The 72089-nt window shown below is 38.8% G+C and overlaps 1 pseudogene; it reads left to right on the plus strand.

The window, feature by feature from the left end:
- Positions 1–23329: 23329 nt before the first annotated feature.
- Positions 23330–37502, plus strand: LOC126934434 (tubulin beta chain-like; annotated as a pseudogene).
- The last annotated feature ends 34587 nt before the right edge of the window (positions 37503–72089 follow it).

Below are 72089 nucleotides of genomic sequence, written 5' to 3' on the forward strand. Positions count from 1 at the left end.
TCTGATAACAGAAATATCCTTATATTTTCAGAGCCATTGTTTAAACATAAATATTTATAAAATAATTTTTCCATACCTGTTGAGATAAGCATGTGCTCTTTCTTTTTCTTTTTGACAGATATTCTGGAACTGGATAATCTTTACATTCCTGTAATACATTTGGTCTTTCTGTCAACACATGTTCTTTTTATATTTATGTTCTTCAGAATGATTAACCTGTAATTTTCCTTTTGCTTTATTGCTTTGTCAGATGTTGATAGTAACCTTACATAAAGCACACCTATTCTTGGGGGGAAAGTACATACACAAGAGATTATTTATTTTTTGAAGAGTTAATAACATTATCTTGTGAATAATATAGAACTCATTTCCTGGGTGAGAGATATATCATTATTTCAATGTGTTAAATGTTTACTGGTCAATTCCTATTGTCTACCTCTTCTTGAGTCACCACTGGTAACAATATGTTCAAGAAAATTATTCATTTTATCATTTATTCCTTTATCGTTTTAATCTCAACTTTTGTAAATTTATATACTTCTTTTTAACTCAATATTGTTTATTAGTACCTCTTTTTCAAAATCAATTGTGACAGAGCTTTGTTTCTCTGTCTTTTTAAAAGACCTAATATTTTTGTTTTGTAAATCACTTTTATATTTTCACTGTTGACCACTGTATTACTTTCTCCTTTTATCTTCATTAACTCCTGCCTTTTCCTTCCTATTTATACTACTTCTTTTGCTTTCATTTTTCCTAATTTTTGTACTGTTTTGGAGTGATATTTTTGTATTATTTTTTGCAACTATTGATTTGGAAATTATGCATTTATTGGCATATTTCCATTTCTTAGTTCTTTCCATTACATAGTCTTTAAAATTTGGTATTTTTAAAGTTTCAACATATCAACTTTTAAAAGCCTAAAATGAATTAATCGTTTAACTTTTTTCCCAAGAGTATATGGAACCTAGTTGTACACATCTCTCATACAAGTTGTTTTTATTTTAGTGTATTAATTCTACCTTCTTTATTATTTTTATAGTTATCATTACTGTTCTACATGGACACAATGCTTTTTTCTTTCTTTTTTTTGACGGAGTCTAGCTCTGTCGCCCAGGCTGGGGTAGTGCTGGGATTACAGGTGTGAGCCACCGTGCTCGGCCCACATGCTTTTTAATTCACATGATTTTGATTTTTTTCCTTCACCATTTTTCTGAAGTTTTGGCTTTCTTTGTTAGTTTTATTTTCTTTTTTATGATCTGCTTCATTGTGAGTGTTTTTATTTGTCCAACGATGTGTGTGTTCATCCTTTATTCTTGAGTATTTAATTAGCTGGGTAAAATTTTCTAAGTTGAAAATGTATTTCTCTCAGCAGTTCAAAAGTATTATTTATTCATTTTCTTGCATCTCCTGTTGCTGTTGAGAAGTCTGCTCTGTCAATTTGGCATTTCTTCCTAAATTGCATGCCTTTGTTATTTTACTACCTTTTAGTTTCTCCTTTTACATTTACTACTAATAAAATCACCATCTCGAATCAATGTGGAAACGATTGAGGTTTTAATAATGTTGGAGGCTGGGCATGGTGGCTCACACCTGAAATCCCAGTACTTTGGGAGGCCATGGCAAGTGGATCCATTAAGATCAGGAATTTGAGACCAGCCTGGGCAACATAGTGAGACCCCAACTCTACAAAAAATACAAAAATTAGCTGTGTGTGGTGGCACAAGCCTGCAGTCCCAGCTACTTGAGAAGCTGAGGTGGGAGGATCACTTGAGCCCAGGAGGCAGAGGTTGCAGTGAGCCAAGATGGAGCCACTGCATTCAAGCCTAGATAACAGAGCAAGAGTCTATAAATATATATATAAAAAAAGGAAAGAAAAAGAAAACAATAAATGATGTTGGAAAAACTGGATAATCATATGTCCATATGTTTCTTACATCATACAGAAGTAAATCATGCATGGATCAGAGATTAAATATAAAAATTAAAGCCATGTAAATACTTTAAAAAACACCAATTAATTCTTGTATAGCATAGGAGTGAGGAAAACTTTCCTAACCGTGACTCGTATTCCATTAAAAAGTAAAAACGTTATAAATATAACCATATGAAAATAGAAAAGAAGCACCTTTACAGTATGAAAAGCATAATTCAATTTCTAAATGACAACTGGTCATTATTTTCATCTCTTTATTTCACCTTAGAAGGATGATGCAACTCAGTATTCCAGTTCACTAATTTGCTCTTCATTAGCCACCATTAGGCAATTAAGCTAATTTATTATTAAGCTTTATTATTAAGCAATAAAGCTAAATAAATTAAGCTTTATTTTATCATTTTGTTATATACATATGTATCATTTTCTACAATTGCGTTTTCATTTGTCTCCAATTGGGTCTTTATCATAAGTCACTCTTATTTGTTTTCACCTCTATATGTATTTCAGGGTTATGGTTTCTCATTCTCTCTGATGCTAAGTTTCACTGTAATGTACTATTCATCTATTACCTTTTTTTCTTCAAGGGTAAGCTTTTTCAGGTACTGAGTTTGTGAGCTCGCTTTCATATTTTTTGTTTTCCTTATATATTGGTTGTTTCTAGGTTGCGTGCTTATCCATTATGTAAGCATTCTTTGGAGGTTCACCCAGTAGTGGCTTCCCCAGTACAAGTTCCGATTGCAATTGTGATTCCTAATTAGCCTTTCTCCCGCGAAAAATTCATTCATTATCTTGAGTTCTATGAGTATGACTATGAATTAACTATTTAAGTATATAGTTCTGGTTGCTCTTCTAAAACAGTAGTCCCTAACTCTTTTGTGGCACCAGGGACCAGTTCCATGGAAGACAATTTTTCCATGAACTGGGGTGGGGGTGGGGATGTTTTCGGGATGATTCAAGCACATTACATTTAATGTGCACTTTATTTCTACTATTATTACATGGTAATAATAATGGGTGATGGGAGACGGGGACACTCAAAGTGTGTTGCTTTTGTTTAGCCTACTACATAATCTCATTTTTGTTGCTGTCACTACAGAAAACCCTGCTTCACAAACATAGGATGTTGGAAATGGAGCAGGTTTTTCAGTACTTTTGTGGCAATCTCAGGATATTCCATGTTGACTTTAATCCAGAATGTATGGAGATTTGAAGTTGTCTCTAGCATGTGTTTAAGGCCACCATCATTTGCGATCTCTAGCAGTTGATCCTCTTCTAGCATGGACAAAGTCAATTCACCTGGCTTATTCACAAATGGGTTGTGGGATCCATTCCTTCCCAGTTCAGGGGTCTTTTCTGGTTGGGAAGTAATGCTCAAACTCTTTTGAAAGCTAAGAGAGGTGATCATGCACCCGCTGGGAGACAGAGGACCCGGGCTCAGTCTCTTTCAAAATCTCTTCTAATGTTTGAAACGTTTCAAAGATCCCATTGTTCACTGGTCGCCCTCATAATTCCAGTTTGGTTTTTAATGTGACTACTTTATCTGCCAATTTGAATACAGTTGTCATTCTTCCTTGCAGGGACAGATTGAGTTTGTTGAGCAGGTTGAATATGTCACACAAGTCAGGAAGTTTTGTGACCCATTCTGTGTCACTGAAATCTGCTGCCGGTGATGACAGGTTTTCTAAGACAAATCTCTGGAGCAGTTCTTGTAACTCAAAATCTGTGGCCAGCGATATACCTTTAGAAAGCCATTTCACTTCTGTGTATAAGAGAAGATGTGTGTGCTCTGCGTCCATCTCCTCACAGAGTTGCGCAAACAGATGTGAGTTAAGGGCATGCACTTTAATGTGATTGATAATTTTTTTTAATCACATCGTGCCAAATGTTGTTAAGTTCAAGTGACATTTTTCAGCTAGCCAGCATTTCTCTGTGGATAACACACTGCAGAAACTCACATTCAGACGCTAACTCTTTGATGCGAGTAGTGAAATCAGAAAGCCATTCAATCTTCGCAGCCGTTCTGTCCGTGCATTTACCAGCACAGAATGACCAATTCAGTTTTCCTGATATGTAATCACTCAAACACTTGAATAGTCCTTCAGCTGTGATGTTGGTTGGCAACGAAAGTGCACATAACATATCCTCATGCATCCTCCTGAAAAATGTATGACAAAAAAACAAGTGTTGTTGCCTTGTTGTCAACATCAGTAGACTTGTCAACCTGGATCATGTACCACAGTGATTCGTTAATCCTCTAACAATTGTGCCTAAACATCCTTTGCTATTTCATCAGTTCATCTGGTTATGGTGCTAGCAATGAGGAACACATGCCACCTTCTGAACTGTAGCCACTGACAAATGTCCTTAGTAGCAGGAAGGATCAACTCTTCACTAATAGTAAAGGGCTTCTTAGCGTTAGCAATGCAGTTAACCACTAAGAATAAGGCATTCAGTGCAGATACATTTGATGAAGTGATGGTCTTCAATAATTGGTTCTGTTCTTCATATTCACATTTTTTTGGGTTTTTTTGTTTGTTTGTTTTTTTAAACACTAAAGTCTTGTCTTTTAATGAGAGTGCTTGGTCTCCATGTGGTGAAGCAGTTTTGAAGGTTTCATGGTTTCGTTGCATAGCCAGTCACCACATATTATACAAAGCAGGATTAGAGAATGTGAATCCCCAGCCACAATGAACCCATAATTTAAGTAGACTCTTGGTATTTTCTACCAAATGCAGCATGTTAGTCCATGTTCGTACAGCTATAAAGAACTTCCCAAGACTGGATAATTTATAAAGAAAAGTGGTTTGATTGACTCATAGTTCCACATGGCTGGGGAGGTCTCAGGAAACTTACAATCAGGATGGAAGGCAAAGGGGAAATAAGGTCCCTTCTTCACACGGCAGCAGAAAGAAGAAATGCCCAGTGAAGAGTGGGTGGAACCTCTTATAAGACCATCAAATCTTATGAGAACTCACTCACTAATACAAGAACAGCATAGGGGAAACCACCCCCATGATTCAATTACCTCCACCTGGTCTCTCCCTTGGCCTGTGGGGATTATGGGGATTACAATTCAAGATAAGATTTGGGTGGGGACACAAGTCTAACCATATCATGCAGCTTTTCTTTTGTTGGCAGTTTTAGAGTCTTCTGCAGTCTCATCATTGGGTCTTTTCCTCTTTTCAAAGAAGCTCTCCAGTGACTTTTTAAAACTCATTTTGGCTAGGGTTAGCTGGTGGGCTTACCAAAACTGTGACTGAGACAAGTGCTCAGTACAGGAAAGAGGCATGGGTGAAAGTGGCAAATAAAATAATGGGCGGGCCATGCATGGGCTAAAGTAAGTGTTGAATTCTGACTTAAAGCCTTCCATCAGATGCAACTATACAATTGAAGTACATCAACTCACTTGCCACTATAAAGCTTGCCACCAGATGCAGCTTGTTGTTTGCCACACTCATTGACAGGATTTGGATATGGGTCTGCAAACAATTGATTTAGTATAGTCTCTGTGCAGTCAAACCTTTCTGCTAATGTTAATCTGTATTTGCAGCCGCTCCCCATCACTAACATCACTGCCTTAGCTCCCCCTGAGATCATCAGGGTTTAGATTCCTCATAATCTCATAAGGAGCAGGCAACCTAGATCCCTCGCATGCACAGTTCACAATAGGGTTCATACTCCTATGAGAGTCTAATGCTGCCACTGATCTGACAGGAGGTGGAGCTCAGGCAGTAATGTGAGTGATGGGGAGCAGCTGTAAATGCAGATGAAGCTTCGCTTGCCTACTGCTCCCCTCCTGCTGTGCAGCCCAGTTCTTAACTGGGGACCCCTGTTCTAAACTACAAGCCTAACCTGGTCACTATCTTTTGTACATGTTCCCAGTAGATCCCTATATGCCTGAACATAAAGTGTAGAAGATAATATCTTTTAGGGTCCAGTCTTGCCAATTATTTGTCCTTGTTTCAGATAGTGTCCCTCACATTTTATTCTCAAACTTCTAAAGACTTTTTTGCAGGTTTTGTAACATTGAAGGCCCCTTCAAGTTCCATGTTCTTTCTAACGTGATCTCCCACATGAAATATGATTTTATTTCCATCAATATCTAATGAATTTCCTTCAAACACAAACTATACCATCTCTCCCTGTATCAAAGTATCTCCTGTAACCCATAAATATATACACCTACTATGAATCCATAAAAATTAAAAAAAAATTTTAAAGAAAAGAAGGAACATACAAAATCAGTATCTCATATTGCATCTTAAGAAAGTAGAAAAAGAAAAGAAAAGCCAAAGTAGAAAGGAAGGAAATAAACAGTGCAGAAATTAATTAAATGGATAATTTTAAAATGAAAGATTGGTTAAGAAACAAAAGCAAACTATACTACCTTTATGATTTTTCTCAACAGTTCTTGAATAAATCAATGTGCACTTGCAAAAATAAATGGATTAACTGATAAACACATGAAAGCTAATTTACCGAACTTTATCAATACATTTCAATCAGATAAAGCAAGAGCTTTAAACAGTTTCAACTAATCATTTTTAAAAGGTTCTGTAGTAACTTATACCATTTCTAACTTCTGTAATTATTATGATTGTATTATAAAAGATTTACATTAATTCCCCCTGCAAAGATTTAGTTATAATTTTCTCCATTTCCATGATGAGAAATTTGAAGCTTAAAGTAGATATTGAACTTGCCCAAGAATGTACAACTAATAGATAGCAAGAGTTAAAATTTTCATAAGTTTAGTTGATCCAAAAGCTCTTGTTTTCACTAGGCCACTGTGTCCTTGTATTGTGTTATGAGAGTTATATGAAGTTAATAAGAATACTGTGCTTTGAATGCTATAAATAACTGGCAAATTCTTATTTGCTCAGATTTGAGGTTTAGTGGTGCTAGTGGGAAAAGATGATGTGAAATCATTTCTTGCCTCTGGGAGCTTACCAACAATGTGTTAGTCAGACAAAAGTATTACAATATATTTTTTAAATTATACTCTGTATTTGTTAATATGCTAGCAAAATTTTAGTAGATCTTACTACCTGCTGAAAAACTTCATATTATCATTTTGAAATGAGGCAATAATACTGATAGCGAAGGATTTTCTATAGTATTTACTAAGAAAATGTATGTACAGATATGTAAACACAGTGCCTAACACAGAGTATGATTTCAGTGAAACATTTTACCTCTTACTTTGTCTTCTAAACTATGATCTTCTCTGGTAACTAGATCATAGAGTATTTTGTGGAAAAACAAACAAATAAAACCCAATGGAGAGCTTCCACATGCACCCGAGAGCAGACATAAAAAATACATGAAACACAAACTGACAGAATTGGAAGGAGAAATAGACAATTCAATAATAATGGTTGGGGAGTTTTAATATCCCCTTTTAATAATGTATATGACAATGTAAAAGAAGCAAAACAAGACACAGAAAATTTTACCAACACTATAAACCAACAAGATCTAATAGACTCTCCATCAGAGCAGCAGAATACGCACTCTTCTCTGGGGCTCATAAAGTATTTTGCAGAATAGACCTTATGCTAAGCCATAAAACAAGCCTCAATACATTGAAAAGTGTCGACATCATACAAAATAAGTTCTCTAATCACAATGAAATTAAATTAAAAATAAATGACCCTGGGAGGTGGAGCTTGCAGTGAGCCGAGATCGCGCCACTGCACTCCAGTCTGGGTGACAGCAAGACTCTGTCTCAAAAAAGACAGGGAAATTCACAGATAGTTAGAAATTAAAAAACAAGCTGCTAATGAAACAATGGTCAAAGCAATATTCATAAGGAAGATTTAAAAATCACTTCAACAATTGAAAAAAAACGCAACAATATATCAGAATTTACAAGATGCAGCTAAAGCAGTGTTCAGAGGGAAATGTATACTTTTAGATTCCTGTATTAAAAACTGAAAAATCACAAATCTATAACCTAATCTTCCAACATAAGAAACTAGAAAAAAAGTAAACCAAATTCAAAACAAGTAGAAGAAAAGGAATAATAAAGATTAAAGTGGAAATAAATGAAATTTATAATAGAAAATCAATAGAAAAAAATCAACAAAATCAAGTTTTTTTAAGTTGCAAAATACAAATTTTTTGCTACATTGATCAGTCAAAAGTTATAGAAGACTCCAATTACTAAAATAATGAATGAAAGATGGAACATTACTACAAACCTTACAGGAAAAAGAAAGTATAAGAAAATATTAGGAACAACTGTCATAGTATTTGTGTCAACAAATTATATAACAGGTAATTTTTGTTTTAATTCTAGATAGACAAAATCTACTGAAACTAACTGAAAAAGGAGTAGATAATCTGGAAATACCTACAATGAATAAAGACATTAAATTAGTAATCAAAATATTTTCCACAAAGAAAAGCCTAGGACCAGGTGGCTTTACTAGATCATTCTGTCAAATGTTTAAAGAACTAACACTAACCCTTCACAAACTCTTCCAAAAAATAGGAGGAAGTGACATTTCCCAAACATTCTATGAGGCCAGTATACCTGATAACAAAAGCAGATGAAGACATCCCAAGAAAACTACGAACCAATAACTCTTTTTCTTTTCTTTTTTTTTTTTTTTTGAGACAGAGTTTCGCTCTTATTGCCCAGGCTGGAGTGCAAAGTCTTGATCTCAGCTCACCATGACCTCTGCTTCCTGGGTTCAAGTGATTCTCCTGCCTCAGCCTCCTGAGTAGCTGAGATTACAGGCATGTGCCACCATGCCCAGCTAATTTTTGTATTTTTTAGTAGAGACGGGATTTCTCCATGTTGGTCAGGCTGATCTCGAACTCTTGACCTCAGGTGATCCGCCAGCCTCAGCCTCCAGAAGTGCTGGGATTACAGGCATGAGCCACTGCACCCGGCCCCAATAACTCTTATAATATAAAATAGATAGAGAAATATTTGAGTAATACTAACAGATTGAATCCAGAAGCATATAGAAATGATTATAAAATCATGACCAAATAGCATTTATCCCAGGAATACAGTTAGTTTAACATTAAAAAATCACTTAATGTAATATTCTTTCAACAGAGTAAAGGATAAAAGTCATACAGTCATCTTGATAAAAGAATTTGACAAATTCCAACACTCTTTTGTGATAAAAGCGTTTAGCAAACTAGGAATCAAAGTGAAATTTCTTAACCTGATAAAGAGTATCTATGAAAAACCCACGGATAAAATCATCCTTAATGATAAAAGATAATTCTTTTCCTCTAAATGCGGGAACAAGATTAGCATTACTGCTCTCACCACTTCTATTCAATATTACACTGGAAATTTTAACCAGGGAAATTAAACAAGAAAAGAAAGAAAGGTCATTCAGATTTGAAAGGAAGCAGCAAAATTTTCTCTATTTTTGTATGACGGGTTTTTATATATAGGAAATCCTAAGAATCACTAAACAATAATCAAAACACAAAACATAATGAACAAAAATTTAGATAGTGTTTGTGGATACATAACTCCTTGAACTGTACACTGTACACTTTAAGTGAATGAATTTTATGGTCTGTGAATCATGTCCCAACAAAGCTATTTGAAAAGGGAAAGAAAGTTTTATTCCCTAGGATATTGCTAGCGTTTATGTGTCACAGGTTGTGCCATCTCTAAGTTCATCCATGAAGCACAGAGCTTCTGTCTGAAACACTCTACACGCTCTAAAACCCTTCTATTTGCCTAGTGGCCACTAGGATTAAATGCCTTTGTTTTTCTGCAAGGTCTATTTGAGGGCAGTAGCTTCAGATTTTTGACAGATATTGTTATACATTTCAGCTATCAGGTCTGACAATCTGATTTCCTTGTGGTGCAAATAAATGACACATTCACTAAGGGAACTCTTGTGAGTTGTCACTGTGAATTAATGTGTAGACAGACCCCAATCTGCTCAGCCAAGGCAAGCAGTGGACATTCATCATATAGTGATGGGTTGCGGACCAAACTTTATGAATATGTAATATGATAACCTATCTACCCATGTATTTGTGCATATAGACAATCCAGGTGAGGTGAATCATATGGATATATTTATGCAGAAATGGGATAACCTGGGGAGCTGACCTCACTGCAGATGTGTAAATATTAAGAACATGAACAAATGTAAAGGCCCATTTGGGGAAAAATTCATGTACAAATCAGTAAACAATTTTTTCATTGTCTGACATTGCTTGCTCAAGTGCAAAGATAAGTTTCATCATTGGATCTAAAACATTTAATTTAAAGACAGTCTTTAGCCCAAAGTAGACACTGATATTTATATGCTTTAAAATCAGTGAAATTACTAATAAAAAGCATAATATTAATGAGTTCATAAAGAAGATAGGTAGTTTTTATATTTGTGACTTAAGTTTATGGGCTTCATCAACCACACTTTTAAATATAGACGGAAGGACTAGAGTCTGAGTAATCTCACACCTTCTCAGCCCACCTGTCAGGGCCATTGCTGGGGGAATCAGTTTCATCATGCCTTGAGAGATGGGAGTGGCCTAAATGTTCATCCTGAGTGTAGCATACATCCCACCATTACTCTTGTAAGGCACCAACCAGCCCCATCACACAGCTCAGCTGCTGTATTTAAAAGTTTTGTCACTGCCCTGCTTCCTCTTGGAGGTAACCTGTCTCTCTTTTCTCACCAGCACATGAAAATGCCATCAGTTAATTATTCCTGATTGTGAATAAGTCTACACTCCATTTTGAGATGGCAGAGAAGCCACTTACTTCAACGCTTTCAATCTCACTTATTTCCAATCAACCCTACTGTGCTAGGAATTTTATACATGTAACACATATAAAAAGTAGGCATTATTGGGTCTTGAACTCACTGTAGCATGAGAGCCTGGAGTAAAAAGATGAAGCAGGGTAAGAGGGTAAAAGGAAGAATAAAGGAAAAAGAAATAAAAAGAAAGAAGGAAGGAAGAAAGGAAGGAATGAAGGAAGGAAGGGGAAGGAAAGAAGGAAGGAGGGAGAGAGGGAGGGAGAAAGGGAGAAAGAGAGGCAGGGAGGAAGGGATGGAGAGAGGAAGGGAGGAAGGGAGGGAGAGAGGAAGGGAAGAAAGAAAGAAGAATGGAAAAAGAAAGGAAAGAAAAGAGAGAGAGCGGAAGGGAGGGAAGATGCTACATTGCACTAAAGTGCCAGACCGTTCTCATCCTTTACCTGCAGTACAGCTATTGCAGATATCGATGGAAGTTTTGCATAAAATTCATTTTTAGACAAGTGTTCCAAAATAACACAATATAATTAACCTTAAAGATATTAAGAGACTGGGGAAATGTCAAGAGCTTTAGTATAACAGTCCTAGGTTTGAAGCTAGGCTGTGCACCTTACAAGTTCAGTGTCCTTTGAGCAAATTTTTAATAACCTCTTCACCTTGTATTCTTTATCTGTAAGATGGAGATAATAACAGCTACCTCATAGGGTTGGAATCAAAGCAGTAACATACATAAAGCAGCAAGAAAAGTATCAGGCACATAGGTGTTCAATAATGCAACTATCATGATAGTTGTGAAGATTAGTCTAGCACCTTCAGTGAAATAGGGAGGCCCCTCCTAACTGCCAGTCAAATATGAATAAAGACAAAGGAAAGAAGAAGACTATTAGGATGAACAGATGGACTGACAACCTAATATTAGAAATGGAGACATTTCTATGAACTCTAATGAGTTTAGAACCAGATAGGTAAGAACCCAGACTTTCTTTTATGAAACAGATAGTATCTAAAGAAAGAAAAGCACTTTTACTTCTCCCAATATCTAGCTCCATTCAAAGGTTCTCCACTGTCCAAACCAATCTGAAAGCTGAGCAGCTGCCCATCTGCCCCTTGGGTGCTGATTCATGAGGTCGCAGCCTCTGCTGTCCTTTCCACCTCTGTATGCAGCAACTTTTGGAGCACAGGGCACCAGCTGGGGCACCTTGAGTACTGGGAGGAACAGGCTCCACAAAGAAAATCTTTTATGTAGACTGAAAACAGACAGCCTGAGAACAGTATAATTGAGATGTGTACCACGGACACCTGCATTTTCCAATAATTCAAGAGGGTGGTGCACCAGTCACTGGGGCAGGGAAGGCTACCAGCTCCACAAAGCACAGGGCACTAAGCTAATAACGACTGGAAGATGAGTCCTGGAGTATGTGGGGTGAGGGGTCATCTCCACCAGGAGCAGATACGAGGGAAAGACTCTAACAGCACATAAGTGGGCAGAAAAGAGCTAAAGGTTCCATTTGTTGACAAATACTGAAGATGACAGTTAGCTGAGTCACTGTCTGAGAACAAATAAAGAAGGGAGAAAAATGAGGTATAGGAGAAAAATGCTGCAATGCAGGGGAATGAAAGACATCTGGAAAATTCTGAGAAAATGTGATTTAATTCAGAAACCATGAGAAAAATGTCGGAAAACTCTGTCGTCTTCAGTAAAGAATTAAAAAAAAAATAGGCTTTATGAAATAATAGCATGAGGGAGAGCAGAGGCTCCATTATAGTGTACGTGGTATACTCCCATAAGCATTGGCAGAGAGTATTTTGCTTTGTTTTCATTGCTGTGCTTAGCACAATGCCAGGCACAGGGCACATAATAAATATAAATGACATTCAGCAAACATTAACTTTATTTATCTCTGGGTGGAAACATTACTAGTGATATTTGTCATCTTATTTTTTTTACTGCATTTTCTAAAATCTCTGCAATAAAAATGACATGTTTTGAAATAAGAGGAAATGTGCATATGAATTACATGACTTCCTCACTCCTGTTAATCACTGTTGATGCAGATGCTGAATAGCCTCCTTGCTAAAGAACTAACAGTGCCAAGATTCGGGTGCCAGCATAGCTATAAGCACATCTGGTAAATTGGGTGGGAGTAACCCAGTGGAGTGACATTTTGAGAAGAAATAGGGATCGTTATGGGGAGAATTTACCCTGAGGGAAGAAGAAATCTGCTGTAATGAGCCAGGCTTGGTGACAAGGCCTGAAGATTGGAGGGTAGCAATAGTGCCACATGGTGGGTGTTACCTGAGAAAATATCTGAACAGCTTGAACCAACACAGACAGCTGGGCAATCTTCCTTGATGGCAAGAACCTAAAGTAGAGAAGAGTAAGAACCTAAAGTAAAGTAGAGATCCTGAAGTAGTAAAGAGAAGTAGAAAAGAAGAGTGGTCCCTTGCCCTGCCAAGAACCAATAGTGACAGCAGATGTATCAATGGCAGGAACCCAAGCAAGTGGGTGAAGATACTACTCGGAGCCATAAGCCAAAGATGGACCCAGTCCAGGAAAGTGGCAGGCAGTGGTCTGGAGTGGGAAGACACTGGGGAATAAAGGTGGTCAGAAGGCTACCAGGAAAGCACAGGGGCAAGTTACAATAGGGGAATGAGCTGTGTCAGGGTTAAGCAGCAGCAACTGACACAAGCCTCACTAGGCCCCCATCCCAGCCGAGAGCAACCAGTGTTAAAGATAGCAGCCCCAGTGGAGCAGAAAGCAGTAGCTCAAGGACAGGCAGTGGCAGCAGGATGGGCCCTGGTCCAGCTGCTGAGGATGCAGACTGCCCTAATATCCTAGAACAGTGGAACATCCCTGAGGATGCCCTGGAGGAACTAAGGTCTTGCCATTAAAGAGGGACACCCACTGAGCTCATATAGCCTGGGCATTCCCATGGAAGTGACTCCATATACACCTAGGGATAGGGGATCTCTAGTTACTTTTGAATTACACAGCAATAAGAAATAATTAAGGGGGAAATTAAAGGAAAAGTATTTTCAATGGCTCCTCCTTCTCTATGCCTCATTGCCAGTCTCCTAAAGCCTCATTGTTCTCTTCCCTCTAGTGTGATGCTTTCAAACTGTATTCCTCAGTAGAAAGTTCCAGAACTTCATGCTATCTAAAGATCTTTCCAGCTCATGTGTTACTTCAGCTTCCATATCTGAGTGGTTGCCCTCTGTGGGTTTGCAAACATAATGCAGAGATGTGCTAAGCCACAGAGCTGAGGTAATCCATGAACTGAAGAGGGTGCAGAGAGAAAGCTAAACCCTAATATCAGGCATCCAGATTGCAACCTTGGCTCTGCTACTCATTGTCTACAGGATTGGACAGAAACTCATTCACTCCCCTGAGCCTCAGTTTCTTTATTTCTGAAATAGTGAAAGCGATATTTACCTTATAGTTTACGATGAGAAATAGCTGGTATAAGGCCATGCTGCCCAGATGTTTTCGTGTCATGCATGGTACACAGAAAATATAAGCTCTCTGTGGCCTGATGTGTCTGGCCTAGAGGCTCTGTCTGGCCGCACTAGGCCCTTTTCAACCACACCAGACATGAAGGGCATAAATATCTCAACACATCTGCAACTACTTCCTGGTATTCCAGAATCCACGACACTCAAGTAGGGAATATCTGATAAAATGTACACAAAGCACCTACCACAATGCTTGACTCTGCATTACCTCTATGAACGTTAGTTTCCTGCAGTTATTCCCTGAGCAAAGGATGCTTTGCGTATTTCTTTAATAATGTTCAAAAATACCATGTTAGCACAGGTACCAAGTGGACCCTGGTAGAGAAAAGACACCAAAAAAGTACAACACATGCTGGAAAGCTAAAAGAGCCTTTTTACTCTCTTTGCTTAATAACTTGGTCTAAAGTTGGGCCTTAACTCTTTTTCAGCACCAAAAATCTAACATCTGCTGGCTTCTATGATTTCTCTAAAATGTTCACTTGTTTGTACCATATCTTTTTCAGCAACTTCATATTTGCAGCAAGCTAATATCTCCCAAATTCAAGAACAAGAGTAAACCCAAGGCATGAGGACAGACTACTGCAGAGAGTACTAATATGGATAGGTATCCCTGGGCTAAAGAGGGTCTGAAGCCGCCAGGTGATCAAGGTAGTGCCCAGGCACTGTGTTGAGAGTCCACGAGGGAATATGCATGACTGGGCCCCCTTCCTGTTGAGTAGGTGATCTTGCGCCTCCTTCCAGATCTCTCTCAAAGCCCCTTTCTTATATAGCCCAGGAAGGCAGTGACTTTTCCCCTGTGTTCTCACAACACATTCTCTCTACCATATTTTTAAACTTTATGAGTTTCTTGAACTTTTTGAACATACTAGGATGATACAGTGTATTTAGAACAGTACAGTGAACACCTCTGTGCCTTCCACCTAGACACTGAGACTCTAGAGCTCTTAACTCCTCAGTAACTCCGATCTGCGGTCCTTACATATGTCATCATGTAAGATAGGGCCTTATTCTGGTTGTAAACCCTAGTTGATGCTGTTGATTCTGTCACATCCAAGATCCTGACACATGTTTCTTTCTTCTATGCATTCCTAGATGACGCTCAGCTCTAGCTTGGGCTCCCGAGGTCATCTGTGAGTTTCAGAAGTTTATTTCCCAACTAAAATATAAGTTGAAGCTTTAATATTCTCTACCCTACAGTCATGCTGTAGGCATGGTCTAAGTGGTTTTACTTATTCTCCTTTCTATCACTATTATTCTTGGAGGATGTGTGGAAAAACTAATTTGGTGACTTCCATTATTGCCACTCAGGGGTTCCCAACCCCCAGGCCATGGACCATTCTATGGCCTGTTAAGAACTGGGCTGCACAGCAGAAGGTGGGCAGTGGGCAAGCAAAGCTTCATCTGTATTTACAGTCCCTCGCCTTTGCTTGCATTACCTCCTGAGCTCCGCTTCTTGTCAAATCAGCAGTGGCATTAGATTCTCATCGGAGCACGAACCCTATTGTGAATTACATATGCAAGGGATCTAGGTTGCATGCTCCTTACGAGGATCTAATGCCTGATGATTTGTCCCTGTCTCCCATCACCCCCAGATGGGACCATCTAGTTGCAGGTAAATAAGCTCAGGCCTCCCACTGATTCTATATTATGCACAGTAAAATTATTTAGTTATATATTTATATATTACAGTGTAATAATAATAGAAACAAAGTACACAATAAATGAAATGCACTTGAATCATCCCAAAACCATCCCCCTCCCCAGTCCATGGAAAAATTGTCTTCTACAAAATTGATCTCTGGTGCCAGAAAGGTTGGGGACCACTGTTCTAACTGCCTTCTCTTTTGTGTGTGCCTTGTCTCCATGACATTGAAAGAATAATAAATTTGATCTGTATAACTCCAAAGGACACACCTGTGACACAAGGATGGAAACTATGAAGAGGTAGGTTCTGGCTCTAAACATAAAAGGTCTTTGTTATTTTTATTTTACATATATTTATTTACTTAGTTTTATAGATTTAGAGGGCCCGGAGTGCAGTTTTGTTACATTGATATATTGTGTGGTGATGAAGTCTGAGCTCCTAGTATAACTATCACCCAGATAGTGTACATTACACTCAATAGGTAATTTCTCATGCTTCACACCCCACTCCCACCCTCCCAGCTTTCTGAGATTCCAATGTCTATTATTCTACCCTGCATGTCTCTGAGTACACGTTATTTAGCTCTCACCTATAAATGAGAACATTCAGTACTTGACTTTCTGTTCTGAGTTATTTTACTTTAGATAATGGCCTCCAGTTCTATCCATGTTGCTGCCAAAGGCATGATTTCATTCATTTTTATGGTTGAGCAGTATTCCATGGTGTGTGTTGTGTGTGTGTGTGTACACACGCGGTATATATATATACACACACACACATATATATATACACACACATATATATATATCACATTTTCTCTATCTAATTCTCCATTGATATTCACTTAATTTGATTCCATGTCTTTTCTGTTGTGAATAGCACTGCAATAAACACACAACTGCAAGAATCTTTTTCATATAATGATTTATTTTCCTTTAGGTATATACCCAGTAGTAGAATTGCTGGATCAAATTGTAGTTCTATTTTTTGTTCTTTGAGAAATCTCCATACTGTTTTCCATAGAGGCTCTACTAATTTATCTTTCCCACCAACGGTTTATAAGCATTCCCTTTTCTCTGCATCCTAGGCAACATCTGTTATTTTTTGACTTTTTAATAATAGCCGTTCTGACTGGTATAAGATGGTATCTCATTGTGGTTTTAATGTGCATTTCTCTAATGACTTGGGATGTTGAGAATTTCCTCATATGCTTGTTGCCCATTTGTATGTCTTCTTTTGAAAAACGTGGAAGGTCTTTTTAAATCGTGAGAGCTGTCCAGAGAGTTAGGAATGTATATTAGAAAGTTACTGTATTCCAAATTTCTGAATGACATTGCAGAAACATCAAATTAGCCTCCTGTTTTAAAGAGCCTCACATTTTAGCAAGAAAGACACATACATTAAGAAATAAATACAGTCAAGACTTGTAGCCTTTAGGACAGGTCGTGCGGGGACAAATAAGGGGAAGGCAGTTGAATCTACCACAGGATGCAAGTTATCAGATGGGAATATTGAATGTCCTCAACTAAGATTTTTTTCTACCCATTGAGCTGCCTTTTGGATTTTATTTTTTATGAAAATAAAACTTCTACTTAAGACTCGTTCCCCAGTGACCCATTGTGTTGGCTTTGAAACTTCTTATCCTCTAGCCATAACTAAGAAATTTATGGACAGAGTATGAGATGTGAGCACATTAGAAGGCAGCCAGAGCACATTATTTGTCTAAAATAAGCAACTGACATTTAAAAAGCTAGAGGCAAGGCAAGAAAGATGTATCTCAGGCTACTGCCTTACACTCATGTTCTTCCCTGGGGAGAACAGCATAAGAAATAGTCACCTACTTTAGACATTTCTCCAAAAAGAAAGAAATGACCAGCTATTTACCTGGCAGATTTCTGGATTAGCCAACATAAACCTGGATTATGAGCTAGGAAACTAGGGAGCTTTTCTCCTGTCATTGGAAATGTGAGGTTAAGAAGAAAGGAACTAGATCCTTGAACCTACATGCAAATAAAGTTCAATTTAAAGGGGACATTTAAAGAGTAATTTTTAAAGGGTAAAATCATGACTCTCATATGAAAATAAACTTAGCACGAATCAAAGATTTTACTTAACTCACTAATGAGATGACCAACAAGATGTTGCAACCAATTCAGAGGAGAATTAAAACATGTATATATGTATTTATATATCTATACACATATGTGTGCATGTACATATACCATCAGGAATGCTAAAATGTACCTTAAAATGGATAAAAACTGACTTTTCCAAGGGAATGAGAGGAGAAATCAATTGTCTTTTTCAGTAGACAAAATGCGTTTGCATATCTATGAACGAAATCATTTGCACTAGGTATCTGTAATTTAAGACACTGAAAAAACAGACATGGGAAAGCACAAAGACTGAATAAAAGCAGCAACCAAGATGACAATCTCTACTTTCCCACTGAATTCACCCAGTAATATTTTTGTTTCATTTCCAAGTTTTTCACAGGGTTTCCCTCCATGGACTAACTTCCAGGCAGCTGGCTAAGGTGCCTGTAGGTCATCATTCTAAGAGATTGAATAATCTCCACAAGGTCACCAGAGTCAGAAACTCCAGCAACATTTCCTTGCTCTTCCTCCTCCTTCATATTCAAACGTCAGCTCTTCTCTCAATCTGACCTCAGAAATAAATCACTTGTGTTTGTGTCCCTGTGTCCCATCTCCCCACAGCTGTTGTCTCCAATATTTCATCACTCCCCCCATGTATACCATTAGCTGTGGATGAGTTCCAGTGTATCCTAAGCATTTGTAGAGCAAGGTTGAAGTATCCATAAATGAAGGTAGAGATTAACAGGACAACATCTGTCAGGAAACTGCCCCTGTTCTGTTATGCCTATGGTTATCTCCTCTGTGTAGCCCTCTTTAACTCCACCTCTTCTGACAAACATTTAGTGTTTCCTTCTCTGTGCTCCAAAAGCTCCTCATTTGCTCCTCTTTTAGGGCCCCGTCTCTGATTTGTTCCAGATCTTGTTTTGTAGACCCCTGCCTTCCTACGCTGTAGAAGGCAGGCTCCTTGAAACTAAGGGTCATGCTTGTAGCATCCTCATGCCTCCCCCAAACTCACTTGATTTTTAGTGAAAGGTCAGACAACTCAATGAAATTGTAAAATAATTTACTGGATACCATTACATAAGACCTAGAAAGTGAAATTGAAATAAACTGCTTTACGATGATGGCCAGAGTAGAAGCTGAGCCGTGCTAAAGACGGAAACAAACAAAAGATCAGGATTCAAGGGCTCACTGAAGTGTCAGAGAACCTCAGGGAGCAAATAATTTTTAACCCCCTTCAGTGGTTTCCCCAACTTTAACAGGACATTATCTCATTAAACAAAGGCCCCTACAAGACTAGGCCCACCCAAGAACCGAAACAATCTCAGCGTGTTTTCACTCACTATGTAAGATACTTGGTTTACGTAGGATTTACATGGGATACTTGGAATTTTCCAGACATGACATGCCATTTTAAAACCCATATCTTTGTACATTATGTCTGAAATGTTCACTTTACTATTTTAGGCCTTAACACCAAATGTCTTCTCTTTTATGAAACTTTTCCTGATCTCCCCTAATATACAGTTGACTACTCTGACCCCTCTGTATCCTTTTTGCCTCCTTACTTATAAATCAAATTCAATGAAACTCACAAAGACACTGGCTTTGGTCTTCCAGATATTAAAATGGTTCCCTCCAGCTACACAGAGAACACAGAAATTTGTTAGGTAGGCTCACATCTTTATAGTCATATTTTCTTTTCTTTAGAGAGGTCTCTGAATTCTAACTCTCCCAGCCTCTCTCGGTTTCCTTAATCATTTACATCCTGGAGAGGATGAATGCTTTACTCAACTGTGAAGCAGAAAAAAATTGGGAATGAGAAGCTAAGTACGTCTGTTCCTTTTTCTCCTTAGAAACTCATGACCTCCTGAAAGTACGCATTCTACTCTTCTTCCCCATGCTGTAAATTTACAGTCCAGAATCCAATGTAAGGAGGTCTCAGGGTTTTCTATGGTGTTCAATAGCTCATTATTATATTAATAGCCTGCCTAAGCCACATTCTCCAACATCAGTTTGATTTCAGTAATGAAAATAATATCTTGATCTCTGCCTTGGAGTCATGGAAGTGTTATTGCCTGGGTCCCATAAGTTCTCAAGAGTATTTCCCTTCCTGACAGAAACACACACTCCCAGCTCCCAAATAAATCTTGGACTTGGTTTACTTACATTTAGTGACTTACTTGGTTTACTTAGACTTGGTTTACTTGGACTTAGTACTTGGAGTACTGAGAGGAACTGGAAGGGTAGAGGGTTCGGAAGAGTCAGGTCATGTTCTCTAGCTTGTCCTTGGGAAAGTTTTCACTCCTCAGAACATTTCTTCTCCTATAGAAACTTGCGTGCAGCACATAAACACCACAATCACACAGTCTATTTCTAGAAACTGTTAATGGAGGAAAACATCTTACTTTGCCTTTCTTTCCCCCTTACCTAGACCATCCTCCATCACAGCTCACAAAAGGCTGCCATACAATTATTGTAATCTGACAGGCACTTCACAATTTCTCTAAGCTCTTAAGTGGATTTACTTCCTTTACATATTTCATTTTCAGAAGAGTAATTGGAATGAGTCAGTCTCTTTTATTGCCTCCAATTTGCCTTCAAAAATCCTCCTTGAGGAAGACTAAGGCAGGTACTGTTTTGGACTTACTATGTATTTTTCATCAGAGACAGAAAGACAATCTTAGATTTGGCGTTTCCAGTTTCAATTTTGCTCCAGTTAACTCAGTGTTGGCCAGAGTTTCATCAGATCACTCTAATTATCTCAGTCCTTCACAATCCTTCCCATTTATGCAAGATTGATTCCCAACTGTTGTCTTACTTTAGTCCAATTTTCCTTTTCAAGTTTATTTCTCACAATAATACAAACTTCCTACTTAGTCAATCTTGTGTTTTCCTTGTTTCCAAAAAAATGCTTACAAATTCTTCCTTGTGTACTTTTTCTTCAGTGGTTCTCCATTGAGAATATTATTGTTTCCTGCTGATGCAAGTCTACCCTTCAAAGGCCAGTTCTAATCTTCCTTCCTTTAAGAAGATGTCAATCCCACCCTGTAAATACCCTATAATACTTAGATGAATCAGTCATGTTTTATTTGCAGATAGTACCTCTTGGCTAAATTGCTTTTACTTGTTACTAATATTATCTCTTATGTAATACCTTGAGAGTCACACACCTCAAGGATCTCATAGAGTTATCAGGAATTCAGAAAAATAAACAGATCATCACTGTTCATTGTGGAATGCATGTGTTGATAAAGGAAAGTACAGGGGTCTTTAAGAGTACTAGTGAGGGGCAATTACCCAAGGTCAGGAAAGACTTTTTGCACTGAGTATAAGGAGCTATGCATTGCTCATTAGATAGCTAAAAGCAATAGTGTCTCAACCTAGAGGGAGAAGCATGTGCAAAGACCCAGAGGAGTAAGCAGGCCTGCCAAATATAAGGATTTGCAAGCAGGAACAAATGGTTTGGGGCGGGGTGCCAGGGTGGGTGTTTGGTAGAGCTGGAGAGAGCCAAACCCGGTGGCGTAGGAGCCAGAGTGTGAATGCTCTTGCCGGCTAAGACACAGAACTTAGCATATAATATAAGCACAGGGGGCATGATGGAAAACTCCATTTGTTTGCAATTCTCATGATCAGAGACTCTAGAAAAAGCACTTCCTGCGTTAGATGAATGTCAAGTGGACAGAACTGGTTTTTCTTTAATAATCAGGAGATTGTTGCAGGGACCCAGACAAAACATGAGGAAAGCACAGTCTGCCCCATGCCCTTTGTTATTTCATGAGGTGAATGTTGTCTCCTGAATGGCTTCACTAAGTGCCACGAGGGCAAGAACTGGGCCTGATTTATTTCTGCCTGAAGGTGCCCAGCAGGGTAGAGGCATGTAGTAGACTTCTGCAGGGATGCTGAATTCCAACAGTCATCCTTTATCTTCTTCCTGCTTATTGTCTTCTTCCCGCTTACTTATCTAGGGGGCACAAGACTGGACATGAAGTGCAGAAATAGTGTCTACGTGTCAGATCTACCATTTAAGATTTGTTTTTATAAACTATTAAGTACATACAAGATAAAAGTTACAAAGACAATAAAACAAACTTCCTGGATTCAAATGGGATATTAAAAATGGGAGATGATGATTGCCTTGGGTACACCTAAGCTTGTGTTTTGTCATTGTCATACTTTTCTTTATAGTTTAGTCACATCATGATGTATATTCTTGGACCATATATAGTCATGCTTTGCATATTTTTGAACATTATAAAAACAGATTCATATTGTATGCATTATTCCAAGACTTACTTTTTTCAATCAATATTCTGCTTCTGAGATTCAGCCATACTGACACATTTCTTTTCACTGCTCCATACCATTAAATGGTAAGTTTACAATGTGTTTATACATTTCTCTAAAAGTGGATAGGTAGGCTGTTTTTTGGACATTGCAAGGTTGCTATGATAAACTTCTCCCAATGGAGTTACTAATATCTGATTCTGTGACTAGTATCAAAATTTATAAACTTTCAATTTTTACTGGTCTTGATATTAGAAATGTAAATGACAATTGTAGGGACGAGAAGTTTTCAATATGAATGTGTAGAGAACAGAATAATTGCTGATATCACCTTTCTAATAGAATACAAATTAGGTAGAACTTCACAGAACATTTTCATTTCTGTGACCATAAGAATACAATAAACCAATAGTAGTGTTAGAAATGAGCCCCGATGGAGCAAAGGTCTAATTTTTTTTTTTTTTTTGAGACGGAGTCTTGCTCTGTCGCCCAGGCTGGAGTGCAGTGGCATGATCTCAGCTCACTGCAAACTCCACCTCCCGAGTTCAAGCGATTCTCCTGCCTCAGCCTCCCGAGTAGCTGGGATTACAGACGCTCACCACCCCACCCAGCTAATTTTTGTATTTTTAGTAGAGATGGGGTTTCACCATATTGGCCAGGCTGGTCTTGAACTCCTGACCTCAGGTGATCCGCCCACCTCAGCCTCCTAGAGTGCTGGGATTATGGGCGTGAGCCACTACACCCGGCCATATCTTATATAATGTTAAATATTGCCTCTAATTATTTTGCTTTCATATTTTCATGCTATAGCTGCTGATAATTAATGAGAAGACCTCCAGAGGGTTATAAACTGCCTGATTATAAAGCTTGTAAATGTAACTTCTAACCACAAAGATTACAAAACATATGCTGTATGTTATGAGATATTGTAACTATTCTCTTAAAAGATTAAAAACAATTGTTCTAGAAAACTGAATTTTCTTACTTAAGCTATAATTCACCATCCTTGTGTTCATTGATTCGCATGTGTTAAATAATTCATCACTGTGTAGGCTATGTTTTGTTTTTGTTAATCAAAGAGCATTTTGACTGACTCTCATCTACAATGACGGTCATTGAGGCCTCCCCTGCAGGCTCTGGTCAAACACAAGGTGAGGCTGGATGTCATTCCCAGTGACCTTGGGCAAAGCAATCTACCTGAAACTCAGATTTCTTTAAAATAGGTATTATAATCTCAACTTTGCCTTCCTTAAATAACCAAGAAGATCAAGTAATATCAAGTTAGGAGAAGTGCTTCATAATCAGTAAAATTCTGGACAAATGCAATCGATGATGATGACAGTTATGAGAATTATGTTACTATTATGCCCAACTAGTTAAACCACAAGAAGACATAAAGCTTTTTATAGGGAATGGGGTAGATATTAGGGTTCAAACAGAATCTTTGAATTTTCCCATTCAGTAGATGTGTCTGTCTGGGAAGCACAGTATTATGGATAAAACTGTTCCCCTAAAATTCATATGTTCAAGTCTTGACTCCCAGTACTTCAGAATGTGACCATATTTCAAAATAAAGTCAATGCAGATGCGATTAGTTAGGTTACGATGAGATCATCACCTGGAGTGAAATGGACTCCTACTCCAATATGACCAGTGTTTTCATAAAAAGGGAAAATTTGTACACAGATATACACATGGGTGTAATTACATGTGAAGCTGAAGGCGGAGATCAAGGTGGTGCTTCTATATGTTGACAAATGCCTAAGATTGCCAGAAAGAAAAGCCACCAGAAATTACATAAGAGTCATGGAACACATCCTTCCTCACAGCCCTGAGAAGGAAGCAACACTGTCAACACCTTGATCTCAGACTCCTGGCTTTCAAAACAGTGAGGTGATAAATTCCTGTAAGCCACCCATACATTTTTTACAGCAAACTTAGAATGCCAACATATGTAGACCACTGCTTACAATATTATATTATTAAGGAAAATCATTGCAGTATTTGGTCAGATTTATAAACATGTTTCAAAGTAACAGAATGAAGCCAGGCACAGTGGCTTATGCCTGCAATCCCAGCACTTTGGGAGACTAAGGCAGGAAGATTGCTTGCATCCAGGAGTTCAAGTCAAGCCTGGGCAACACAGTGAAACCCTGTATCTTCAAAACATAAAATGTTAGCCCGGTGTGGTGGTGCATGCATGTGGTCCCAGCTACTTGGGAGGCTGAGGTGGAAGGATTGCTTGATCCCATGAAGTTGAGGCTGCAATGAGCTGTGACTGCACCACTGCACTCCAGTCTGGGTGACAGAACAAGCCCCTGTCTCCAAAATAATTGAGGTAACAGAATGGATGACCAATACTAATGCCAGGGAGCTGATGGTTATAATACTCTTACATATAGAATATTAGTGACAAATCAGCAAGAAAAAATGGTCAACCTCATCATTATGCAAAGGATTTGAAAAAGTTACTTTTTTCTCCTAATAACAAAGTAAAGATAACTTGATGCAATATACTCCACGCTGCGGAACAGTTGATGACATATCCGCTCTCATTTTCTATTTGTGAAATAGTAGTTGGTATAATCTTTCTTAAAATCAAGTTGGTGCAACCTATTAATTACCATAAAATACAATCTCAAACTTCGGATAATCCATCTTAAGAAACTACGGTATAATGTTTACATGCAGAATTATAGATAAAAGGTAGGAATTTTAGTGTTATTTTTGTTAGTATAAGAAAGAAAACAACCTAATGCCCAAACAACATGGAGATGGTTTAAATTTATCATAATGTGTTTTTATTTGAATTATTTTTAAGGATGTTTAAAATATATTGATAAGTCACCAACACAGAATATATACATAAGAGGGTTTCTCAAAATCTAGTACAGAGACCACTGTACCACTGTGGTCCCCAAGGCCCTAGGGGTTTATGAAGTCAAAACTATTTTCACAATAATGCTAAGACATTATTGACCTTCTCAATTTTATTCTTTTTTTTTTTTTTTTTTTTTTTTTGAGGCAAAGTCTTGCTCTGTCACCCAGGCTGGAGTGCAGTGGCATGACCTTGGCTCACTGCAACCTTCGCCTCCCAGGTTCAAGTGTTTCTTCTGCCTCACCCTCCCGAGTAGCTGGGACCACAGGCATGTACCACTACACCCGGCTAATTTTTGTATTTTTAGTAGAGACAGGGTTTCACCATATCGACCAGGCTGGTCTCAAACTCCTGACCTTGTGATCCACCGGCCTTGGCCTCCCAAAGTGATGGGATTACAGGCATGAGCCACCGCACCCGGTCTCAATCTTATTCTTTCATGAGGGTTTGATGAAGTCTTTTAGAGGTTATAGGTAATATCACAATTATCTTTAAAGGCTATTTACTTACTCCCCTCTTTTCCAATTTTACATTTACATGAGGCTGGATTTTCTTCATGAACTTTATCCACAGCACTATATCTTAGTGGGTTTAATGCAGAAGTAGATATGAGAAACCAGCTGTTTTCTGCTAAGTCAGACATCAAAAAGATTTGTGAAGCAATGCTACTATGTCCACTAAGTTTTTGTTGTCTTTTACTAAAACATGTTACTTGGGTTAATTAACAAGTAATAGGTTTAATATTGCAATTATAATAAATTTTTAAAGTATACTTTTTCTCTGGTTTAACATACAACAATAAATATTGACAAAACACATAAACAAAACCTTTGGAATCTTCAATAATTTATAAGATGTAAAGGGGTTCTAAGGTCAAAAAGCTTTATAATTCATGTCATAGAAAATATCATTTCACCTCTACAAGAAAGAGCTGGGAAAAATGTGCTGAATTGTTGCGACTGAGCTGAATTGCTAAGACTCATTATCTACAGTTGTTAGGTTTAAGGGTCATTGTTATTTTAGCATCTTTATTTTTCTGTGTTTCCAAAATTTTCCACTTTAGAACGCATTTCTTTTACATCAGATGGAGGGTAATTTTTTTAAATTTGTGCTTTTATTCTTTACCTTAAAAAAAAAAATCTCTTTACCCTTAAGTCATCATTTAGAACCTAAAATTGCAGAGTGTCTCTTAATTACACTTGCATAGAGAGTCTCAGCTCATAAAATTCTGCCAGATTTAAGATCTGCAGGCAAATTAGCCATAAGCTACATAGAGGTAGAATTTATAAATGTAAATTGTACTGCACCAGCATTTTCCAGAGAAATGGTCTTTAAAACACCACTGAGCAGAGGAGGTATCTTCCAGAGGATACTCATGACAAGGCTGAGATAAAAATTAACTTTGTGTTTACTTATTCACAGATTTTATTACTAAAGAATCTTAAAAATTGACCTTAAATCTTATCCATTTCAAAATCTCACTAGTACAGCAAGTCCCCAACTAGGGCTAACCATCAGTTTGCCTGGGTACTCCAAATGACCAAAGATTTTGGCTGACACATTCCACTATTAATCAGTTTTGATTATTTAAAAAAATCTAGCTGAGTTACGGCCCGCTTAATGTTTACAACTTAACGTGTGTGATTGCGGGCTAGCTTCACAGGTCAAGAATCATGTTCTCCTTTCTTTTCTCTTTCTGTTTGATACAGAGTCTCTCTCTCTGTAGCCCAGGCTAGAGTGCAATGGCATGACCATAGCTCACTGAAAACTTGAACTCCTGGATTCAAGGGATCCTCCTGTCTTGGCCTTACAAAGTGCTGAGATTACAGGTGTGAGCCACTAAACCCAGGAAGCATCACGTTTTCAATGTTGTGAGAATAATAGCTTATGTTTTCATAGAGTTGTTGTGAGGATTATGCAGCATAATATATAAAACAAACCTTGCAGTGCCTCACATAAAATTGGTGCATAACTGATGCACAACACACATTGTTATTTTTGTATTTTCAAATACTCCCAAACTGATATTGGAACCAGGTAAAATGTCCCCACTCATTTTCTTAGGAACATTCTAGGATCTGCTTACCTCTCTCTGATCAATCCTGCCCACTGTTCTATTTCCAGTTTTTACATCCTCCAGCAAACCTTCCCAGCCTACCCAGGATTTCTCTCCTGTTGTCCAGAGCTTCTAGAGCATATACTGGTTGTCTGGGATACCTTCTGCTGTCTCCGGAGCCATACTACAAGCTTCTTAACAGGCTGGACTAAGTCGTCTGATTCCTTCCTTATCTCCCAGTGGGTGCCTAGCATAGCCTTTCTATGGACTGACACATCATCTCTTCTATGGATTTGTTCAACATTTCTCCTCTTGAGAATTTGGGATAATTTTAGTCTCTTTGCTTATATCCAATGGAATAATTATTAGAGTAAATTAAATTCCCACTTTCCCTTTCCATGATGATGGAATTTTACTTTCTGTTAGAATAAGAATCTTTGGCCAAATCCAAAGAAATGTGATTAGCATTTTGCCATTTCTCTATCCTTTGGGATTACGCAATGCCCCAGACCAATTCTCACTCAGAAAAGTTTTCATATATGTAAACTCCCAAGGCCAATAACTCCTCAAATGCTTTGCCATTCACTTCATCCACCTGTCAGCAGAAGACTGTAATGTCCCAGAACTATATGGAGAATAGGGAGCCGTGAGAATCTTATACATGTAATGCATGTTACTAGTGTGGTCTTTGTCCTTACATTGGAAACTTAGAGATTACAAATAGGCTAAGACTAGCTTCCAGAGTACTCCATGCCAAAACTGAAAATTCCTGCAGGTATATAAACCAGAAAGATGCATATCTTTTATGTTTTTCACTTCTACCCCAGGGCACTCTAAGTGAAGACATGTTTGTTTAGACATAGGGGAAAAAACATCGTTCAATTGCTATCGGAAAAAAAATCTATTGCATACCATTTTGCTTTGAAGAGTCCAGACAGAGTGGAAGAAGAGTGACAGATTTCAAAATTTCTGAGTTTATGTTAAATTATCTTTTAAAGAAGAACTATGTTTGAATATGGAAATTAGATCTCAAAAGTATCATGAGGGCTGGGCTCAGTGGCTCACGCCTGTAATCCCAGCACTTTGGGAGGACAAGGTAGGCAGATCACCTGAGGCTGTGAGTTCAAGACCAGTCTGACCAACATGGAGAAACCCCATCTCTGCTAAAAACACAAAATTAGCTGGGCGTAGTGGTGCATGCCTGTAATCCCAGCTACTCGGGAGGCTGAGGCAGGAGAATCGCTTGAACCTGGGAGGCAGAGGTTGCAGTGAGCCGAGATCATGCCATTGTACTCCAGCCTGGGCAACAAGAGCAAAAGTCCATCTCAAAAAAAAAAAATTATCATGAGATAACATACGAAAGCACCTTGAACAAAGCCCGGTGCACCATAGGGTCAAGATTAATGCTGCCATCATCTTATCTCCCTCTGTTTTGCATGTTATGCAAAACCTGAACTATTTTTATTGCTATAGCATAGGGTGGAGAACTTGCCAACTATTTCAACATGGGGAAACTATTGCTCATATTCTTCGGAGCACATCACTCTCCCACATTTACTCATCACAATGAAAGTTGTAAGTTGACAATCAGTCATTATTGTTTTCATATTCTTCTTTACGGCTAGCAATTTTGATATTTCATAGAGAACTGGACAGACTTTCTGAAAGGTCGATTTTTGTGAGGTTTCAGTCTTATAATGCCAGATCTCATAGTCAATGGTCACCAGCCTGCATCTTTCTCACCTTCATTATTTTCACCAGACCCTTAAATTGATGTTGTCACAATACGTTATCCCACTAAACTGATACAGAGGTTATGTAATGTATTCTTAATCAAATAATTTTTATAGCCAATGTCAGGCCAAGAAACTGCTTCAAATTCTTTACATGAGTTTAACAGATCCCCTTATATCAACCTGTTCATTAATGCTTTTGCAGTTATAGCAAAGTGATTACACATTCATTTTTAATGTTACATATTCATTTTTAATGTTACATAATGTTACATACTCTCCTTGTCTTCTTTTAAAACTTCAGAGGAGTGCATTATTATGTATGCTGTATTTCTACTCTGTACTTGCCTTCATATGTGTCTGCATGTATGTGTCACATGTGTGCGCCTATATTTGTTTATTTACATAAGGGTTTATGTATACAAAATCACACATATGAGTTTTGTTTGCAATGTGTTTCAGAATAATATACAAGTGTGTGCAGGTTGTGTATGCATTATGTATACATATGTGTGTGTATGGGTGCGTGTGTTTGCACATAGTTGTGTGTGTTCATATGTTTCTGTGGGCTTGACACGCAAGACTGAAATGCTTGTGTTTCTTTCTCCTTGGAAACCAAAGAGCTCAGCATATTTTGCCTGTTGTTACATAACCTGGATAAGTGAAAACTCAGTGCATTTATCAGGAAAAAAATGGATTTTGCAATCTCACACTGTATCTGTTATTTCTTCCTCACTTGGTCAAGAAACTCACTGAGGTGAGTGGGATCACTGATGAATCATCACTCTGAGAAAGACCGTGACGAAAGGATGTTTAACTGAAGTAACTTTTGAAGGAGTTTTCTTTCTTAATTTGCTTATAATTATTGATTTTAAAAAGATCCATTCTTATTCTCTTATTCTTGGATGTATTGGGTCATGATAACCAGATTTATCTTTGGAAACTATTGAATTTCATGCATAGTTGATCTCAGAATTTAAAAAGTGGTTCTGGCCATGCATAGATTGAGAGAAGCAAAGATTCTGGCAGGTTATATGGTCCCCTGGGGCTCAGCAGCTGCTTGCCCTGTTTTTTGGTAGCAAAATCCAATTTTCACTCTGCCCACATGGAAGACAGCAGGGACCACACTAGTTCACAGAATTTTGACTTCCTCATTTGTGAAACGTGACCAAACACATCAATTTCAGTGGCAGGCAGGAGATTAGAAGAATATCAGATAAAGTTGAACAAATTGCAATCATCAAACACAAACTGCCACAAAAGTGCCAGATCAGAATCAGGGACAGATCTGAGGTTAGGGAACCAGAATGTACATAGAATGTGATTTGGAAGAAGCTCTCACTTTTTCAAGTGATATCCAGTCTACAACTGTACAGATTTAAATGGTTTTTGATTTATTTTCTGTTAGAACACAACTCATATCATTCAACTAACCTATATAGATAACTTCAGAAGTTCTCCTCTCTGTGGACCATAGGATGAAATTTAAATTCTTAGCTTGTTATATGAGGCACTCCATAATTAAGCTTCAGCCTCTCCCTACAATGTGATTACCCATAGTTACTTTCTCAAGCCTTCTACAGAATGACTCACCACATTCTATGAAAAGCCAGCTCACCTACTCCCCTCTGGACCTAGCTATATAAAATAATTTATCAAATTTCTTCTCTGATTTCCTGGTCAAGATTTGAAATATTTCTGTTTTCTCTCTGTATCTCTCTCCCTTAAAGAATCTTGTTTGTATTCTTCCTATGGTACTTACTAATTTCTGTTTTGAATGACAGTCATTTAATTACCTACTTAATATCCTTGTCTTGCTATCTAAGGACAAGGTGTGCTTCACTTGTGCATTCTCCTGGCATCTAACACAGATGCTTGCATATGTTTAACAGATGAAAAAAATATATTTGACAAAAGAATAGGTGAGTAAATGAATGCAAGCAAGACCCGCAACAATTTGATTTCTAAATGTTGTCCTACCACTAACTTAATATCACAGCACCTCTATTTACTTAAATGAACAATACAAATTAGGATTATCTTATTAACTTGGATGCCTTATATAACAAAATCCAAATGATTAACTCAAGATGGATTAAAAACTTAAACCTAAGACCTAAAACCATAAAAACCCTAGAAGAAACCCTAGGCAATACCATTCAGGACATAGGCATAGGCAAAGACTTAAAGACCAAAACACCAAAAGCAATGGCAACAAAAGCCCAAATTGACAAATGGGATCCGATTAAACTAAAGAGCTTCTGCACAGCAAAAGAACTGTCATCAGAGTGAACAGACAACTTGCAGAATGGGAGAAAGTTTTTGCAATCTATCCATCTGACAAAGGGCTAATATTCAGAATCTACAAAGAACTTAAACAAATTTAAAAGAAAAAAACAAACAACCCCGTCAAAAAGTGGGCAAAGGATATGAACAGACACTTCTCAAAGAAAGACATTTATGTGGCCCACAAATGTATGAAAAAAAGCTCATCATCACTGGTCATTAGAGAAATGCAAATCAAAACCACAATGAGATACCATCTCACGCCAGTTAGAATGGCAGTCAGGAAACAACAGATGCTGGAAAGGATGTAGCGAAATAGGAATGCTTTTATTCTGTTGGTGGAAGTGTAAATTAGTTCAACCATTGTGGAAGACAGTGTGACGATTCCTCAAGGATCTAGAACCAGAAATACCATTTGACCCAGCAATCCCATTACTGGGTATATACCCAAAGGATTATAAATCATTCTACTATAAAGACACATGAACATGTATGTTTATTGTGGCACTGGTCACAATAGCAAAGACTTGGAACCAACCCAAATATCCATCAATGATAGACTGGTTAAAGAAAATGTGGCACATATGTACCGTTGAATAGTACGCAGCCGTCAAAATGGTTGAGTTCATGTCCTTTGCAGGTACATGGATGAAACTGGAAACCATCATTCTCAGTAAACTAACACAAGAACAGAAAACCAAACACCACATGTTCTCACTCATAAGTGAGAGTCGAACGATGAGAACACATGGACCCAAGAAGGGGAACATCACACACCAGGTCCTGTCAGGGAGTGGGGAGCTAGGGGAGGGATAGCATTAGGAGAGATACCTAATGTAGATGACTGGTTGATGGGTGCAGCAAACCACCATGGCACGTGTATACCTGTGTAACAAACCTGCACATTCTGCACATGTATCCCAGAACTTAAAGTATAATAAAAAAAAAATTAATGGAGGTGGGGCCAATTTAAAAAAAGGTTGATGCAAATGCAGGAACAATAGACTACCTCATGCCACATACAAAAATCAATGTCAGATGGTATATTAGTTCGTTCTCTCATTACTGTAAGAAAATACCCGAGACTGGGTAATTTATAAAGGAAGGAGGTTTAATTGACTCACAGTTCTGCACTGCTGCAGAGGCCTCAGGAATCTTACAATCATGGCGGAAGGGGAAGCAAACACTTCCTTCTTCACATGGTGGCAGGAGAGAGAAATGCAGAGTGAAGGGAGGAATGTCCCTTATAAAATCATCAGATCTCGTGAGAACTTACTCACTATCACAAGAACAGAACGGGGGAACTGCCCCCATGATCTAATCACCTCCCAAGAGGTCCCTCCCTCAACATGTGGGGATTACAATTTGGATTACAATTCAAGATGAGATTTGGGTGGGGACACAGGGCCAGACCGTATCAGATGGATTAAAGACTTAAATGTCAAACAAAGGCTTTAAATAGAAAACATAGGTGTTATTCAATTAGAGAAAACCACTCTAAAAATCACATGGAACCAAAAGGAGTCCAAATAGCCAGAGTAATCCTAAGCAAAAATAACAAAGCCAGAGGTATCACACTACCTGGCTTTGAAGTATACTATAAATCCACAGTAACCAAAACAGCTTGGGACTGATACGAAAGAGGACACATAGACCAATGAAACAGATTAGGAAACTCAGAAACAAAGCTGCACACTTAAAACCATCTGATCTGCTACAAGACTGACAAAAACAAGTTATGGGGAAAGGACTCCCTATTCAGTAAATGATATTGGAATAACTGGCTAGCCATATGCTGAAGATTGAAGTTCAACCCCTGCCTTTCACAATATATAAAAATTAACACAAAATGGGTTAAATATTTAAATGTAAGACCTCAAATTATAAAAATCTTAGAAGACAACTGAGGAAATACTTTTCCTGATACTGGCCTTGGCAAATTTTTGGCTAAGTCCCCAAAAGCAATTGTGACAAAAACAAATTGACAAGAAAGACCTAATTCAACTAAAGAGCTTCTACACATCAAAATAAACTATCAACAAAGCAAACAGACAACCTACAGAATGGTAGAAGGTATTTGCAAACTATGCATCTGACAAAGGCCTAATATCCAGAATCTATAGGGAACTTAAATCAGCAAGTGAAAACAAGTAACTACATTTTAAAATTGGCAAAGAATATGAACAGACATTTCTCAAAAAAAGACATACAAGCAGCCAACAAACATATGAAAAACTGCTCATCATCACTAATCCTCAGAGAAATACAAATCAAGATACTACCTTACGCCAGTCAGGATGGCTGTTATTAAAAAGTCAAAACATAATAGACTGGTGAGGCTGTAGAGAAAAGGGAACACTTATACACTGCTCGTGGGAATTTAAATTAGTTCCGTCGCTGTGGAAAGCAGTTTAGAGATTTCTCAGATAACTTCAAACAGAACTACCATTTGGCCCACCAATCCTGTTACTGAGTATATATCCAAAAGAAAATAAATTATTTTACCAAAAGGACACATGCACTTGTATGATCATCACTGCACTATTCACAATAGCAAAGACACAAAATCAACCCAGTCATCCATCAATGGTAGAATGGATAAAGGACATGTGGTACATATATACCATGGACTACTACACAGCTATAAGAAAGAATAAAATAATGTCTTTTGTAGCAACATGGATGGAGATGGAGGCCACTATCCTAAGAGAATTAATGCAGGAAAAGAAAACTAAACATTGTGTGTTATCATTTATAAGTGGGAGCTAAACACTGAGCACACATGGACACAAATATGATAGATGCTGTGGACTACTAGAGGATAGGGAGTAGCGGAGAAATAGATTTTTAAAAGCTCCCTTTCAGGTACTATGCTAACTATCTGGGTGACAGGGTCCATACTCCAAACCTCAGCATCATGCAGTACTGCCATGTAACAAATTTGCACATGTATCCACTGTGTCTAAAATAAAAGTTGAAATAAAACAAAATTTGAAAACAAATAGTCATATAATCCAAGTGTTAGAAAGGATATGAATTGATTGATCTCTTATACAATTTCTCTGAAATGTACAATTTTGTGCAACCACTTTGAAAAATATGTTTTGGTTTTATCTAGAAAGTTGAACATTCCTGTATGCTGTGTCCCAGAAATCTCATTCTTAGGTATTTACCCAAGGTAAAAGAAAAAAAAAGATTTAATGAAAAAATTTCAAGATCATAGAAGATAATAAAACTTTATTCCATACCTCAGGAAAAAAAATAGAAGATAATAAAAAAGACTCAAAAGTATCAATACTAGAACAGGTATAGCTTAAAACAGAGTCAAAATAAAAAAGCATTAGCTTGAAGAAAAAAATCACGCAAAAATAGTGGAAAAATTACAAAGGGATTGAAATTATTACAGAGAAAATGATATTTATGTCAAAAAGACAAAGGACACCCAACTTTCACATGATTGGTTTCTTAAAAACAGAGAATGGAATAAATGAGACAGAACATACATTCAAATATATAATGAAAAAACACTTTTTCAAGATATAAAAAACCTGCATGTGAAGTTTGAAAAAATGCACTGTGTTTTCAGAAACTGATACAGACCTGTAAAGCCAAGAACTATCCATTGAACTTCAAGAATCCAACAAAAGAATACACTGATAACTTACATTGAGTCTATTTAAATAGAGAACCAAGACTAAAATCAACATGAGAATTGTGGGTACAAAAAAAGTAAAAACATTATATACTCTAACAATATTAGAAATATAAATATCAGAAAGTGGGAAATTAATGTTTTTAAATAGAAAATTAAGAGGAAATGTAATTATATTCATTTCCTCATTTTCAAAGAAAAACATTGATATTGATAAAAGTAGATACTTCAAAAATACAGATTTATGTATATTATTTATGATTATTGTGTTAACTACAATATAGCTTAAGATTATATTATGAATTTTCAAAATTTTCTACAGGTAAAGCAAAAGTGTACACACATACACACACACTCATACACATGTGCACAGCAATAACAACATCAAAAGAAGCAACAAAATGATAGCAGATCTCTTCTCTCCCTCTCTCTTTATCTCTCTTTCTATAAACATATGGAATATATTTATTTATACATTTTTTTTCTGGAAAGCCTAAAACAACATACTTCACAAAGTAGGTACTCATAAAATTGAAATATGTCAGTAGTGCTTGAGAGCCATTGAACTTGTTGCCCATATGCTTCTTGGAGCTCTCAACTGCACTTCCCACCCGACACCACTGACCTCTCCGTTCTCTGAGGTCCTTGTGGTTCTATCGTCTGTGATCTCACTCTTTGAATACAATCCTGGAGACAAAGAGAAGCTAATAATTGGAAGGGATGTTAATGTCATGGCAAAGTCACCTTGCCCCTCTGATTCAATTTCTTCTATTATAAGACGCCTAACTTGATTCCTTCATTGTCTCTAGGGTATGTATCTATTTCCTACCTAGCTAGGTACTTGTGAAAAACTTGAACTCTAGTCTTGGACACCTTTTTCTCATTAAGTACCAAGCTCTATACCTTTCTTGCTCATAGTAAGGACTCCTCCCTCCGGTCTCTCTCCTGCCGCCCACGTCGCCGCGGTTGCCTCCACCACCTCTGCTGTGGCAGTGGCTGCTGGGGTGGTGGCCCTGCATTGTGGCCCCCGGGCTCCCCGCCGGCGACATGGCAGAGCTAGGCGACTTGCAGCCAGGAGACAATTCTCCCAGGGACCCAGCTGCCTGGCGGGAGAGGGGTGGGGAGGGTTGGACTGCCGTGCCCTTCCAGGGAGGGACCCCCTTGGTACGCTGACCTCTGGGACCGAGCGGTGCCCGCGCTGTGCTCGTGGATCTGAGCCCGGCGTCTTGGACTCTGTGCCCTTCGGGCGGATCTTCAGGCCGGACAACTTCATCTTCGGTCAGAGTGGTGCAGCGAACAACTGGGCCAAGGCACAGCCCACTACTACTTACAGAAGGCACAGAGCTGGTGGAGTCAGTGACAGACGTTGCCAGGAAGGAGGCTAAGAGCTGTGAGGGCCTGGAGGTTTTCCAGCTGACCCACTCCCTGGGTGGGGGCACTGGGTCTGGGATGGATACCCTTCTCATCAGCAAGGTCTGGGAGGAGTACCCAGACAAATCATGAACACATTCAGCATTCTGCCCTAGCCCAAGGTGTTGAACACAATGGTGGTGGTCCCAGATGAATGAGGTCCAGTTGCTTGTTCTTGCCATCAAATAACAAGATGTAGACAGACTGGGAAAGAAAGAAGTTTATTTCTGCAACCAGTTACAGGGAGAAGGTCAGAGTAAGTCACCAGAACAACTCGAAGTTACAAGTTTTTCTCCAGTGCTTATGTACATTTTAAGCTCCGTGCCTATGTGTAGGAGTGTACCTGCAAGCAGAAGTGTTTCATTCAATCTATACCTAATCTTTAGGGTCTGAAAAGGTTTCCCTAGAGCCTTGGAAACTTTCTTAATCTTAAGTGGGCCCTGGTAGGAGGCTTATGTATAAGAATGCTGTTATTATTCTATCAGACTTTAGGAACTAAGAAAATTCAGGTGGGGGTCTTAATGGGTTTGTTTTTGCATTGCAACCTTTGTACTCAGGGGCCAGTTTCTCTAGTTCTTTAATGCTGAACATATGCATTTGTCAGAACTATAGTAAAAGATTAGTGAAAACTGGCTGCTAATGGAAACCTGGCCTGACACCCTCTCTGTCCACCAGCTCATAAAAAACACAGACAAAGCACAGACATTTTGCACTGATAATGAAGCTCTCTATGACATCTGCTTCAGAACTGTAAAGCTGCCCACACCCAGCTATGGTGACCTGAACCACCTGATTTCTCCCACCAGGAGTGGGGTCACCCCCCGCCTGTGCTTCCCCAGCCAGCTAAATGCTGACTTACAGAAACTGGCTGAGAATGTGGTCTCATTTCCCTACCTGTACTTCTTCATGCCTGGCTTTACCCTGCTGACCCACAAGGGTAGCCACCATTACTGGGCCCTGATGGTGGCTGTGCTCACCCAGCAGATGTTTCATGCCAAAAACATGATGGCTTCTTGCAACCCCCACCATTGTTGCTACTTAATGATGGCTGCCATTTTCAGGGTCCACATGTCCATGAAAGAGATGGACGAGCAAATGTTTAACATCCAAAAAAGCACAGCAGCTATGTTGCTGATTGGCTCCCCAACAATGTGAAATCGGTTGTCTGTGACATCCCACCCCACCCCAGGGCTAAAAATGTCTGCCACCTTTATGGTCAGCAACACAGCCATCCAGGGGGGAAAAAAAATCATTTTGCCATGATTTAATGAATAAAGGATTAAATATTAGAAAGTTTAGAGATTGTCTGTATTGGGTTTTGTTTTTTTTTTCCAAACATTCTGCTCATCACTTAACGTGCATTGAATGATTTAATCTTCATAGCAATCCTATTGCTAGTTTATACTTGAACCAAAGCATAAAGGGACTAATAAACATGCCCATGTTAGGATTTGAACCCAGGCAGTCTAGTTCCTGATTAACTACTATGCTGCACCACAGAGGCAAATGAGTAGCATGTATTTTCCTGAGCCTTCAATTGACTCCTGACATACGTTCAAAGACTTAGGATACATGGTTCACTTCCTTCAACATGCCAAGCTGCACCTGCACCAGGGAACTTCATACTCTTTCAGTAGGTGGAGAGGAAGCTCCAGGAGTGGAAAGATGCCCCGTGAAGTAGAGGAGGATATGCAATCCCAGGCATCAATACCTGCTACATTAACAGTTTCTCTGAGAGCCAGGTCCACATGAGGCATAACCAAACGGGTGTGATACTTGACCCTTTGCCAATTTGTTCTTCGTCTGCAGACACCTCAGGAAAGAAATGCTTCTCAATCACTAACCACAGGAAGGTTAGGGAGAAGGTCTAGGAGGAGGAAACCCTCAGGCAAGTCCCAGTTTTGAGAAAATAGCCCAGGCAATGGCTTACCCTTTACGTGTATGTCTAACCAGTGAATCGTGGCATTTGGGCTCTCCTAAAGCTTTGGCAGTTCTAGGAATTATCATTATGGCTGTAGAAATGTGTTCATGTCTTTGAGACTTTTTAGTTCTCTTTTCACTTAAAATAAACCTAACATCACTCATTCATCACTAAATCTCCTTCAGTGCCCTGACATGTGAACACTGATGCTTCCATACGCCTAGATCTATTGCAACACTTACCATATTATGCTATAATCTTGGCTCTCCATCTGTCTCCCCTCTAGACTGTGTGCTCCTAGAGTGAGGGAATAACTTGTTAGTCATGTCTGCATGACCTGTGTCTGAAAGAAGAATGTCTGATACCAAGCAGATATCAATGCTCTGGTGAAATGAGCAAAAGACAAATCAACTGTCCAGTGAAACAACAAATGTATCCAATGAAACTGAATCAAAGGGAAATGTTGAACTTTCTGACTGGAAAGCATGTCTCCCAATCCATGACCTAAGCATCATTTCCAAAGTCTAGGCCCCGACTGGACCTTCAACTTACGCAAGTGCAATTGTAAGTCAACAAGAATATGGATTACTCTCCTCTCTGTGGCATTCAGATCAACATTTTAATTAGTATTCAAGATGCTGATGCAACATTATTCCATGTATGGCATGTAAAATGGCACAACATATATTTTATGTATTTACTAAAAACATAAATAAAAACAACTTATACAGGAATAATCACTTTGACATTTAGGGATGTTGCCTTCCTACTATCATTCTCATTCTCATATGCATGTGTACAAATAGCTAGCTAGATAGAGATATAGGTATAGACAGAGAGATGATAGATTATAGATAGATATGTAGATGGACAGATAGATCGATAGATTGATAGATTGATAGATAGATAGATGATAGACAGATAGATAGATAGATAGATAGATAGATAGATAGATAGATAGATAGACAGATAGATATGACTTCGAAAAGATTTTCATGTTTCATCCCCAGAAACTGCATATGTTACCTTACATGGTCAAAGAGGTGGCACAGATGTGAGTGAGAGCCTGACTTGGAAAGATAATCCTGGACTGGGTGTGGCTCACCCCTATAATCCTAGCACTTTGGGAGGCTGAGGTGAGTGGATCACTTGGGGTCAGGAGTTCAAGACCAGCATGGCTAACATGGTGAAACCCTGCCTCTACTGAAAATACAAAAATTAGCTGGACTTGGTGGTACATGCCTGTAATCTCAGCTACTCAGGAGGCCAAGGCAGGAGAATCTGTTGAACCCAGGAGGCGGAGATTGCAGTGAGCCGAGATCACACAACTGCACTGCAGCCTGGGGGACAGCGGGAGACTCAGTCAAAAAGGAAGAGAAAGGGAGGGCGGGAGGGAGGAAGCGAGGAAGGGAGGAAAGAAAAGAAAATCCTGGATTGCATTGGGTAGGCCCAATTTAATCACAAGGGTCCTGATAAGAGTCAGGCAGAAGAGTCAAAATCAGAGAAGGGGATGTAAAGACGGAAGTAGAGTTTAGATCTATGCTAACAGGGTCAAGAATTAAGGGATGAGGGAAGCCACTAGAAGCTGGGAAAGCAAGGGACAGATTCTCCTCTAGAGGCTTTGTCAGGCAGGCAGCCTTGCCAATGTATTTGGACTTCTGACTTCTAGAACTGTCATGTAATAAATTTATGTTATCTTGAGCCAGTAGTCTCTGATAATTTTTAAAGCAGCAACAGAAATTTAATATAGATAGATGCATTTGATTCCCAGACCTGCCACAACAAATTACCATTAACTGGGTGGCTTAAAACAACAAAATGTATTCTGTCACCATTCTAGAGTCCAGAAGTTCAAAATGAAATGTTGGCAGAATCCTTCCTTGCCTCTCACTAGCTTCTGATGGTTGCCAGAAATCCTTGGCACTCCTTGGCTTACAGACACATCACTTCTGTCTCTGTCTCTGTCATCACATGGCATTCTCCCTGTGGTTATGTATCTTCACATGGCCTTTTTAAAGGGATACCAGTCATTGTATTTAGGGCCCACCCTAATCCAGTATGACCTGATCTTAACTAATTGTATCCACAAAGACCCTATTTCAAAATAAAATCACATTCTGAAGTTCCAAGTAAACATGGATTGGGGGCAGAAGGGTTGGCGGGGGGAAGGGGAGCACTATACAACCCAGTAAAGAGAGAGAGAGGGAGAGATTCTTTGATGATACCATTTTTATTATTGCTTGATACTTGGTTGTACGTTTATAGCAGAATTTACTATGTTGATTCATTTCACCAGTAACACATTGGTATACTTACATAAGCATCAATTATTTCACTAGAAGAATTGTCCTCATTTCTGAATGCCACATTCTGCATGAGATATTGACAAACTGGAACTTACTTCAGGAAGGACAAAGCAGGATAGAGAGAATGGACTCCAAACCATTTCCTGTGAAGAACCACTGAAGGAACAGAATGAGAAATCAAAAGAGAAGCCTGAGGACATTCATGGAGGATCTGTTAAAAGACTTACATGTATCACTACATTGAAGATAAATTAATTTTATTCCGTTTTTCCTTAAGGCGTTGAACTAAGGCAAATGGATCAGAAACCATCCCAAAGGAACAAGTGCTAAAATACTGGTTTCACTTCTCCAGGGTTTCCTTTCTTTCTCAGATCTTGGGCCTGAAATTTTTCACAATCTTAGTAGCATTCCAAAGCCTTCAAACAAGTGTTCCTTAAAAATATTTTTATCAGAAACTATGAATGGTATGAAATTTTATTAACTGTTAAGAACTGCTAAGGGTCTAAAATATTTCCCTACTTACAAATCAAGATGTTATCCTGTTACAGTTTCATAGATACTGTGAAAGATATGAGACTCTTGGGTCTAATACAAAGGATGACCTGTTACTCAAGCAATGGCAGTATAGCCAGAGTGTCATTATTTTCTTGCTCAGTTCTTAAGTCTCAGTTACCACAGGGTGATATGAAGTACCAGGTGATGCCTGCATATGAGGCAGTTGGATCATAGGAAAGAAACTCTGAGTTTTGGAAACTCAAATTTTTTTAGGGTTCTCTAAACTTGCCTAACCTTTGTCCTGGAAGGAGACGTTATTAATACAGGAAGAGCCTTGAAAAAGTGGTTCAAAACAAAAGCCGTTAGTATCATTTCTTACAAGATAGGTAGAAATGCAAGAGACCCATAGAGAATTGTCTGTCAACAAGATCTACTCTTCCTTCATTTCTGTACCATCTTGGTGTCTACTTAATTTCCCCCATGAGTTCATCACTGCTTCAGCTGCTCTGATTAATCTGACTGACTGGGGTGAGGTCAACTCCATTCAATTTGTCTCATACAGTATTTAATTAAGAGTACTATGAATAGGACTCCAATTAGCAAGATGAGGTCAATCTGGAGTATTAACCTCAACCATGTCTCCTCCCTCCCTAGCCCCACAATCCAGAACTCAACCACCTAAACAAATTCCATAAAACATTAGAATCTATCTTTAAAAATCAGCTTGCTTTCTCCTTAAGTTTTTGTGCTGACATTTCTACTTGGCCTTAGCTAGTAATCTATGATTAGTGATTACACAGATTCTGCTTTGGTCTGAAAGGTGGAAGCCTAAGGCAATCCCATCATCCATAACAACCTTGACTAATGAATTGGCATTGACCTGAATGCCTTTCCATTTCATATTTGGTGTCATTGATCGCTTTACCTAAAGTTAAGAAAAAACTTCATACCAAGTTTTTAAATGGATGATGCTCATTATGGAAAAGCCTACTTATTTTTTTGCAGGATCTACAAAAACAATGAGCCAGTTATTCTTTCAGAAAGCTTCTTCAAGTAGCCAAAGGAACCCTCATTTTGCAGAGATCTCTGAAGTCATCTAAGGTTTAAATGATTTACTGGTAGAAATCATTTTGTTAAACAATTTCAGGTCACTTATGGCCACCCCCATAAGGGGCAATTACTGTGCCTTTAGGATGGAGGCAAGATCTTTTCTGGCTTTTTTGCAAGTACAATCTCAAGGGTAGACACGGTGCCCATAGAAAATGAAATGTTACTGTTTCTCCCTACAGGTCCATGTGGGTGTCAGGCAGGTGGTGGGAGGGCGAGCACCAAAAAGAATCGCTAATGGATGCTGGGCTTAATATTATACCTAGGTGATGAGATGATCTGTGCAACAAACCACCATGGCACACATTTACCTCTGTAACAAACCTGCACATCCTGCACATGTACCCCTGAACTTAAAATAAAAGTTGAAGAAAAAAAGTATTATTTAAAATTGTTGTGACCCTCCAAGTGGGATTTTTATTGGTCAGGAGCACAGGTTGGTGCCTCTAACATAGCATTTCAGTGGGTCGCTTTTAGGATTCTTAGTTAATTTTTTTCTTTCTGAGGCATTGCCTGAAGAGAGTCAGCCCAGCCTGTTCTGTTTGTTCATGCCACCAGTGTTTGTCCTCCCCATGGAATAACTCATCATTGGACAGGGAGAACAACTAGAAATATTGACAGTATTTTTCAGTGAGACTACAGAAGTTGGGGACATGCATTGCTGTTTCTGCTAGACTTATCAGACCATACCTGGTAAGGGGCACTAGACCTAACAGTCAGCGAAATTCAAGACACTCGCAACAATTTGGGATATCAACACACCAAAAGAAAGTTTTAGTAGTGTTTTTGAAAGAGAAGAGGATTATTAACATCCCACCCTTCCTCATATATCCCTGGGTCTAAGGTATTCCCTGCTTAGGAATTAGGGTAGTTGCTTTATCTTCACTTCCACAAAATTGATGTATACCATTCCAGTAGCTATAGCTGTACCTTTTTATTCTACTTATTCCTTACTTGCACTCAGACTTTTTTTCTGGAAGGATCAGGAATAAGAGGAACATGACATTTTTATACAGCTTAACCATAATTAAGGTTGAATATACTATCTCCCCTTTTGACTGGACTGTAATTCAGAGAGTGTATCAGTCAAGTGATCTAGGGCTCTGTTCAGGGAAAGAAAGTTGCAACATGCTCAAGAATCGTCAAGATGGATTTCTGAATTTTCAAGAGACCTATGTAACTTTCCACCTCTTTCATCTTGACTGTGCCCCAGGAAGCAGGCTGTAGGAGATGACACCTTTCTTGGGATAGCCACACTTAATGGCCAAACTGCCTTATTAAGGCGTGTAGACCAGATGAAGTTGAGATAGTTTCAGAAACCTTTTTGAGTCAAGTTTTGGGGAAGCCTTTCCAACATTTGATAATACCAGGCGTATTACCATACAGTGGATGGTAAGAAGTATGGAAGTTCCATGAAATAACTTGACAGATTTTTGAATGGGTTTTGAGATAAAAGGTGGGCCAGGTGCTGTGTGGCTCATGCCTGTAATCCCAGCACTTGGAAGGCTAAGGCAGAAGGATCACTGAAGGCCAGGAGTTCAAGACTAGCCTGGGCAACATAGTGAGACTTCTGTCTCTACAAAAAAAATAAAATTAGCTAGGCTTTGGGGTACATCTGTAGTCCCAGGAGGGTCAAGGCTGCCATGAGTTATGATCGGGCCACTGCAGGTCAGCCTGGGTGACACAGCAAGACCCTGTCTCAAAATAATAATAATAATAATAAATAAAAATCATAATAATAAATAAAAATAAAAAAGATATACCATTTTAAGACTATAAATGGATCAGAAAGCCAAATATGTGGCATAGATTAGTTTTAAAGACCACAGTGGTGCCCGGGTGCAACGGCTCATGCCTGTAATCCCAGCAGTTTGGGAGACTGAGGTGGGTGGATCACCCGAGGTCAGGAGTTTGAGATGAGCCTGGCCAACATGATGAAACTCCATCTCTACTAAAAATACGAAAAATTAGCTGAGTATTGTGGTGGGTGATGGTAGTCCCCGCTACTCGGGATCCGGAGGCAGGAGAACCACTTGAACCCAGGAGGCAGAAGTTGCAGTGAGCCCTGAGCCGAGATGGCACCATTGCACTCCAGCCTGGGCAATGAGAGTGAAACTCTGTGTCAAAAAAAAAAAAAAAAAAGCCACAATGATGAGGCTAGAATTGGCTAGTATTATGGCACAACACTTCAATCTGAAAAAGTATCAGTAGTGGAAAGGCATCACCAGTAGTCCCGAGAGGGTGAAAGGTTGATTGCTTTAGGCAGTCAATGAGCCAAGAACAAGAAAGGCTCCCCTACCTAGCATGTGACAAATGAGTCAACTATGGTGATCTCTGGGGAAACCTCCCATCTTCCTCTTCTCTTTTCAACAAACTACTTTTTTATTGAGCAAAAGCTCCTGTTCTTGCTTCTGAAGCTTGTACAGATAGTTTTAGACTTTTAAGTACTTCAACCTAGCCTTTATGGTCCCCACTATAGGAATCTGCACGATCTATCTTTGAAATGCTGTGTCAATGTCACAAACAAATTGATTATCCAACCCTCTTGACTACAGAGAAGAAATTTTTCAAAAAGATGAGGACCAGGACATTCTCTAATCTCCAGGTCACAAAATGAATTATATTATCAAGAATTTATTGATAGGCTTTTTTTCCTCAAATCTCTCCCTTTCATCTCTTTTAGTAGGAATTAAATCAGATCAATTTGTTTATTTAAGGTGTATTATTCAACTTAATATTATTGAGTGCCTGTTCTTTCATAGGCACTTTGTTAAGTATTAGGAAAATCAACCCAAAAAAATTGCCATGCTTTACAAGATATTTGACTATTAGGGAGAGATAATACAGCTCAATGTGGTCTATGAAAATACGAAATTCTCATGTGTTGCAAGAACAGACAAGTGAGCATTCAGCCTGTTCTGGAAAGTAAAGAGGCTCATGGAAAATGTATCAGAAAAAAAAAAATTCCCCTGAACTGAATTTTGAAAAATAAGAAGAAGTTGGCAAGAAAAAATGCTGGGTTTGTTTCTTTTATTTGTTTCTTTTTAGGTAGAAAGACAAAGGAGGTGCTGAGATGGAATAATACAAGAAAAAGGAGGAGAGAGCAAGAAACGACCTTGGTCTACAGAGTGTGTATAATAAGGAGTGAGTTTGGGAAGCATAAAGTGAAAAGCAGAGGGTGGATGAGCAGGGGACTGGGAAGGTAGAGTAGGAGGTAATAAAGGATTCTGTCACGTGTAGACTTTATTTCACTTTATTCTACTTTACTCTTCATTCTACTGTACTATGCTGTTAGACTTTATTCTACTGGTGATGAAGACCGATACATTGTTTTACAGGAGAGTTACAGCGCTTCTTTGCATGTAAAGTAATCCTCCAGGATGGTCAAATGAAGAACATATTGATAGATGGAGAGAGACTCATAACAAATGGCATTTAAGTAACAGACACAGTAAATACTGAGGCTTAAGGAGGCTAGGCTTTAAACCTATTTAGGAGAAAGAATCAACAAAGCCTCTAAGCAAAGAGAATAAAAGAGAATGAAGAGGCAAGCAGGATGCCTAGTTTCCTAGCTTAGGTAACAGGTCTAACAGTGTGGGTTGCAGTGGCACTTCCTGAGATAGAGAAAACACGGTGCAGTGGTTTTGAAGGTTTTTGACAAGTTGAAGTGGACATGCTAAGTGTAGATATTTACCCTGTATCTAAAAGTCAATTTGAAAGTTATCAGCACATATCTGACAAGCAAACCCTGGGGTCTAGATGAGAATATTTATGAAAAATATAATTAGGAAGGTCTCAAGAGGGAAACTCTGAAGATCATCAACTCATAAGATCCTGGGGGCAGCAGTAGGGAGGGAACTGAAGGAGACTGGAGGACACAGATGAAAACCTAGGAGGAAGTTCTGCCATGAGAGCCCTTAACCAAGAAGAGGACTGAAAACTGTATATTGGATTTAGCAACATAAAGATCATGGTGACCTGAAGGAGAGCAGAGCTGTGGGAAGGTGAGAGCAGACACTAACTGTAGTGAACTGTCAATGCTATTATTCAGCATATATTGAATATGTTCTTTGCCATTAGGAAAATTTCATTATATAATGTTGATTTTTTGTAAAAATTAAAGGGAAATTCCTTGAGCAGAGGTTTGGCAGAGTATGCTCACTAAAGGAGTGACCTTATTAAAAAGAAAACAGGAAATGTTTAATTCACTTATGTTGTAATTTTTCTTTTCCTTTTTATTTTTGAGACAAGGTCTCACTCTGTTACCCAGGCTAAAGTGCAGTGACTCAATCAAGGCTCACTGTAAACTCAACCTCCCAGGCTCCAGTGATCCTCCAGAGTAGCTGGGACCACAGATGTGCACCACCACACTGGGCTAATTTTTGTATTTTTAATAGAGGGGACTTTGCCATGTTGCCCAGGCTAGTCTCAAACTCCTGAGCTCAAGTGATCCTCCAGTCTCAGCATCCTGAAGTGCTAGAATTACAGGCAGGAGCCACGGAGCCCAGTTGATGTTATATATTTCTTGGTGAGCATGCAGAACTTTCAGAGAGAAGCCATGTGTTGAGAATACTGAGGAAGTAGCAAAATGTCCTCTAATAATGGAGGTGAAACAGTGGTCAGCTCATGATCCAGACTTTGCCAGGTTTATTAGAGAAGAAAAAGGAGATGGCTTAGAAGTCTACAGCTGAGGCAGACAGTGGCACGCCTTATTTCAACAAAGACAAACTGTAAGGTTGAACACATTCTCACAGTCTCACATCATCCATTTTTTTTTTTATGGTCACGTTTCAAAAAATACTTCATGAAAGTCTGGAAGAAAATAGGAAATGTCATTCCTGGTGAGTTCTAGTCAAAATGAGCAGGAGAAAAATATTGCCTCAAGTAATTAGGTTTTATACTCAGCTCAGGCTGTAACATCTGTTACCTCACTGTCTCCTAGGTCTGATGTGTTGATCAGGAGTGTTGTAGTGAGAAATTGGGTAGAGAGCTTTCCTTCATGAAACAGCCAAGAGCAGGGCAAGAGCATGGGCTCTTAATGGACCCCACCTTGTATCAGTTCTTTACCATTTTACCATTTGAAAGTTAGTTTGCCGGGCGCGGTGGCTCAAGCCTGTAATCCCAGCACTTTGGGAGGCCGAGACGGGCGGATCACGAGGTCAGGAGATCGAGACCATCCTGGCTAACATGGTGAAACCCCGTCTCTACTAAAAAAATACAAAAAACTAGCCGGGCGAGGTGGCGGGCGCTTGTAGTCCCAGCTACTCGGGAGGCTGAGGCAGGAGAATGGCGTAAACCCGGGAGGCGGAGCTTGCAGTGAGCTGAGATCCGGCCACTGCACTCCAGCCTGGGTGACAGAGCGAGACTCCGTCTCAAAAAAAAAAAAAAAAAAAAAAAAAAAAAAAAAAAAAAAAAAAGAAAGTTAGTTTACTTTTCTGAGTGGCGTTGAGTTTGGGTGGGTTTTTTTTTGCCTTTTTCTTTCTTTTTGTTTTTGAGATGGGTCTCCCTCTGTCACCCAAGCTGGAATACAGTGGCATGATCTTGACTCACTGCAACCTCCATCTCCCGGGTTCAAGTAATTCTCCTGCCTCAGCCTCCCGAGTAGCTGGGATTACAGGCACCCGCCACCACGCCCAGCTAATTTTTGTATTTTTAGTAGAGACAGGGTTTCACCATGTTGACCAGGCTGGTCTCAAACCCCTAACCTTGAGATCTGCCTGCCTCGGCCTCCCAAACTGCTGGGATTACAGGCCTGAGCCACCACGCCCGGCCGAGTTTTGTGTTTTAAAAGAAAGTAGCAATACTTTCTCAAAAGATTATTGAAAGGATTAAATTACTGTTTAAAATACTCAAATGAGCCTATGAAATTCTTAAAATATTAGGCAATAAGAAATTTTTGTATTCCTTCTTCTTTCCTTCTTTCTTTTATGCTTCAGTCTCTCCTTCCTTTCTTCTCTCCTTCCTTTCACCTCAGTAAATATCTGTTCTTTCACATAAAGACCCTGACTTTGCAGGAGTCTAAGTGCCACCTTCCCAGAAATTCAGATTGTTTGAATGACAATAATATCCCTCAGAAAATGAGAGCTAATTTGAAAGTGTTCAGACATAAAAAGGAATGAGATTATGTCTTTGCGGGGGCATGGATGAAGCTGGAAGCCATCATCCTCAGCAAACTAACACATGAACAGAAAACCAAACACCACATGTTCTTACTCATAAAAGGGAGTTGAGCAATGAGAACACATGGACCCAGGGAGGGGAACAACACACTAGGGCCTGTTGGGGGGTGGGGAGTGAGGGGAGGGAACTTAGAGGATGGGTCAATAGGTGCAGCAAACCACCATGGCACTCATAGACCTATGTAACAAACCTCCATGTTCTGCACGTGTATCCCAGAACTTAAAGTAAAATATAAATAAATACATACAAACAACAAAAAAGGACATTTTCTTAGAGGCAGGAAGGCCTCCAAAAGCCCAGGAGTTCCCCTAAGCAGACTGACTATTACCAGGGACTTGATTACATCAACAAAGTTTTTCCAAGTTAGAAAATGACTCAGCTTCTGCAAGGGCCATATGCACAGTTTTCCACCTCATTAACAAAATGTTTATTCCTTATAAACCCTAAAAGCAAGAACAGCTCTTTCCCAAGAAAACAGCCTCTCCTCTCTCCAGTCATTGACATTGGATTGAACATCACCACACAAACTGTAAACATCACTTTCCCGTGCCAATGACCCTCAACTTCAGACCCGGCAGAATAAAAAGTGTGTCTTTTTGACATCCTAGCTATCTGGTATTTTCTGGACGTCAAGGTGTAAACTATAACTTTGAAAGTTACAGTTATTTGACTTTTGGATGTGGTTTATCCAAAGAATGTCAAGTAAGGAAAACTAACCTGATCTCTGGCAAATTAAAATATATGTCAAAACTCTTTTCATTACACTCAGAAGGATGTTATCTCCATGTTTGGACAACATCTAATGTTTGCAGATGCTAACTTGCCAAATAGATGAATCCAGACTTTTCCAAGACCCAGGTTATACTTCGTATCAAAATGGGCTGTCATTCAAAATTTATCCTAGTCAGTCAAATTGACATAAGAAATTAACTATAACAGCTCATAACCCAGTAATCATTTTGATACAGGTAATTAGGCTATTTCTCCTATTTGTAACCAGCAGGAAAGAAACAGATGAGCTTATTACTGGTTGGGCCAAAGAATTGACAGAAAAATTATGGCTCTAGGATTGGTAGGCAGTTGGCAATAGAAGTATCAGGGAAGACAAGAAGAGCGTGAAATTGTTGAGAGTAACAGTTGCAGATCCCTATTGACTTCACTACATTTAAAAAGAGAGAAACAGGTCTATTGAGCAAAGTAAAAGAGGTATTGGGGGGTATTTCCAAACAGATCCCTTTTATCTCATCCCTTTCTTCCAATAACAGTGCTTGGAATTGGTTTTAAGTTTATGAGTAAACAGGGAAATCATTTTCTTCCTAGGCAAAATATTAGGTGTTCCTATGAAGTGATAAATATACACACACACACACACACACACACACATGCCCATATCCACATGCCCAAAAGAAGCCTCTAGCCTATTTGGATGTCACAGATGAATAATTTTCCTAAATATATGGTTCTTCATTACTACATGTTGGTGTCCCTTGAATGAAACGACAGAGTTGTTTTGTGCTCTTTCTTCTGAGGAGGTATCTCAAAGCAATTAAGGTTTCACTTGAAAAAAAAAAAAAGGCTATTTTTTATGTCAGTCACCAGGAAAATAATGGATCCTTGACTAGAAAGAAATAAAGGTGAAGACCAAGGCATAGGTAGGCAGGGAAAAGATGTGCTTATTCTCCTCGAGGTCTTACTTTCCTGGGTCTTCCTTAGAGGAGAAAATCAAATTGACATCAAGTTGTGTAGATGCAGGAGATGTACCCTGGAGCTTCACATCATAAAAGTGGTGTACACAAGTGATGTTTATAACATGACTGGGTTTTCATTTAGAAAGACAAATTCCCCGCAGTATGGGAACTTCATTGGAGAGCCAACAGAAAGAACTGAACTGGAGTAAAGACAAAGGAATGAGTAGATTTCTGAAGTGTACATGAGTGAGAATTATGTAAAACAGGTTACAGACTTGGGAAGACACAAGAAGCTTAGTTTGGGGTATGTTGAGCTAGAATTGCCTGTGTAACCTACAAGTGGGGATTCAGGCAATTAAATATTTGGTCTTGAGGCAAAGAAGAAAAATCTGGGCTAGGGATATGGATATGGCACCTCCAGTGTACAGAAAGAATTGAAACAATGGAGTGGAAGTGGAGTGACAAGAAAAGAGGGCCAGGACAGAATGCTTGGGAATACTGAGCAATGGGTAAGAACAGAGCAACATGAACCCACAATAGCTTGCAAAAATAAAATGACCAGACAGAAACATGAGCACACAGTGAATGCATAAGGCCTCTGCTAAGAACTGAGAAGGAAGTTGGATTTTGATCAACACAAAAGAGAGGGTGTCTTAGGAGAATCTAAACCTAAATTGAGCTTCTCTGCAGGGAAATAGGACTAAGAAAGCATGAGCCAGGGATAAGAGGGACATTAGATGAAGTGTTAGACCAGAGGGTGTTGTTGGAGAGGGATTTCTAGTGGAGACCAGACGTGGAAGTGGGCGTCTGCACACATAGAGCCAAGGAGAGAGATGACACCAAAGAATAGTCCAGAAATGAAACTATACACGTTCTAAATTCTACATAAAGTTTGCTACATGCACTTCTTAAGCCTACACTGCATTGGGCCATGGCAAACTGTCACTCTTACAAGAGTCCACGCTTGGGCTGCTTTTAAAAGGCATCAATCTGGAAATATCCTAGATATGCTTTGCTATAAATCAAGCATATCTAAGAGTCATCTTAAAAGTTGGGTATGTCATTCCAGGCAAACTCAGTCCCATTCTTCTGACCAGCAGTACCTGGGGGTAGAAGGATTCATGCTTCCAAAACTGCTGGGGGAGCTTTAGAAAGCCTCAAAGAGGAGACTATTCAAATACCTTTTCAGGCCTTAGCTGATTAAGCCCCAACTCAGTGAAAGAAAAATGGAAAGTAAATAATGTCTCTGATGATTGGAGGCTAAGTGACATGACTGAGGTCACTCAGCAAGTTAAAGGCACAGACTCAAAGAAAGAAGAATTCTAATGTTTTGCTCTCATCACCCGTAGATGTGTTCATCTTGTTTTTTTGTTTGTTGGTTTTGTTTTGTTTTTTGAGACAGGGTCTCCATCTGTCACTCAGGCTGAAGTGCAGTGGTGTAATCTCGGCTCACCGCAGCCTCAGCCTCCCAGGTTCAAGTGATCTTCCCACTTCAGCCCTGCCAAGTAGCTGGGACTATAGGCACGGACCACCATGCCTGGCTAGTTTTTTGTGGAGACCAGGTTTCACCCTGTTGCCCAGCCTGGTCTCAAAGTTTTGAACTCAAACCATCCACTAGTCTCAGCCTCTCAAAGTGCTGGGATTATAGGCTTGAGCCACCGCACCCAACCCAATTCCATCATTTTATGTGCAGATTCCCACAGTGTTTTTCTCTTCTTCACCAGAGTTTATGAGATGGGACTGAGATTAGGTGTGTTAAAGAGTTAGAATTAAATTTTAATATAAGATGATATTGTGCCCATTTACCATTACAAAACTGGCAAAGGGATAGGCAGAGTAACCTCAGGATACGTTCAAATGAGTATTTCTCAGGAGACTATAAGCTGTGGAAATCCTGCAGGCAGCAGAGGGACCCATCACTTCCACCAGGGCCTGGGGAGACCCAGTGCTGTGCATCTCCCTCTACTTCTGGATTAGCCTCATGCTAAGGAAAGAGCCCTCCACAGGTCCCAGTGGAAAGACTGGACTGCTTTTGAGGCTCTGTCCTCCTTCGAAGCCTTGAACTACAAGTTTTAGGTGCTTGCCTTAATGAGACTACAGAAAACTCCTCTCTACTTTTCAGTGGCTTTCTGCTTGGCCTCTTAGCCTTTTTCCCTGAGGAGGTAACAGGCAACTGTTCCAGGGAACAAACCTGTGCTGAGTCAGCCTCACTCATCTGAACCTCCCCTCATTCTATTATTTTGGCCCCAGAGTCCTGGCTGCTCTCATTATGTCTCCCCAGCTCCACTGCATTGCCCAAAGCTCTTCTGGTTTTCCTGCACTTAGCTACTGCCCTTTCCCTGGCTCCTCAAACTCTTTCCCAGGCCAAAAATCAGCAAATGCCATCAGGGGGAAATAATATATGGAAAGCTGGCCGAAGAGTAATCCATGTCTCTTTTCTCTGGTATTTGTCCCCCACATCCTGGCTGTGTGGCTAGTATCCAGTGGCTTCAGAAATGTTTTGTTTTTGTTGATATTGTGGTTGGTCCATGTTTATTAGTTGCTTTAAAGAAATATTTTATCTGGCCTTTATAGTTGTTCTTAGGAGTGGTGGTCTTCTCAAAGTTACACCATCAAAACCACAAATGGAAGTCTAATGGTTGTTTTTAAACTCTAACAGGAAGGAGCAAGTAGAGGGGGTGAGGGTTTAAGGTAAAAGAGAAAAAATAGGTATGATACAGGAGGTTCACCAAATGCAAACCCTGATAACCTATTAAAAGGATTTCAAGAATTAAGACTCTTAAAATATAAAGGACCTATAGCTTGGTCTCAGAGGCAGCAAGAGAAGGCAATCTGGGAGGATATGTTCCCCTTATCCTCAGACTTTGGCAGGAAAGACCCAAGTAGAATAGCAAAGGCAGATACATTTATATAAAGCATGGAGTTGTAATCAGAGTTCTGGGAGGCATCACTAATGATTAACAAATATTCCTCAATATCAGGAAAGACCCAAACCTGTCAGATGTAGTTCACTGGCTTCTCATCCTGCATGGGGATGTGTTTGGGGATTAGAGTAATCAGTACCATCAGGAAGTGTTGGGATTCATTGGCACAGGCCAGTCACTTAGTTTGGGGATCTCTTATCTTTTAGATCTCATTTGTCTTGCAACTAAAAGACTTTATAACTCACAAAAATTCCTGAATATGGGGAAATTGATAAATCCATAAATTTAAGATTAATTTACGACAAACAATTCAGGTAAATAAAATACATCCTGATAATCAGTGCCTAGATAACAACTATAATAATCCAGTTGTCTTCCAGCTAGTACATTTCATCAGTCGAAATTTACAAGGAATTCTGGCTAGAGCCAAATACTGCCCTGGGTGTTTCAAGGAGAAAGAAACAAGGTACTAATCTGTTATAAGTTCTCATTCCCAACAGGGTACATTGAAAGAGGAGAGAACACAAGCAGTTTGGGGAGACTTGGCAGGAGCTTCCAGGGGCCTAAGAAGGTTCCATGCCTGGTAGTCACCCAGCCGCCAGGTCCTGCTGGAGGTGGTGGCCAAATGTGGGGAGGGGATGTGTAGATGTATATGAGAAGCACTTACCTTGCAGCGGGGTAGATTGTTTTTCCTCTATCATTAAATTTCACACAAAATCAAATGGAATAAAGTTATTGCATTTGAGGATAGCTCTATCTCCACAGGGGGCCCACTACTGTCCCAGGAACACAGCCACACATTTTCCGGTGAAATAAGAGGAGTTAAACTGAGTTTTACAGTTTACAGGTATCCTTCAAAATAATTAGCCTGTAATGATATGGATTTAAATTCACTTAATTTGGTGCTTCACTTAAGTGTCTATAAATGTAATAATTTCCACAATTCACCTTTTCAACAAATCCTTCCCTTAGAACAATTTATTTTACAGAAACCATCAGGAAATCAAATTCTATTAAACCTTGTGCAACCCTTTTCATCAACATTGTCAAGGCATTATTTATATGTAAACAAATTAACATACTATAAATATTCAGTTTGGTGCTTTGTGACAAATGCATAAATGATGCAACCACTACCATTGAAGATATAGTATATTTCCATTAGCCCCATGTTTTCCTCATCTGCCATCAATCACCTCTACTCACTGCCCTAGACAACCCTGGCCCGATTTCCAGCTCTAGAGATTATTTTTACTGGTTCCAGAGTTTCAAGTCAATGGGATCAGATGGTATGTACTCCTTTGTTTCTGACTTCTTTCATGCAACGTCACAATTTTGAGACTCATTTATGTTGTTATAGATATCACATAGTCATTCTTTTTATTGCTAAACAGTATTCCACTGTATGAATATGCCACAAACTGTGGTCATTTACCTACTGACCACCATTTCTATACAGGTCATTTAGTGAAAATCTATTTTCATTTATCTCGGTAAATATCTAGGAGTGAGACTATTGGGCTACATGGTTAGTGTATATTTAACTAACAATTTAAGAAACTATCACTTTCCAAAATGATTGTACCTTTTTACATTTCCATCAGCAATATGTGAAGGTTCTAATTTACTCACATCTTTGCCCACACTTAGTATTGTTAATTTTTTTTTATTTTAGTTATGCTGGTATGTATTGTGAAATTGCCATTTTGGTTTTAATTTACATTTGCTTCATGATGAATGAATGATCAATGATATACAGCAAGAATTTGCAACTCTATCCATAGGTTGGACCAACTAACATAATTTGTGGGCCTTAGAATAAAATAAAAATGCAGGATCCCTTGTTCAAAAGTTATTAAAGATTTTAAGATGACAATAGCCACACATTCACAAAACAAGATGCCCTTCATAGTGCAGGGCTCTATGAGATTGCACAGGTCTCATTTCCTTAAACCTGGCCCTGACTATAAGCCAAGCCCATTCTAGCACCTGTTTCAATATGGCCTGTGATCTAAAAATAATTTTTATAGTTTTGAATAATTTAAAAATTAAAAAATCATATTTTGTGATGCTTGAAAATTAGGAGAAATTCAAATTCCAGCATCCTTAAATAGTTTTACTGAAATGCATCCATGCTCACTCATTTATTACCAACAGCTAGACAATGATAGATTAGTAGTTGAAACAGAAACTGTATTGCCTGCAAAATATAAACGATTTACCACCTTGCCCTTTACATAAAATGTTTGCCAACTCCTGATATAAGCCATCTTTTCATATGCTCATTTAGCCATGCATGTATCTTCTTTTGTGAAGTGTCCTTTCAAGTCTTTTGCCTATTTTTTATTGTGTTGGTGTTTAAATTCATTTTATACCAAAAGAAAATAGAACAATGCTGGGAAAGAAAATATATAACAGGAGCTTAGAGTACTCGTTATGCCACAAAGCAAGTAAGCTATGAAAGACAACTGGAGCTGGGTCAAAAGAACAGATAGCTGATTTCAAGAGGCTCTCACTGCCCCAGTATAGGTTAATTTGAGCACTAAATGAATAATGATGTAGCAGATTTAACACATCAAATACATGAAAAAATTCATATGATTACAACCATGTGCATATAAACGCACCCACACCTTCCTGTACAGAGAGTAATTCCATTTATATAAAAAGCAACCTACCTACAGTATCAAAAAGCAGAGTGGTGGTTCTTTGGGGGCTGGGACAAAGGGAGAGCCGGACTTCAGGAAGCACAGTGAATCTTCTGGTGGTAAGGAAGGTATTCCCTCTAACTTGCTGGGACTTGACCTTCAAACTCTGTCTCTCCTGTAAATCTTATCAGGCCTTAATTTCAGTTTTAAGGTGGGCCTAAAATATACCTTTCTCTTGAATCTGATCCTTGCTCCTTAGGTAAAACCTTTGTGGTATCTCAGCTAAATATCTATGGTGTTCCTGAGGTGTTAAGAGTTTCTGTCCATTCTGGTAGACAAAAACTTTAATGTTCCCTATCTCTGACAAATTGCTAGGCTGTCTATTCCACTTACAAGTCCGCAGCTGCCACTCTCTGGAAAATGTCATGAAATTTCCCCACATGTATGTGTAGTTCAATCCTTAGCTAAGAATTTGTGAGAAGCCGCCACACAGGCTTTTGGCCCCACCCTCCACCCTGTACAACTCCCTCCTCTACAGTGCCCTGCCCCAGAATCACAGCCATTGTAATTGTCCTAAACTCAAATCTCTACCTCCTCAAATCAGTGAGACCTCCATGCTTTGCTTTTGAGCTCTCAATGTTCAGAGAACTGTAATATTGTGGGACTCACCTCCTGAGTTTCTCTTTTTTTATGGGTTAGAGTCTTGCACTACCTGGTGGTCAATACTGAAAGTGTTACGTTGTCAATTTTGTCTAATTCTGTGGTTGTTTACATTGGGAAGGCTAGACTACAACTAGTTCCATCGTAGTGAGTAAAAGTCCCGTGCAATTGCTTTTATTACTGTATCATAAGGATATGACGTAACTTAAATTTAGATTTCTACTTTCCAAAGATGTACACAAGTAAAACACACAGATACTATTAGCTGAAGAGTCCTGTACCAATTAATAATATCTTATCTTATTGGTTAGAGTTTTAATAATGTTAATATTTAACCTTCATCATTTATTGGAGGTATTTTTTTCAGCAAGACTGTAAATTAGTGCAGGCAAAAATTAATAGCCCCAAAGCCTTCAGAACGGTTTCACCCTCACTTCACTCTGATAGCCACACCCAGTTCCCTCCAACAGCCAAGACTGGTGCAATCCTCATCGTGGCAGGAGCTGTCTAATTTCAGCACATTTATTTTCCTCCAAATCAAGTAGCTTGTAACATTCTTGGAGATCAGGGAGCAGAGAGGTAAGGTTAAGGAAAATCTCAATCAGCTGTTACACTCTCATCTAGGTGAATAAAATATCTCTGGAGCACCTACTTAATATTCCAGATGCTACTAGACAGGAGAAAATATTCAGAAAGAAAGAAAAAGAAAGGAGGATAAAATGAAAGAAAAGAAGGAAAGGGAATGCAAGGGAAGAGAAGGGAAGGAAATGTGTCTCTGTTCTGAAAGATATTATAGTTGTGTAACTGCAGACAATCTAAATGGTAATTACATATGATAAGGTGAATTACAGAGACATAAGTGAAGCCTTAAGAAAGCTCAGAGAGAAGTCACTGACTGCCTATGCAGAAGGCAAACAGATGAAGGAATATTTAAGTAGGTACAAATGCAATAGGTACAAATCTGACAGTCAATATCTGTAGACTAATAAAAATATTACTTGCTTTGTGTCTTTGCAAATAACTATAACTTATCTCTGAAATGACCATCTCTCTTTGGTAGCAGGTAATTTAATTTTACCAATTCAAGAATCATTCAATCGCTTCTGGCTTAATATTCAGTCTCTGGAGGAAACACTCTATTTTCCCCTTCCTCTTCTCTTTTCCTGAGGGTGTGCTTTATGGTGATCTAATTCCTAGGGATTTCCTTTTATTAATTTGTTTAGGTTTGAATAAGAGGCTTGCATATTATCCAAGCATTGAGGGGAAGTTAACTGGTCCTTCACCATTAGCGTATGTCTATGGTGGCATTTTCCAAGATGAACAATCATTCTTCATCTATCACTGCATTCGTAACAGAGAGATCTACACTTCTGTTCATTAATTGGTCACTATGTTCATGCAGGTCATTCTTCATCCTCAGTTCTACTTCAATGACTGTCCAGGTCAGCTGGGTCACCCTCAAAGACTCAGTACCCTTCCCAGGGCACATGCACAAAAAAGGTTTGACATTCTCATGCCCCAGAATATTTTCTGTTTGTATTATACATAGCTGTCTTTGATTTTATTTTGAAGTAGTAGAATAGAGTGATTAACAGTACAGACAATGGAGGAGCCAGTTTTTCTGGATTTAATTCCCAGCCCCACCAAGAATCAGCTGTGTAATCTTCAACTAGTCACCTAATCTCTCTGTGCTTCATTTCTCTCATCTATGAAATGATAAGTGTAGTCTTTGCTTCACAGAGTGTTGAGAATGAAATAAGTTGATATATCCAACATGCTTAGAGCACAGTCTATACAGAGTGACGGCTTTAATAACACCACAATGGAAACTGGGTTTCAACATAAATTTTGGAGGGGTGGCATTTAAATCACCATAAGACCCATATTCTTTACCTCTGAGGTTCTTATTATATGGATGGTGAGGGGTATTATCTGTGGAAATCATTGATGGTCAAGTGATCTGTTACTATTGAAATTGCACCTAATAAAGACCCCATCTTGCCCTAGAGAGTTCTTAAGATACACTGAGAGGTGAGATTCAGAGATTTTCCCAGAAGAAGGCAAATATTGTGGTCCTTCTCTCTTACCCCCCACCCTAATCCTAGTTGGTTCATAGTGACAATCAGGTCCCTTAACTAGATTCTGCCACATGGTATGTCTCTCAAGTCAGCTTATATTCCTGCAGCATCTTTGGAGACAGACTAAGGTCAATTGTGTCTGACCTACGTCTGAAGCAAAGGAAGCTTAAGATAGTGAGACCTCTTGCTCAGACAGCATAAGGAGCATGCAGATGGGCTTTGAGTGAAGTTTTGCTCCTCCTCTGCCTTGGACACCTGAAGCTATTTTTCTCTGCGAGTTAAGTCTCTCAGGTCCCGGATACTTTCTTCCTGGTCCCAAGACAACTTTATAGAATCCCCAGGATAAGCCGTGCACAGTGGCTCACAACTGTAATTCCAGCACTTCGGGAGGCCACTGTGGGTGGATTGCTTGAGCCCAGGAGTTCAAGATCAACCTGGGTAACAAGGTGAAATCCCATCTCTACAAAAAAATATCCAGACATGGTGATGCACACATGTAGTTCCAGCTATTCAGGAGGCTGAGGTGGGAGGTTTTCTTAAGCCTGGGAGGTCGAGGGTACAGTGAGCCTTGATTGTGCCACTGCACACCGGCCTGGGTAAAAATCTGAGAACTTGTCTCAAAAAAAAAAAAAAAAAGAAAGAAAGGAAAGAAAAATCCCCAGGATATTTTTTTCACCTTCTCTGCCATGGGGGCTCCTACTTTCTTTTCTCCTGTATTCATGGACCTTTTGCTTGTAGCAAAGAGGACAGAATTGATTCTCATTCTTCCTCTCAATGGCAGGGAATTCATGAATTATTTCAGAGCTTCCAGGAGCCAAGAAAATGAAGTGGGGTACTCATTCACAAAGAAGCATCAGAGCCCAAACAGCATTAATCTTGGCCTTCACTTCTCAATGCCACCAAGGCAATATAAATGCTCACAGGGGCCAGAATTAGGAACAGCAGATGAAGTTCTGACAGTGGTATCTCAGGCATCAGTAAGCCAGGGGAAAAATGCTTGCCACACGCTGCTAACCAGCAGAATCATGGAGTTGTAAAATATCAAAACAATGGCAGTGCCATCACGGGTCTGTGGGTACTATCACCATATTGTCCCCATGGAAGTTCTAGATCTAGGGATGGCAATTAAATCCAAGGGTCAGCAGTAAGTTAGCAAGGAAGCCAGAAATAGAACATAGGTTACTGAACAAAGAGATCCAGAGCCCTCTTTGTAATTCCATTCTTACGCATATTGTACCTGGTATATAGATAATTTTAGACTATGTTAAAATGTTCCCAAGTTCCTGGACAATATGACATTCATCTTCAGTGAGGCCATGGCTCTCATATAACCCAACCCCAAGCATGAGAGGAGAGGATTTATATGTCTTAATAAATACGTAGAGGAAAAAGACTAATTTTCCTTTACTGAAGGACACTTCACTGAAGGTATTTGAACAGCAAGTTCTTCACTCAAGGATCCTAGGCAGTTCTGAAAGCAGATATACTCTCAGCCTCCTGACATCCCAATGTATTATCACCCAAATCTGCACCAGCAGCACAGAAGCCACTGGGAGGATTAAGTTTGAATGTGGAGTAATGAGCTTTGGAGTCAGGGCCCTGCAATCTAATTGTGGTCTTATTGCTAGTTCCCAGCGTGGCTACAGAGAATTCTACATCTCTCTCTTCTGAACAGATTCATTGGTGAAACAAATATAAAATCCTTTATTGATCAGACACAAGGAATCAGGCCAGATAAACTTTTGTCCTGGTAATGTGATAATGTCTCAATTTCCAGAGGCCTGGATACTTAATTCTATGTGTATTTCAGGAAAATGGAAACTTGAGTGAAGGAAAGGAATGAATTTGCTGACACAGCCCCTGTTGGGACATCTTGATGTTAATCCTCTAAGGTCATTTCTGCATCTTCATAATTCTAATATGCTCTGAAAGCATCCCTACTTCACTCTACCCCAAGCTTTCACCAGTCAACTCTCAGGTGGTGAGGACAGGCATGCTGATATTCTGATGGAAGACACTCAGTCAGACCAGGAAGAATTGCCAAGTCCACAACCATGTCTAGAAGTAAAGTGACCATCTCTTTCTTCTTTTCCAGGGGCATTCCCAATTTTCAAACTAAAAACTCTCCATCATGGGAACTTTCTCAGTGTCAGAAAAAATGGAAATATTTGGTCACTATTATCGTATTAGTCTGCTTTCACACTGCTATAGAGAACTACCTGAGACTGGGTAATTTATGAAGAAAAGACGTTAACTAACTCACAGTTCTGCAGGCTTAGCAGGAAGCATGACTAGGAGGCCTCAGAAAACATAATCATGGCAGGAAGTAAAGAGGAAGCAGGCACCTTCTTCACATGGTGGCAGGAGAGAGAGGGGGAAAGTGCCACACACTTTTAAACCATCATATCTTATGAGAACTCACTCACTATCATGATAACAGCAAGAGAGAAATCTGTCCTCATGATTCAATCACCTCCCACCAGGTCCATTCTCTAATTAGACATGATATTTGGGCAGAGACACAAATTCAAATCATATCATTTTGTCCCTGTCCCCTCCCAAATCTCATGTTCATCTCACATTTCAAAACACAATCCTGTCTTCCCAACAGTCCCCCAAAGTCTTAACTGATTTCAGCATTAACTCAAAAGTCCAAGTTCAAAGTCTCATCTGAGACAATGCACGTCCTTTATGCCTATGAACCTGTAAAATAAAAAGCAAGTTAGTTAGTTTCTAGATACAGTGGGAGTACATGCATTGGGTAAATTCTGCCCTTCCAAAAGGAAGAAATAGGCCAAAACAAAGGGGCTACAGGCCCCATGTAAGTCTGAAACCCAGCAGGGCAGTCATTAAATCTTAAAGCTCCAAAATAATCTCCTTTGACTCCATGTCTCACATCCAGGGCATGCTGATACAAGATGTGGGTTCCCAAGGCCTTGGCCAGCTCTACCTCTGTGGCTCTGCAGGGTACAGCCCCTTTGGTTGCTTTCACGGGCTGGCGTTAGGTGTCTGCAGCTTTTCTAGGAGCACAGTGCAAGCTGTTAGTGGATATATTTTACCATTCTACAGTCTGGAGGACAGCAGCCATCTTCTCACAACTACACTAGGCAGTTCCCCAATGAGTACTCTGTGAGCACTCCAACCCCACATTTTCCCTTTGCACTGCTCTAGTAGAGGTTCTCCATGAGGGCTCCAACCCAGTGGCAGACTTCTGCCTGGACATCCAAGCATTTCCATACATCCTCAGAAATCTAGTCAGAGATTCCCAAATCTTAACTCTTGCCTTCTCTGCACCCACAGGCTCAACACCATGTGGAAGATGCCAAGGCTTGGAGCTTGAACACTTTGAAGCCATAGCCCAAGCTAAACCTTGGCCCCTTTTAGCCACAGCTGGAGCTAAAGATGAAAATCAAAATGGGATATCAGAGAACAAGAGAGTGTGTGTGACTCCCCAAGGTCAGACAGAGATTCCATTTTGAGGTCAAAAACAGATATCTGGGTTCAGTGAATGTCCTGGGTTCTGTTTAGGGAATTAGCAATTATTTTCCCTTAGGTGATGATAATCACAGGAGGTGGTGCTGATTGCAGTTGCAGCTAGGAGGGTGGTGGTAGGGGCCAGAGTATGGAAGAATCAGTTAGAAGTGGTCCTTCCTTGACAACTTTCTCCACATTCTCCCATTCTTCCTCTTGTTTTCCCCATCTCTTCCTTTCTTTTTTACCTCTTCTTCCTCTTCTGTCTCCTCCTCCTCCTTTTCCTCCTCCTTTTCTTCTCTTTCTCCCCCTTCTCCTCCTACTTCTTTTTCTTCATCACCACCACCAGCTCCAGATGGTCTCAGGTCCACCTTCTTTACTTCAACCCTGCCTCACTGCCCCCACCCATCTACGGAATTATCCAATGCCTTCATATTATTCCAGGGCTAACAATAATTCCCAGCAGGGGGCACTCACATTAGTATGAGTCATAATACTAAATAATTCAGTTTAGGCATAATTTAATATCAATGTCAACCCCTGGTTTTCACTCCTCAGGATTCCCACATTGAGCTTCACCTCCCACCAAGGAAAATAGTGAATGTCTTTAGGGGAGGAACATCAGATTTCAGAAAACAAATGAGAAAATACCATCTGAGGATGGACATCACCACACTGGTGAGACCCCGTGAAGGTGAACATTTCTGCAATGATCTCGAAAGCACTGAAGTTTGTTTGAAGTTGGGGAAGGAGAGCAAAATATTGGCTTCTGGCTTCCTTTTCCCATTTTTGAACATCTATTACATGCTTTATGCCAGGTGGAAAAATAGGAATATTGCATGATGCCATCTATGTATAGCCAGACCCCTGAAAAGAACTGGCTTCATCTGTCATTTTCTAATTCTCCTGCCTCATGTTCAGCCAAGAGAGGCTAGAAACTAGAATTTTGCTTTTATTCAACATTGTTTGAAAGCAAATGATACTCCTATCCAGAAAAAAATTTTTTTAAAAAAAGATGGATATTAGAAATACAGTCTCAGTCTTGGTGACAGAGTATCACTTAGTGTTTCCAGAATAACAGGGGCAGTCATAACAAAAATGGTAACTACAGTTGATTAAATATTTAATATTTAATAAATATTTACCTAAAATGTAGACGTATTAACTTAACATTCATAGTCTCTACAAATAGTATGTGTGTTTAACCTTGTTTTATGGATTTTTTAAAGTGAATATCGGAGAAGTTTAATTACTTATATCAAGCCATGTGGTTTTATTTTATTTTATTGGCAATAAAATTTAGATCATATTTAGTGTGATCCTTTGTATTATTGATCAGTAAATATTCACTACTCTGCCTCTGGGGCTCAGAAATCCAATGTTTTCCCACCCAGATCTATGAGACTGTTGAAAATTGAGACTAGTTTTTGGTCTCTTGACTTCTGCTTTTTGCTTGGTTTCTGGGTCTCTTGCCACTGTGCAGTTTGAGATGGCCTGTCTTTTGGATCTTGGCCCCCTCAAGTTCCAGCTGCTTTGATAAACCTGAGCTCCACTTCTGTTTCTCCCACCCGATGAGATTGCAGAAAGATCTATTCCATGCTTTTCTCCCTGTCTTTGGTGCTTCACATTGAAAATCAGTGAGTAACCAAAGAAGTGACAGAGGAAGTCTAGCTCATGCAATATTTACCTTCTCTCTACATTATTGGTACAATGGTTGCTTTCTTTTCACTCTGATGATATTGAGCAGTTATTTTTTGTTCTATTTTTATACTTTTTCTTAGCAAATGGATTGATCTGGCAAAAGATTTTCTGTTAGAATCAGAAACAGAAGACTCAGATTCAATTTTAAATGCATTAATTTTGAGTCACATTAAATTAATATTTCTAAGAATCTTAAGAAATATTGTTAGTCTGCCTTCTAGGAATATTGTACGAAATTTTATTTCAAATTGCCATGAATAGAATACTTGTTTTCTGCTCCACTTGTAACACTGGACCCAATGATTATTGTTACTTTTTTTTGTTGTTGTTGTTTTTTGAGACGGAGTCTAGCTCTGTCGCCCAGGCTGGAGTGCAGTGGCGCGATCTCGGCTCACTGCAAGCTCCGCCTCCCGGGTTTACGCCATTCTCCTGCCTCAGCCTCCTGAGTAGCTGGGACTACAGGCGCCCGCCACCGCGCCCGGCTAATTTTTTTTTGTATTTTTAGTAGAGACGGGGTTTCACCGTGGTCTCGATCTCCTGACCTTGTGATCCGCCCGCCTCGGCCTCCCAAAGTGCTGGGATTACAGGCGTGAGCCACCGCGCCCGGCCGTTACTTTTTAAATTTAGTTTATTTTATAAAAATTATATCTTATTGTATTAATTTTTGTTATATGACCCTTAATTCATAGGTTATTTATCTGTGATTTTTAGCTTTTATTTCTAAATGCTGGATAATTCTTCATTATTCCTTGTTGAGTATTAAAATTCACAACTTGATAAAACTTCTATAACTTTTTGTTCTCTAGTCCATCTCTTATTTCACTTCCCTTATTATTTTTGCCATGAGAATCCTATAACATGGAAAACTCAGATGCAATTATTAATACTGGATTGTCCCCCAAATCTGTGTTAGAATAAATGACAGAACACAAGCATGACATATCATTAGTCGGTATCAATAATTAGCGGTTCAATATTTCAAGGACTTATCCTGATGGACCTTAGCATTGCTGAACTATGTAGCTTGTCTTTGTTACAGAACTATCTGTGAGAACAAAAGCCTGGAAACAAGTTTCCATCTTTGTCTATCAAAAAGGCACTAATTGAACACACCAGTCTTATTACAGGAAGGAAACAAGAAATATTTGTAGTCTTTGTTAGGTAGAGATCTCCAAAAACTATTTTAAAGGAAAGTATCAATACAAAAGGTGAGAAACCATGTGAATAGTATTTTAATAGTAACTTAGAGACAGAAAGATACTGATGTATCTGTTTACGTGTGTTAAAATGAACTACAAATTTTTAAAAATGACCTATAACAAGAGAAAGAAGAAGGACAAAAGTTGAATGAAAGAGGCAAGAGGAATAAAACCTAGACGTCGTTGAATATACCTTGCTTTGTAGATTAGATTTTGAAGCAATGAGAACACTTTACATAATAATAAAAAGTTAAATTTATAAAATGTTAACCCTAAATATTTTTTATAAAGAATGAATGAACTAAATATGATTCCAGTTGGTAGGATAAATGTGTGTTTAATAAGAAAGTATTTCATGCAACTTTAAAACGTAAGAATTTGTCTGAACTTCCCTAGTGGGATATATCTTAAAGTAAAAAAATTTGTAAAAAAATTTTTCTAATTTAGCATCCATATTGGTACACGGTAGTATCATTATTTCTCTTCATAGGAGTAGCTCAACTAATAATGGAACAGTAATAATAGAATTAAAAATTAAAATATCACCATTTTACAAGTCCTAATTAATTAATGAATCTAGGCATTGTTTTTCAAAGCCACTAACAACAAAACAGACTCATCAGACATGCGCCTCCAGATGAAAAACACAACACCTCTTATGAAAGATTCTTAGAAAAAAAAAAAAGTTCAAATCTAAATATTAATCCTCTAGACCCAGCTGCAGGTTTATAAAAGAAGCCAGGAAATTGAGATCTATGTTTAACATATCACAGGATAATCTAATCAATAAATAGGAAACCATAGGACAAATGGTGTGGTTTCATCAAAAAATAAATTGCAAAGGAAAAAAATAGTGATGGGTAGTGAATCTACAGATTAAAAAAGACTTAAAAATTCGATCAACCAATTGTAATGTGTGGGCCTTCACTGGATCATGAGTAAAACAATCTATAAGCAAAACAAAATATTTATGTCAATTATGAGACAATCAGAAATTAGAATATTGACTGCGTATCTGATAATATTAGGGAATTATTGTTATTTCTTAAAGTAAAAGTATTTTGTAGGCATGCTAGATCAAATATAGAATATTCAGTTAAAATTGAATTTCAAATAAACAACATATAAGTTTCTTGTACAAGTACATTTCATGCAATGTATCCTGTGTTTTTCATTTGCTAAATCTACAATTCTAGTATCATGGATATATTGGAAATAGTAGTCTTTATTTTACCTATATGTATGCATATATACATGTACATATATACATTTAAACATATATACAGTAATATTTAAAAACAAATAATATGATGTCTAAATTTGTTTGTATATACATATACACACACTCACATATATATACAGAAACATTTAAAAATAAATAATATGATGTCTGGATTTGCTTTTAAGATGACTTGGAGACAGTGAAACACATGAAGTTATAGATAAAACAAGGTTAACCATTCACTGATAACTGTTAAATATGAGAGAGGTATGAGGGAGGCAGGCTCATCATATTATTCTATTTGTGTGCCTGTTTTCCATTATTCAAAATAAAATATTTTAAAAATTGTACCCTGAATATTTCCAGGCCTCACCAGCAGGTGTACACAAGTAAGACACGATAACACCAATTCCTATGTTACAATGTTTTTGAATTTCCACCTGTATTATATTAGAATCCTGACTCAAAGCTTTCTATATTTATTTTAGTTTCTTCAGGGATGTTTCCCTTGTGCTTAGGGTAGTTCCAATCGTTCCTTTTCAGAGAAGCAAACACCTCTCTTGGCTGCTGACGCCATCTACCAGACTCTTCTGGGCTTCCTAGGTTTTCCAGGTGTCAGAGCTGCATTCTGGAACCTGAAGGAAGGGATTGGGAGTGGCTGTCATCCAACTCTGTGTGCTACTTTTCATTGTGGTCCTGAAGTAGCTTCCCTGGGACCCAGAGTCTCAAAAAGTCATAAAACAGCACAGATAGCTCCTAGACTCACTGCTTTCTTTAATGAAACAAAACAAACAATTAAAAAATCAGCCCCGCAGGCTAAGGAGGAAGCAAACGAAAGTTCTAATTCCTTCATTGCTCTGCCTTTCCTCTGTGGCCTCCTGCACCTTTCATCCTCCTCCTGTCCCAGTTCCTATCCTGGAACTAGTCCCGAACTAAGGTCTTTGGGGAGGGTTATTGCATGTGAGGAGGTGATTACACTGCTCTGACTTTATTGTTTTTCAGTTGGAGAAACTGAAGCCCAGAAAGAGGGCAGTGATATGCCCAGGAAACACCGTGCCTCAGAGATTGAGCTGGGAGTTGGAAGCTAAACTGATTCTAAACTCTAAACACTTTCCCCAGTAGCTATCAGGCACTGGGGCAAACGAGGTGGTCTTCTCCTTGGGAATTTTCCTATACACAATTGAAGCAAAATGAAAGGGCTCCTAGAAAGGCAAAGTTCTAGCACCTGAAGCAAATCCTATTGCTGTACTAGCTCATGGTACTGAATCTTGCACGTTTTGTTGATAAAGGGAGGTAATAGAACAGATCTCTGGAACTTACTTTCCAAGGGCAGGAGAGATGATACTGAGTTCCCTATAAACTGTAGTCCTGGACATTACAAAGAATTAGTGCTTCTGTGCGCCATTATCCAGAAGTGGACTCCTGAACAGGAGGGCAAGCCTTAATCATCAAGGTCATTTCAAACTGGGACATGGTCAACAACTACCTGTTTAGTTATCTTTGTGGGAAAAGAGCAAAGAAGTTGAGAGAGGCGAGGCAATGTAAGAAATGCATATGCTCAATATGTAGCTAGCACTTAGTATGAGACAAGGAATTTTCAATGCTTTGCACCCTTTACCTTACAAAATACTATGCAGTCCTCATTGTACAAATCAGGAAACCAAGGTCTAAAGAAGTTAACACACTTCTCACCAAGTAAAAAAAAAAAAAAAAAAAAAAAAGCACTTTCTCTATCAATATCTCATGTCTTAACAAAGCAGATTAGAGATGAAGAGATTATTGTCCCCATTTAAAGATATCCAAAAAAGTGTTAACTAAGTGAGGTCATTCAGAAATGTTAAAGGAGGTCTAGGCTTATAGATAAGGTCTCCTCATTCCTGGCAAGCATCATGATGTGTCTTGCAATTCCACCTTACACCCACTGCAGTTAGATCATCTTGTAACTGGGCTGCTACAACCTCCCATTGCCATTCTACAGACATCTGCCTTAAAACATTCTCCTTCTAAGCTCTGATTTCAGCATAAGCTCTGCTCAGAGTTGAATATGTTTTCCTAAATGTTAACTAAAAGACACATACTACTCATAGAAATGGATTCTGACATTCATCTTTCTGCTTAAGATGAACTTATGCTCAAAATGACCCCCATGGTCCCTCTCAAATGATTAAGAAGGTGTGTGCCCCTGAATGGAACAGTGCAAATACGGACACACCTCCTTTCACTGTGCTGCACTTTATTGTACTTCACAGGTACTGTGTTTTTTACAAATTGAAGGTTTATGGCACCCCTGCATTGAGCAAATCCATAGGTGTCGTTTCTCCATTAGCATATGCTCATCTTGTGTCTCTGTGTCACATTTTAATAATTCTTGCAATATTTTAAGGTTTCTCTTCATTATTATATCTGTTATGATGATTTGTGATCAATGACTTTTGACACTACTATTGTAATTGTTTTGGAGATCCATGAATTGTGCCCATACAAGATGGCGAACTTAACTGATAAATCTTGTGTGTGTTTAACCAGCTATTTCCTGTCTCTCTCCCTCTCCTCAACCCCCCTCTAGTCTCTGAGACACAATATTGAAATCAGTCCAATTAATAATCCTACAATGGAGCTGAGCACAGAGACTCACTCCTGTAATCCCAGCACTTTGGGAGGCCGAGGCAGGAAGATCACCTGAGATCAGGAGTTTGAGACCAGCCTGGCCAATATAGTAAAGCCCTGTAAAAATACAAAAATTAGCCAGGTGTGGGAGACGGGAACCCAAGAGGTGGAGGTCGCAGTGAGCCGAGATTGCATCACTGCACTCCACCCTAGATGACAGAGCAAGACTCCATCTCAAACAATAATAATAATAATAATAATAGTTCTACAATGGCCAATCAGCATTTGAATGAAAGAAAGGGTCATGTCTGTGCCTTTAAATCCTTTAAATCAAAAGCTAGAAATGCTTAAGATTAGTGAGGAAGGCATGTCAAAAGGTAAGACAGGCCAAACACTAAGCCAAAATGTGATTGTAAAGGAAAAGTTTACTGGATAGTTTAAGCTCACTGTTGAGACGTACCACTCAGGAAAAAAAAAAAAAAAAAAAAAAAAAAAGATTCTTTTTAAAATATTACTGCTCATTGACAATGTACCTGGTCACCCAAGAGCTTCAGTAGAGGTCTACAAGGAGATTAATGTTGTTTTCATGCCTGCTGACAGAAGATCCATTCTGCAGTCCATGGATCAAGGAGTAATTTCAACTTGCAAGTCATATTACATAGGAAACACATTTCATAAGGCTATAGCTGCCATATATAGGTATTCCTCTCATGGAACTGAGCAAAGTAAATTGAAAACATTATGGAAAACATTTACCATTCTAGATGCCATTAAGAGCATTTGCAGTACATGGGAGGAGGTCAAAATATCAACATTAACAGGAGTTTGGAAGAAGTTGATTCCAGCCCTTATGGATGACTTTAAGGTGATAAAGACTTCAGTGGAAGAAGTATTGCAGATGGGGTAGAAATATCAAGAGAACTAAAATTAAAAGTAGAGCTTAAATATGTGAATCCATTGTTGCAATCTCATGATAAAGCTTTAACAGATGAGAATTTGCTTCTTATGGATGTGCAAAGCAAATTTTCTTGAGCTGGAATCTACTCTGGATGAAGGTATTGTTAATATTATTGATATGTTCACAGGATATATCAAAAGATATAGAATATTGTATAAACTTAATTGATAAAGCAACAAGAGGATTTGAGTGAATTGACTCCAATTTTGAAAGAAGTTCAACTGTGGGTAAAATGCTATCAAACAGCATCACATGCCTTAGAGAAATCTTTTGTGAAAGGAAGAGTCAATCCATTTGTCAAACTTCATTGTTGCCTTTTTAATAAATTGCCACAGCTGTCCCAACCTTTAGCAATAGCCACCCTGGTTAGTCAGCAGCCATGACCATTGAGGCAATGGTCACCAGCAAAAAGATAAAAACTTGCTGAAGACTCAGATGATTGTTAGCATTTTTAGCATTAAAGTGTTTTTTAATTAAGATACATGGGATTCATAGACTATAGTATAGTGTAAACATAACTTTTATATGTACTGGGAAACCAAAAAAAATCATGTGACTTCCTTTATTGCAAAATTTGCTTTGCTGTCATGTTCTGGAACCCAGTCTCCAATATTTCTGAGGTATGCCTGTACATATTTGAAACTTTAACAATGGATTTGTAATTCTACAGCAATTAGTCAGAACTATTTTCCTCCTTACTGCTAGTAGAATTGAAGGTATTTTCTATCTTTGTGAGTTAGAACAGGGAAACCAAGGTCGATGAATCAATATCATCACTCACTCACTCCCAGAATCCTCAGGACGACAAACTTTTTCTCATACAAATCAAATATCTCATAATATAGATTTCTGTATTGACAAAGTTAGAAAACAGTTTTGGCCTTTATATGAAAGGAATACAAGTTCTTAGTATCACCTGTGAATGTTTTTGCATTAGAGGAGGAGAGCCTTGGGTACTCCATTGCAGCAGCAGCTACAACACAAAGAATACCGAATACATCAATACTTTCAGGCAGGTCTGGCATCTTATACCTAACAGACTGGCACACAGCATATGCTCCATCTATTATTCTAGAAAGAAGAAAAGAAGAAAGGAGAGAAAGAAGAAAAGAAGGAAGAAGAGAGGAAAGGAAGAAAGAAAAAAAGGAAGGAAGGAAAGGAGGAAGTTATTAAGAAAAAGACTGCATTTTGAGATAAAATAGTGCATAAGTTAAATGAAAAGATACTTATTAAAGCAAATAAACGACGACAACCAAAACTACCTAGAAATAAGTGCACTACTAAAAGAGATAAACACATCAAAATAACCGAAACCTCAAGGTTTATAAAAATTAGACTCAAATTTCAAGATTGCCTAAAGGATGCAAAATTCCAGAGTCTGATTCCCTCATGACTCCTTTGTAAAAATACATGGGGTTACACATCTACAGCCATCTGATCTTTGACAAACCTGAGAAAAACAAGAAATGAGGAAAGGATTCCCTATTTAATAAATGGTGCTGGGAAAATTGGCTAGCCATAAGTAGAAAGCTGAAACTGGATCCTGTCCTTACTCCTTATACGAAAATTAATTCAAGATGGATTAGAGACTTAAATGTTAGACCTAATACCATAAAAACCCTAGAAGAAAACCTAGGATCATATTTCTCCACATTCTCTCCAGCATCTGTTGTTTCCTGACTTTTTAATGATTGCCATTCTAACTGATGTGAGATTTAGAAAATGTGGCACATATACACCATGGAATACTATGCAGCCATAAAAAAGGATGAGTTTGTGTCCTTTGTAGGGACATGGATGCAGCTGGAAACCATCATTCTCAGCAAACTATCACAAGAACAGAAAATGTTCTCACTTATAGGTGGGAACTGAACAATGAGATCACTTGGACTCGGGAAGGGGAACATCACACACTGGGGCCTATCATGGGGAGGGGGGAGGGGGAGGGATTTCACTGGGAGTTATACCTGATGTAAATGACGAGTTGATGGGTGCTGACGAGTTGATGGGTGCAGCACACCAACATGGCACAAATATACATATGTAACAAACCTGCACGTTATGCACATGTACCCTAGAACTTAAAGTATAACAATAAATAAAAAAAAAATACATGGGGTTTAATCTCAGCCTTTATATAGTTTTATTTCATATAAATTTATATGTTAGTTATATTTAATTCCATTTGGGGGATAAATGTCAAAATGTCAGGTTGTTCTATAGTTAATAACGTGGCAAACTAGTGTTATTTTATCAGGTAACTCTCTATGAAACACATAGACTAAAACACAAACATGTGTACAGATGCACACCACCACCACCACCGCCATCACCAAGTTATTAATGAAGAACAGAATGGTGGATAAAAGCCTAAAGGCTTAGTTTGGAAAGTCAAACTGATGCTTCCTGGGCCTTCACTTGCTCGTCTCTCTAAGTTTCTCATTTGCAAAATTGGGAACATGATCAAACCAGCCCAATTGTCCCATACAGCTGATGTTTAAGGTCTCTTTGAATCAACATTGTAATTGACCCTCCTGGTCTTAAAGCTTGAAACTTACATTTGTCTTACCTGAGTCTCTTTTTCAGGAAACTGACCCTCCGGTCTCCCAGATAGTATAAAGGAACTGAAACTCAACAGATCACCACATCCAGACAGTAAGATGCCAAACCCCTCATTTGTCATGA

Source organism: Macaca thibetana, chromosome 13 (genome assembly GCF_024542745.1).
Source record: "Macaca thibetana thibetana isolate TM-01 chromosome 13, ASM2454274v1, whole genome shotgun sequence".
In the NCBI taxonomy this organism is placed as follows: domain Eukaryota; kingdom Metazoa; phylum Chordata; class Mammalia; order Primates; family Cercopithecidae; genus Macaca; species Macaca thibetana.